Source organism: Hemitrygon akajei, unplaced genomic scaffold, assembly GCF_048418815.1.
Source record: "Hemitrygon akajei unplaced genomic scaffold, sHemAka1.3 Scf000033, whole genome shotgun sequence".
NCBI classification, from domain to species: Eukaryota; Metazoa; Chordata; class Chondrichthyes; order Myliobatiformes; family Dasyatidae; genus Hemitrygon; species Hemitrygon akajei.
Genome location: NW_027331919.1, coordinates 17,443,588 through 17,515,676, shown reverse-complemented (window position 1 = coordinate 17,515,676; position 72,089 = coordinate 17,443,588). Strand labels below are relative to the sequence as shown.

At 48.2% G+C, this 72,089-nt stretch overlaps 1 protein-coding gene and 1 long non-coding RNA gene across 3 annotated transcripts; one reads left to right on the top strand and one right to left on the bottom strand.

The window, feature by feature from the left end:
- Positions 1–22,015: 22,015 nt before the first annotated feature.
- On the top strand, positions 22,016–25,803 carry LOC140719930 (uncharacterized). The gene is made up of 3 exons (XR_012097045.1): positions 22,016–22,140; positions 23,686–23,750; positions 24,706–25,803. It is a non-coding gene; the product is annotated as an uncharacterized lncRNA (long non-coding RNA).
- Positions 25,804–40,854: 15,051 nt separating this feature from the next.
- LOC140719849 (uncharacterized) lies at positions 40,855–69,793 on the bottom strand. 2 transcript variants are annotated; one of them, XM_073034765.1, is made up of 10 exons: positions 69,727–69,793; positions 58,025–58,151; positions 57,598–57,669; positions 56,306–56,425; positions 55,344–55,415; positions 51,571–51,687; positions 48,186–48,401; positions 44,990–45,132; positions 44,567–44,631; positions 40,855–41,124 (listed from the first exon to the last, which is right to left on the bottom strand). In XM_073034765.1, the coding sequence occupies exons 2-10, from the start codon at positions 58,089–58,091 to the stop codon at positions 40,932–40,934; spliced, it is 1,065 nt and encodes a 354-aa protein (XP_072890866.1). In that variant the 5' UTR covers positions 58,092–58,151; positions 69,727–69,793; the 3' UTR covers positions 40,855–40,931. The 2 variants fall into 2 exon arrangements, with proteins under 2 accessions (XP_072890866.1, XP_072890867.1); XM_073034766.1 differs by lacking the exon at positions 48,186–48,401.
- Between the last annotated feature and the right edge of the window lie 2,296 nt (positions 69,794–72,089).

Here is a 72,089-nt window from a genome sequence, read left to right as displayed (position 1 = left end):
TGAGGGTATCAGGCAGGAAGTTGAAAGCATAAATTGGTGATGGGCAATAGACAACAGGTGCAGGAGTAGGCTATTCAGCCCTTCCATTCACTGTGATCATGGAGCAATTATTAATCCCCACATGCTCAAGCTTTCCAGTCTGCTGCAAGTCATCACTACTATCACCGAGATGCTCTTCCATAGGGAATACTGAAGCAAAGTTTTCATTAAGTACCTCTGCTAATTCATCCGGTTGAATACTCAATTTCCCACTGTCATCCTTGATGGGTCCGATTCTTTTAGTATTATCCTCTTGCTTTTCACATACTTGGAGAATGCTTTGGGAAATTCCTTAATCCTGCCGGACAAGGCCTTACATGGCCCTTCTGGCTCTCATTATTTCCAACTTAAGCTCCTTCCTATTCGCCTTATAATCTTCTAGATCTCTAACATTACTCGCTCTATGAACCCTTCGTAAGCATTTCATTGTTTCTTGACAGAGATTCTTCACTCTCCGATCACTCCCGACCGAGACAGAAGACTCTTTGGGATCACTATCAGAAGATGAACACGGACTGGTCACAGTATCGTCTAAATGTCCAGGAGTTGCATTGGAACGTTGAATCCAGGATAACCGCGAATTCCCTTCTGGTCATCAGCCAGACCACCTGTCTCAAGAACGCTTACACCCTCAACAAAATCCTCCCTATCCCCGAATTCTTCAGCCAACTTTTGACTAGCAGGAAAGGTGAGGTAAAATCCGGGTGTATGTGATGGGACATTGTGGAGGTAGTTTCACTCTTCCTGACCCGGGAGTGTGTAATAGGAATGTGTGGAGGGAGCTTCCCTCGGTGTCTGTCCCTGGAAGAGTGTGATGGGACGGGGTGGAGGGAGTATCTTTCTGTGTCTGACCCCGGGAGTGTGTGATGGGACGCTCTCAATATAACCCCTATGGAATGTGATGAGGATGGGGGGTTGGAGATGGACTTTCCCCAGCCTTCGTAAAAAGTAGAGACGCTGCAGGGCTTTCTTTGCTATGGAGCTGGTGTTGAGGAATCACGTGAGATTCTCCGTCAGGTGAACAGCAAGAATTTTGGTGCTTTTGACAATCTCTACCGAGGAGCCGTCGATGCTCAGCTGGGAGTGGTCGCTCCGTGCCCTCCTGAAGTCAACAACCATCTCTTTTGATTTGTTCGCATTAAGAGACAGGTTGATTGCTCTGCACCAGTCTGTTAATTGAAGAATATCTTGGGGTTTGCCTTTAACCTGCTCGCCAATGCTTTCTCATGTCCCCTTTCTGCTCTTCTCAGCTCCTTCTTAAGCTCCTTTCCTGGTACCCTATATTCCTCAATAGAGACATCTGACCCTTGTTTCCTAAACCTCATGTGTGCTCTTTTCTTCCACCTGACTAGATTTTCCACTTCACTTGTCCCACATGGTTCCTTCACTCTACCATTCTTTATCTTCCTCACCGGGATAAATTTACCCCTAACATCCTGCAAGAGATCCTTAAACATCGACACATGTCCGTAGTACATTTCCCTGCAAAAACATCATCCCAATTCACACCCGCGTTCTAGCCTTACAGCCTCATAATTTGCCATTCCCCAATTAAAAAATGTCCTCTCCTCTCTGATTCTATCCTTTTCCATGTTAATACTAAAGGCCAGGGAGCAGTAATCACTGTCCCACAGATGCTCACCCACTGACAGATCTGTGACCTGACCCACTTCGCTACCTAATACTAGATCTAGTCTGGCATTATCCCTAGTCGGCCTGTCAACATACTGTGACAGGAATCCATCCTGGACACACTTCACAAAATCTGTCCCACCTAAACCTTTGGGACTAATCAAGTGTCAATCAATATTCGGGAAGTTAAAATCACCTATGATAACAACCCTGTTATTTTTGCACCTTTCCAAAATCTGCTCCCAATCTGTTCCTTGGTATCTCTGCTGCTGCCAGGTGTCCTATAGAATACCCACCGGAGAGTAACTGCTCCTTTCCTGTTCCTGACGTCTAACGATACTGACTCAAAAGAGGATCCTGCAACACTATCCACACTTTCTGCAACTGTAATACTATCCTTAACCAGTAATGTCACCCCTCCTCTGTATCCCTTTTAAAGCACTGAATTCCAGGAATATTGAGAATCCATTCCTGCACTGGTGCCAACCAAGTTCTGTAATGGCCACTACATCATAATTCTATGTATGTATCCAAGCTCTCAGTTCATCACATTTGTACCTGATGAATCAAGCATTGAAAAAACACACACTTTAGCCCTTCTACCTTACTACCTTTACACCCTTTATTCTGCTTCTCTTTCCTCAAAGCCTTTCTATATGTTAGATCTGGCTATACTCCATGCACTTCTTTCACTGCTTCTCCTTAGTGAATGCCGAAGAAAGCTCTCCAAATCTCGGTCTCTCCCCACCCCCCACCTCTCCCGACTCTCCTCACTCTCTGAGTCACAGGAAATTGTGGGGAGTATGAGGGAGAAATGACGTCTTGTATTACACCATCCCCCCTTCCACTGGATATTTATCAAAAGTTCTGAGTCTGTTCACACCTCTGCGTGCACAGGCCGGTTGTATGTTTCCAGTCCACTTGCTTCAGTGTCTGCAATCTTAACACCCTTTCTCTCACCTCTATTCTCCTCCTCCTATTTCCTCTACCCGCAGCACACTATCCGCTCACACAAACACACGCCATCTCTGAGAGGCACACTCAATTTGAGTCAACAGGAGTGTCGACATACTGGGTATTGGTGAGTGGGGAGATCGGAGGAGGGGTTGCGCACTTTTTCTGACTCCATTAGAGTGTGTTGTGATGATGCGGGAGCTGATTCTCTGACCCTAGAAATGTGTTCGTTCTGTGAGGAGGAAGCCTCACTCTGTGACTGACCGCGGGATTGTGTGATGGGACGGTGTGGAGGGAGATTCACACTGTGTCTGACCCCGGGAGTGTGTGATGGGACGGTGTGGAGGGAGATTCACTCTGTGTCTGACCCCGTGAGTGTGTGATGGGACGGTGAGGAGGGAGATTCACTCTGTGTCTGACACCGGGAGTGTGTGATGGGACGGTGTGGAGGGAGATTCACTCTGTGTCTGACCCCGGGAGTGTGTGATGGGACGGTGTGGAGGGAGATTCACTCTGTGTCTGACCCCGGGAGTGTGTGATGGATCGTTGCGGAGGGAGCGTTACTCAGTGTTTGTTTCAAGGAGTGTGTGATGGGATTGTATGGAGGGATTCTCTGTCTGTGATTCCTGGCCATGGGTCAGTGGATTTCGGCGTTTAAACAGACTCCATTCAGAAATAGGGAGCAAGAAAATGGTGCCTCTCACGTTCTGCTCCAACGGCTGCAAACTGAACACCCTTTCTGTGGCCCCACTCTCCTCCCCTTCCTTCCTCTTTTCACAGCACACCATTCCTTCTCTATGATTGTTTTTTCATAATATATTTTGCTGAAGGAACGACACAATATAGAATACATAATGGATTACATTTTCCTCCATTTTGCTTCTGAGTCTTACCCATAAACAAACCTCCCCTCACCCGCCCTCCCCGAACATACAATTACAGCTAATGTATTTACAATACAACACTTCACAAATACAAGTACGGACATTTCACAGCCATACCCCCACACTACTTCAAGACGAAGTCCCACACACATTTTCAACATCTCAGATGATCCAGAATACACTCATATTACCATTCATCAACCACCCTGTGAGGTAAACCATATGCGTGTTAAAAGGGAAGCAACTTCCCAAGTACAGTCAAATGCCCTCAACTAGTAGGTAATTCCTTAAGACTCCCAAAATACGACAAGGAAGGTCCCCTTTTCGAATAGAACTTTCACACAGACGCCCTCAGAGTGAATTTAATCATTTATACGTTCAGAAAAAAAACATTACGTCTTCTAACCAAGCAGCAGCAGATGGGGGAGTGGCAGATTTCCAGACCAGCAAGATTCTCCTACGGGCCAAAAGCGATGTAAGTGAAATGATATCCGACTGGTTTGCATTTCAACCCGATACATCATCTGCCACACCAAATACAGCTATAAGCGGGCAAGGTCTCAGTGTCACCCCCAAAACCTCATTGATAATTTTGAAAATCAGGCAGAGGGCAAGACCAAAATGCATGCACTAAACCAACCGGAGAGAAGGAACACCTGTCACAGTCAGCGTCTGTCCCAGGATATATGTCAGCACGCCTGGCTTTACTTAAATATACAGTGTAAAACTTTAAATTGTATGAGCCCGAGTCTAGCACATGATGACAAGGAATGAACCCTATTCAGTGCTTTTGCCCAATATCCCTCAGCCAGATCGACACCAAGGTCATCCTCCCAGCTAGTCGTAGTTTTGTTTAGATCTTGAACTCCCAAATACTTCAGCTGAGAGTATAGTACAGAGATCAGCCCTTTATTATTAAAGCTAAGAGTGAGTTTGTCCCACAACATAGCAGCTGGTAGATCAGGAAAAGAGGGAAAATTTTCCTTGACAAAGCGGAGAATCTGCAGATATTGAAAAAAAAGATTATGTGGATGGCCATATTTACTGCACAGGTTATCAAAGCTATTATATATATTATCAGTGCTCACAACCTTAATGCGCATACGACATTTCAAACCCCGTTCTCTTAAAACTGAATCGAGTGTGGAGGGAAGAAATAGATGGTTTCTATGAACGGGACCCAAAACTGAACTGATGTGAAAGTACAGTGGCACGAAATTGATTAAAAATTTGGAGGGTGGAGAGCACGACAGGATTAGATGTGAATTGAGAGGATTTCAATGTCAATGTTCTTTGACCCCTCTCCTAACACCCTGAAATAATGTAGTTGACTTAAGTGCAATAGAAAGAGGCTCAACTGCAATTGCAAAAACGATTCTGTGATTCTTAAGTGGGTGAGTGAGCAGCTCGACGTCCTGGTTCATATATGTACCAATGAAATCGATATGTATGGGGAGGTTTTTCTGCACAGCAAGGTCAGGGATTTAACTATTAAATTAAAGGACGGGATCACCACCCGTCCCAGTGTGCCCAGACATAGGAAGACCATACAGTTTAGCATGTGGCTGTAGCTACTGTGTAGGTGGGAGGGGTTGAAAATTCATTGTGTTTTTTCCATAGAACGTGGGATGTCTACAGAAGAGATGAAAGACGGTTTACACATAAACTGAAGGGGAACTGATATCCTAGCGGAAGCTTTCTCAGTACTGTGCATGAGAGTTTTTGGGAGAGTTCCTGAACTCGATTTGCAGGTAGAGGGGATTCAGCGTTCGAGAGCAGATAGCGGATTCGATATGCAGATTGATGTTGTTAAGACCTCAGAAAAAGTCATGAATCAAGAGGTTGTGCATCAAGCGACTGGTGCCCTGAGCTCCGTATATTTCAATGCAGGAAGCTTCTGAGAAGCGCAGTTGAGCTCAGGGCATGAATCAACACAGTGAATATTATATTGCAGCCATTATTGAGAATAGGGTGTAGGAGGAGCAAGCAGGACAGCACGATATTTCGAGTTTCCCTATTTTTAGACGTAAGAAAACGGCAGTATTACAGGAGGAGGTGTGACATTACAGTGCTGAGCAAATGTCACCGCAAAACACAGTCAGAACAGACAAGACAACTTTTCTAAGTGAGGCTTTATGGATGGAAATACAGAAACATAGAAAACTTACAACACAACACATGCCCTTCGGCCCAAAAAGTTGCACCAAACATGTCCCTAACTTAGAAATTACTAGGCTTGCACATAGCTCTATATTTGTCTAAGCTCCAGATACTTTTAAAAATGTATCTTACAAGAACTTATTGTATCCGCCTCCACCACCGTTGCCGGCAGCCTATCCCACACTCTCACCACTCTCTGAGTCTAACGCTTACCCCGACATCTTCTGAGATCCTACTCCCCAGCAACTTAAACCCGTGTCCTCTTGTGGCAAACATTTCAGCCCTGGAAAAAGCCTGATGATTATCCACACTATCAATACCTCTCATCATCTTATGCACCTCTATCAGGTGACCTCTGATCATCCGTCGCTCTAAGGAGAAAAGGCCGACTTTACTGAACTTATTCTTATCGGGCATGCTCCCCAATCCAGGTAACATCTTTGTAAATATCCTCTGCAATATTCCTGTGGCTTCCACATCCTTTCTTCGGTGAGGAGAATACAACTGAGCACCGTACTCCAAGTGGGGTCTGACCAGGGTCCTATATAGCTGCAACATTACCTTACTGCGTCTAAATTTAGGTCCACGATTAATGAAACGCAATACGCCATGCGCCTTCTTAACCACAGAGTCAACCTGCGCAGTTGCTTTGAGCGTCCTATGGACTCGGACCTTCCACACTGCCAAGAGTCTTACCATTAATGTCTTATGCTGCCATCGTATTTGACCTAGCAAAATGAACCACTTTGGGTTGATATCCATCTGCTACCTCTCAGCCCAATTTTGCATCGTATAAATGTCCCGCAGTAACCTCTGACAGCCGTCCACACTATCTACAACACCTCCAACCATTGTGTCAGCAGCAAGCTTACTAACCCTACCCTCCACTTCCTCATCCAGGTCATTTAAAAAAAATCACGAAGAGAATCACAGGTTCCTGAGGCACTCCACTGGTGACCGACTTCCATGCAGAATATGCCACGTCTAAAACCACTCATTGCCTTCTGTGGGCAAGCCAGTTTTAGATGCAAAAATCAATGCCTCCTTGAATCCCATGCCTCCTTACTTTCTCAATAATCATTGCCTGGGGTAAGTTATCAAATGCCTTGCTGAAATCCATATACACTACATCTACTGCTCTTCCTTCCTCAATGTGTTTAGTCACATTTTCATCAAATTCAATCAGACTCGTACGGCACAACCTGCCCTTGACAAAGCCATGCTGACTATTCCTAGCCATATCATACCCCTCCAAATGTTCATAAATCTTGTCTCTCAGAATCGTCTCCATCAACTTACCAACCACTGAGTTAAGACTCACTGGTCTATAATTTCCTCGGCTATCTCTGCTCCCTTTCTTAAATCAAGGAACAATATTCGCAACTCTCCAATCGTTCGGAAACTCCGTCGTCTCCATTGATGATGCAAATATCATCACAAGAGGCTTAGAAAGCCGATCCCTCGCCTGCCATTGTAGCTTGGGGATAATCTCATTCGGGCCCGGAGACTTATCCAACTTGATGATTTCCAAAATCTCTAGCACATCCAGATCAAAGCCTCTCATCATCTGATACACATTATCAGGTCGTTTCTCATCCTCTGACTCTCCATGGAAAAATGGCCGAATTCAGTCAACCTATTCTCATAAGGCATGCTCCCGAAACCAGGGAACTCCGTTGCAAATCTCCTCTGCATCCTTTCCATCGTTTCCTCATCCTTCCCTTAGAGAGGCGACCAGATCTGAACAAAGTCCTCCAGGTAGCGTCCTATAAATTAGTAACATTGCCTCTCTGCTTGTAAACTCAGTCTCACGGTTTATGAAGGCCAATACACCGTATGCTTTCTTAACCACAGAGTCAACCTGTGCAGATGCCTTGAGTGTCCTATGGACTCGAACCCAAACATCTCTCTGATCCTCCACACTGCCAAGAGTCTGACCATTAATACCATATTCTGTCATCATATTTGACCGACAAAAGTAAAAGCCTGACGCTTACCTGAGTTGAATTCCAACTCCCACTTCTCAGCCCAGATTTGCATCCTATGAATGCCCCGCTGTAAGCTCTGACAGACCTAATAATTGCGGGTATCTACAACACCCCGAACCTTTGTATCATCCGCAAATTTAAGAACCACAGCTCCAGATCCCGATCCAGATCATTCATGCAATCACGTAGAGTTGAGGTCCAAGAACAGATCGCTGAGGAACTCCACTGTTCACGGGCTCCCATGCAGAATATGACACGACTGTAACCTCTCTTTGCCTTCAGTGGGCAAGCCAATTCTGGATCCACAAAGCAATGTCTCTGTGGGCCACGTGTCTCCTTACACGGGATACATAATCAAATGCTGGGTGAAATCAAAATGCAGTACAACTACTGCGCTACCTTCATCAATTCGTTCAGTCCCATCCTCGAAAAAAAATCAGGCTGGTAAGACAGGACCTGCCTTTGGCAAATCCATGCTGACTATTACCAATCATATTCTGCCTCTTCAAATGTTCATAAATCCTGCCTCTCAGGATCCTCTCCATCAACTTACCAACCACTACAGTAAGACTCAATGGTCTATAGTTTTCTGGTCTATCTCTACTCCCTTTCTTTAATAAGGGAACAACATCCAGAAACCTCCATTCCTCCGGAATCTCTGCCATCTTCATTGATGATACAAACATCATCGCCAGAGGCTCAGCAATCTCCTCCGTCGGTTCGCACAGTAGTCTGGTCTTTCTTTCCCCGCGACTTTTGCAGATTGATGGTTTCTAAATGCTCCAGCATATCATCGTTATTAATATCTACATGCTCAGCATTTCAGTCCGCTCTGTTATCCTTACAATCGCCAGAATCCTTTATCCACGTGAATACAGAAGCGAAGTATTCATTATGTTCCTCTGCTCTTTCTTCCTACTCCATACACACTTTTGCACTGTCACACTTGATTCGTCCTAAACTCTCCAGTCTTATCCGCTTGTTCTTCTCATACCTACAGGGTGTCCTGCAGTTTACCTTCATCCTGTCCTGCCAGGCCTTCTTATGGCCCATTCTGGCTCTCCTAATTTCTTTCTTAGGCTCCCCCTGTTAGCTTTATAATCTTCTAGATCTCTGTCATCAACTAGTCTTTTGAAACTTTCGTAAGGTCTTCCTTTATTCTTGACTAGATTTACAACAGCCTTTGTACAGCACGGGTCCTGTACCCTACCCGCTTCTCCCTTTCTCATTGGAACATACATATGCAGAACTGCACGCAAATATCCTTTGAACATTGCCACATTTATTTCGAACATTTTTTGAGAGCCATTGATCACAATTGAGCCATAACCACAGTGAATGGCGTTGCTGGCTCGAACGGCCGAATGGCCTACTCCTGCACCTATTGTCTATTGTCAAATTATGCTTCCAACTTTCTGCCTGATAGCCTCATATTTAGTCCTACTCCAATTAAACGCTTTGCTAACTTATCTGTCCCCATCCTTCTCAAATGCTATGATAAAGGAGGTAGTCTGTGATCACTATCTCCTTTGGAGATATGATGTTGTGGCCATTACAGAGACTTTGATGGCTCAGGGACAGGAACGGTTTCTTCAAGTGCCGGGGTTCAAATATGTCAGAAAGGACAGGAACGGAGGCAAAAAAGAGCTGTGGGCGTGGCACTGTTGATCAGTGATACTGTCAGGGCTGCAGAAATGGTGGACCCCGTGGGGTTTTTTTTTAATGAGTCTCTGTGGATGCAGGTTAGGAATAGCAAGGGGTCAATAACTTTACCGGGTGTTTTTTTAGACCGCCCAATAGTAACAGGGATATCGAGGAGCAGATAGAGAAACAGATCCTGGAAATGTGTAGCAATAACAAAGATGTCGTGATGGGAGATTTTAATGACAAAAATATCAATCGGCATCTCCTCAGAGCAAGGGGTTTTGATGAGATGGAGTTTGCTAGGTGTGTTCAGGAAGGGTTCTTGCAACAATATGTATATAATCCCACAAAAGGAGAGGTTGCATTCATTTGGTATTGGGAAATAAACCAGGTCAGGTTTCACAATTCTCAGTCGGAGAGATTGTTGGAGATAGTGATCAGAATGCTATCTCATTTACAATAGCAATGGAGAGAGATAAGAACAGTCAAGTTAGAAACGCTTTTTGTTGGAGTAAGACAAATTATCAGGCTATCGGATAGGAGCCTCCATGCTTAAATTGAAAACAGATGTTCTCAGAGAAAAGACGGCAGAAATGAGGCAAATATTCAGAGGATATTTGCGTGGAATTCTGCATAGGTACGTTCCAATGTGACGAGGAAGTTATGGTAGGGTACAGGGACCGTGGTGTACCAAGGCTGCACTAAATCAAGTCAAAACGAATAGTAAACGTTACAAAAGTTTGAGAGAGATAGGTGATGTTAGAGATCTGGAAGATTATAAGACTAACAGGAAGGAGTTTAAGAAGGAAATTAGGAGAACCAGAAGTAGCCATGAGAAATTCTTGACGGGGAGGAATAAGGAAAACCCCGAGGCTTTCCTGAAGTATGTGAAGAGTATTAGGACAAGATGCGAAAGAATAGTACCGATCAAATGTGTCAAGCGGAAAATGTGTTTGGAACCGGAGGAAATAGCAGAAACTTAATGAATACGTTGCTTCAGTATTCACTATGGAAAAGGATCTGGGTGATAGTATCAATCACTTACAGCATGTTGATATTAAGAAAGAGGGTGAGCTGGAGCTTTTGGAAAGCATCAAGCTGGTAAGTCGCTGGGACCGGATGAGATGTACCCCAGGTTACTGTGGAGGTGAGGGAGGAGATTACTGAGAACCTGGCGATGATGTTGGCATCATCAATGGGGACGGAAAAGGTTCCAGGGGATTGGAGGGTTGCGGATGTTGTTCCTTTATTCCACAAATTGTTCGAGATAGCGCAGGGAATTATAGACCAGCGAGTGGTTAGTGAGTGGATGGAGAAGATCCTGAGAGGCAGGGTTTATTAACATTTAGAGAGGTTTAATATGATTGGGCATTGTCAGCATTGTTTTGTCAAGGGAAGGCCATGCCTTACAAGCCTGATTGAATTTTTTGAGGATGTGACTAAACACATTGATGAAGGAAGAGCAGCAGATGTAGTGTATATGAATGTCAGCAAGGAATTTGATAGGGTTTCCCTGGAAGTAATATTGAGAAAGTAAGGAAGCATGGGATCCAAGGAGGAAGGAGAAGTGAAGGAATAAGCGAGTTGGATGAGGAAATATGTGGGAAGAGGAGGAAATAAAGCGGTTAAGTTCGGATAAAGAAAGAAGATGTCGAGGAGAGAGGAAGTGGAGAGGGAAGGTGCGTAATAGCGAAGTCGTTGAGGTGGGGCAGGTGAGTGGGGCAGAAGGAAACAGTGACAGGCGAGGATGGGAGGAAGCGAGTGATTGAGGAAAACGAAAGGAAGAGGAAGACTGGGACATGGAAGCAGGAAGGTGTGGTGGGAGAGAACGGGAGGCTTGGAAACTGGATGGGAGGAAGGGTGTAGTCGGGACGGGGAGATGGGCCGAAGGGACCGGGGAAAACAGAAAACATCTGTGGGTGTGTAAGCACATTTGCGTGTCAGGGCTAGAGGAGTATTGGTCGTGGAGAGAAGAAAAAGTGAGGGGCAGATGGGGGAGAGACTGGAATAAGATAATGGGGAAGAGGAGAGTGGCTGAAAAGTGGGAGAGAGGAGGTAGTTAAAAGAGCAAGGGTTGAAGAGAGGAGGAAGATAGGATAGAAAGAGAGAGAGAATGGTGGGAGAGAAAGAGAGAATGGAAAGGGGAGAGTTAGAGGGCCTATGGAGGGCAGGAGTTTCGTGGAAAGCTGTTCACCTCACTCGGAGGGAGGGGGTTCACACATCGGTGGGTAATGGGTGGTTCCCCTGCCGCCCTGCTTTCTGGCAGGCAGGGAGTCCGTAGCCTCGGTCATGAGCAGAGGCAGGGGCAGCGTCCAATCGGTAAAACAGGAAGAATCTGTCCCGGATATATGAGGATCTATATGAGTGAGAAAATTCCTCGGACGTTCCCTCCTTCCTCATTCCTGCCCTCCGTCTCAACTCACCTCCACCAAATCCTTTCCTTTCTCTGTTCCTACTTCGATTCCATATTCCCTCAGTTCTCCCAGAATCCCTCTTCTTTCTCCAGCGCGATCTTCATTCTTCATCTCCTCCTCTCCGCTGCCTTGTTCCATCCTGATCTCACACTGTTACCTCCGTTCACCGACCCTATCTCCCCAATCAGTCTCCAACTCTCCCGCCTTTTTCTCCGTCTCACCCTCTCCGCTCATTTTCCCCATCTCCATCACTCCTTCCGACCTCCTCTGTCCAAATACCCCTTATCACGCTCCCTTCTCCCTAGTCTGTCCATTGTCACTCACCTCTCTATCTCTACCCGACCCCCAGTCCTCCCGTCTTCCTTCCCACTCTCATTACTCTTCCCCCAACCACTCTGATTTCGCACGACCACCCTCTGCAATACCCTCGATCTCTCTGCTCCCCGCACTTCCTACCCCTACAGTCGGTTACTCAATTAATCAGCTCTTCATCCGGCGTTGGTTGGTACCGGTCTAACCCACTTGTTAACACAGGCTTCCTCTGACAACGGTTGCTTCCCCTATCTGAGCTCAGCGACGCAGAGAATCCTCGGCAGGATGGACCGGAGCGAGAGTTACATGAACGTGAAGTTGGGAAAAGCGGACTCGCGGTCTCCTTCCCGAGGTGAGTGCAGCAGAGACAGGCGACTGATGTGTTCTGCAGCTTATCCCGGTGTGTGTGATCGGACGGGTGGAGGGAGCATCACTGTGTGTCTGACCCCGGGATTGTGTGATGGGATGGTGTGGAGGGAGTTTCACTCTGTGACTGACCCCGGGCGTGTGTGATTGGACGGTGTAGAGGGAGCATCACTCTGTGTCTGACCCCGGGATTGTGTGATCGGACGGGTGGAGGGAGTTTCACATTATGTCTGCCCGGGAGTGTGTGATGAGTGAATGTGGAGGGAGATTCACTCTGTGTCTGACCCCGGGAGTGTGTGATGGGACGGTGTGGAGGGAGATTCACTCTGTGTCTGACCCCGGGAGTGTGTGATGGGACGGTGTGGAGGGAGCATCACTCCGTGTCTAACCCCGGGATTGTGTGATGGGGCGGTGCGGAGGGAACCTCATTCTGTCTCTGACCTTCGCTGTTTTGTCCCCAGCTGAACCTGATGTATCGTACGCGGAAGTTAATTTCAAGTCCACCTCAGCGCCCCGGGTCCGGACAGATCGAGGTCAGTTTCTTTTTTTTTTTGATTTCACCCTGTTTAGCTGATACGGCCAATCCTGTCGAGAGATCTCAGGGAAAACGTTCCTAATGATTGCCTGTTTCAGCATAAGACGGAAGGAACGCGTGGGAGAGACGATGGGGGGGGGGGGTGTTGTGAACGTTGTGGGAGGGACGGTGGGGAGGCTGCTGTCAGGAGTGAGCAGCCTTGGAGGGGCGGTGTAGAAAGAGCGCCGTGGGATGGTTTGAGGAAAGTGGGCTGTGAGAAGGGTCGGTGAGGAGAGATAGCATGGCATGTGCCATCTGGAGGAAGTGGCGATGAGGAGAGAGCGCTGTGGGATGGGGTTGCGGAGATCAGTGAGCGCCGTATCCGTGTGGTGAGGAAGGTACGCGGTATAAATCCATAACCGCTCTCTCACTTTTCTTAACCCCACTCTCTTTTCCTTTCCAATTCTCCCCCTTCCTCACCTCGTCACGCCCTCGCCGCTCTCTGTCTCTCCCCTCCTTCCTCTCCCCGTTATCCTCACTGTCACTCAATGTCCCGTTCTCTTCGCCCTCTCTCATTATCCCCTCTCCCTCCCGTCTCTCCTCTATCACAGTCACCGTCTCTACCACTCCCCGTCTCCCCCTCGCGCTCTTTCCTTCTCTCTTCGCTCCGTCTCATCCTTCCGCGTCCGCCCGTCCCGGTCTTCCAACCTAAATTTGCCGGTCCCGTCTCCCTAAATTTGCCGGTCCGGTCTCCCTAAATTTGCCCCTCAATCCCGTCACGCGCTCTCCTCCTCTCTGTCCACGCCTCTCTTCCTTTCCCGGACGCTCTCTCCCCTGGCTCTTCTCTCTCTCTCTCAAATTATCTTCTTTTCTCTTCTCCATCTCTCTCCCACTTTCTCCTCCCCTCACTCTCCCTTCTCAATTGCCCTCTTTCACCCTCTCTCACACCTTTCCATGCCCTCTCACTTTTTCCGACTCTCTACCCTGCCCCCTCTATCTCCGCCTCTCTCACCCCGTTCTCTCTCCTCATTCTTTCTCTTACATCTTCCCGCCCATCACCCCTGTCGTTACCTTCCTCACTCTGCAGATAGCTCTCCTCTGCTGCCTCCTGTTTCTCTCCTATCTCTACCCCTCTCCCTCACTCTCATATTCTCACCCCTTCGCTCTCCCTCACTTGCCTCCCTCTCTTTTCTCTCTTCCCGACACCCTCCTCTATTCTCTACCGCTCTCAATCTCTGCCTAATCTGCCTGTCCGACTCTCTCCCCCAGGCGGTCTGAACTCCACTTACTCAGAGCTGAACGTTAGGAAAGAGGAAACTCGCATGGATGAGGATGAAGATTCTCCGATTTCCTCGGGACCCGGCGGTCTGCCAACCACTGCACTACCAGGTCAGAGTTCACAGTGATGACGCCATTATGGATTGGTTATGTGTCATATTCCCAAGTTCCCAAGTTTCTAATGCATCTGCCTCGACCACTTCCTCTGTCAGCTCGTCCCATAGGCTGACCACAATCTGGGTAATAAAAGGTTGTTAGTCGTCTTCCCAATTGCATCCCTTTTCCCCCTCACCACAGACGTGCGTTCTTGTCCTCGGTTCTCCAAGTCTACGGAAAATATCTGTACGCACTCACCGCCTCTCTAAGGTCACCCTCCAAGGAATAAAGTCCCAACCTGCCCCACATCTAAGTTAGCCCCACGAGTCCGGCAACATCCTCGTTCTGCTCTTTCTGTTTGCTCGACTCACACTCCCTAATCGTCCCACCCTACCCACCCCACTGTCTCTGCCCCTCTCCTACCGGAATCTCGTCCTCTACTAGGTTCCCGACTCTCCCCAACCACTCTTCTAAAAATCATTCGCCGCCTATGACCTTCTTTCTCCGAATCTCCCCAGTCTTCCCCCTCCGTCCCTCTCTCCTCCCCTATTCCTTCCCCTCCCTTCCTTTTTCCCCCTCTCTCGTCCCTGTCTATCTCCTTCAAATCTAACAGACCCTTCGTCCCTCATCTTTTTCCCTCCACGTTATCGACTCTCACCTCAATCCTGTGCCCTCTGTTTCCCGATACACCGGACCCGAGGAAAGTCTGTGCTCTTTCACCCTGCTTGCGCCCCTCGTAGTTTTATACAACAGAGGTAAGGTCACCCCTGCGCTTCAAGGAATAGTCTCGAACTGTCCGACCACACTCCATGCCTCACTCCCCCGAGACCAACATCCTCGTAAACTTTCCAGCACCGTGGCCTTTCCTAAATCAGGGCGATCAACACTGAACAAGAGCGGCGTCACTGTAGATCTACAACGTGACCTCCCGACTCCTGTACCATCATCTTCCAGAGCAGTGTACCATCTGAGACCTTGTTAATGTCTAGGTAGATTACATCTACTTCCCGTGCCTGATCTGTACTTCCGATTCAAATTAGCCAGACTACTCCCTCTGTATCTCAGTCATTCTAATATCTCTCTCCCTCCTCCATCTTCCACCCTCCCTACTTACCCATTCCTCCCTGTCTCTTTCATCAGTCAATTCATTCTCCATTTCTCCCTACCTTCCTCTCTTCCATCTGCCAGAGTGATCTACCAAATGGGATCTTGTGACTGTACTTGTTAAAGTCATTGTACATTTTAAACTAATTTTACGCACTCACCATTCCCTGTGTAAAAAAACTTACACTTTACATCTCCTCACTACCTACTTTCAAGCAGCTTAAAACTATGCCGTCTCGTGCTAACCATTTCAGCCCTGAAGGAAAAGACTACACGATCTACACGATTAATGCCTCTCACCACCTTGTACACCTCTGTCAGTTCACCTCTCATCCTCCGTCGCTCCAAGGAGAAAAGGCCGAGTTCACACAACCTATCCTCATAAGGCATGCTCAGCAATCCAGGCAACATCCATGCAAATCTCCTCTACACTATGTCTATGGTTTCCACGTCCTTCTTGTCGTGAGAAACAAAGGAACATAGAAATACAAGAGCTCAAAGTTGAGCTGAACATGTCCCTGCGTTACTAGGCTTACTGATAGCCCTATATTTTTCTAAGTTCCAAGTACCTATCCAATACCCGGCAGCCCATTCCACGCACTCACCACTCTCTGCTTAACTTAAAAAACCTAACCTTGACATATCTCTCTGTATCTGCTCACCAGCACCTTAAACCCGTGTCCTCTTGTGTCAATCATTTCATCCCGGGCAAAAAAACAAACAAACAAACTTCTAACTTTTCACACGATCAATGCCTCTCATCACCTTATACACCTCTATTTGGTCACCTCTCAACCTCTGTTGCTCCAAGGAGAAAAGGCCGACTTCACTCCACCGATTCTAATAAAGCACGCTCCCAATCCAGGAAACTTCCTTGTAAATATCCTTTGCATCCTTTCTATGGCTCCCACATCCTTCCCACAGTGAGGCGATCAGAGCTGAGTACAGTAATCCTTGTGGGGTCTAACCAGAATCCTGTATAGCTGGGACATTACCTCTTGGCTCCGAAATTCAAGTCCACGATTTATGAAGCGCAATGCACCGTACCCCTTTTTAACCACAGAGTCAATCTACGTAGCAGCTTTGACAGTCCTATGGACTCGGATCCCAAGATATGTCTGATCCTCCACACTGCCAAGAGACTTACTTAATACTATATTCTGTCATCATATTTGACATACCAAAATGAGCCACCTCATACTTATCTGGGTTGTACTCCATCTGCAAATTCTCAGCCCAGTTTTGCATCCTATCAATGTTCCGTTGTAACCTCTGACAGCCCTCCACACTATCCACAATACCCCTACACTTTGTGTCATCAGCAAATTGACAACCCCATCCCTCAACCTCCTCATCTGCACATTTATAAAAATCGCAGAGTAGGTGCCCCAGAACAGATCCCTGAGGCACACCGCTGTTGTCCGTCGTCCATGTAGAATATGACCCGTCTACAAGCACACTACGCCTTCTGTGGGAAAGCCAGTTGTTGATCAACAAAGCAATATCCCCTTATGTCCCATGACTCCTTACTTTCTCAATAAGTCTTACATTGGGTACCTTATCAAATGCCTTGCTAAAATCTATGTATACGACATCTCCGGCTCTAACTTCATCAATGTGCTTAGTTACGTCCTCAGAAAAGTCAATCAGGCTCGTCAGGCATGACCTACCTTTGGCAAACCAATCCTAACTATTCCTAATCATGTTATGCCTCTCCAAGTGTTCATAAATCCTGCTTCTCAGGATCTTCTCCATCAGCCGAGCAACCACTGAAGTAAGACTCACGGGTCTATAATTTTGTAAGCTGTCCCTCTTCCATTTCATGCATGAGGGAATAACATCCGCAAACATATAATCCTCCGGAACCTCTCCCGTCCTCACTGATGATGTAAATGTCATTTCGAGACTCTCAGCAATCTCCTACTTCGCTTCCCACTGTAGACTAGGGTACATTATGTTCGGTTTTGGTGACTTATCCAACTTGATGCTTTCCAAAAGCTCCAGCACATCCTCTTTATTACCTTCTACATACTTAACTTTTTCAATCCACTGCAAGTCATCCCTACAATCTCCAAGATCATTTTCCGTAGTGAATACAGAAGCAAATATTCATTCAGTACCTCCGCTGTTACCTCCCGTTCCATACACACATTTCCATCGTCACACTTGATTCGTCCAATTCCCTCACGTCTCATCCGCTTGTTCTCAACATATTTATAGAAAGCCTTGGGGCTTTCCTTAATACTGTCCTCCAAGGCCTTCTCATGGCCCTTTCTGGCTCTCCTAATTTCATTCTGAAGCTCCTTCCTGCTCGCATTATAATCATCTAGATTCATATCATTACATAGTTTTTGAAAATTTCGTACAGTCTTCTCTGCTTCTGACGTGATTCACAACAGCCTTTGTACACCACGGTCCCTGTACCCTCTCATTATTTCCATGTCTCAGTGGAACGTACATACTCAGAACCCCACGCATATATCCCCTTAACATTGCCACATTTCTTGCTTACGTTTCCCTGCGAACATTTGCTTCCAATTCAAATTTCTGAATTCCTGCCTGATAGCCTGATATTAGCCCTTACTCGAATTAAAAGTTTCCATAACTTGTCTGTGTCTATCCCTCTCCAATGCTATGGTAAAAGAGATAGTATTGTGATCAGTATCTCCAAAATGCTCTCCCACTGAGCGATCTGACACCTGGCCAGGTTCATTTCCCAATACCAGATCAGGTACAGCTTCTCCTCTTGCAGGATTATCTACATATAGTGTCAAAAATCATTCCTGAACACACCTGAGCAATTCTACCCCATCTGAACACCCTCACACTAGGGTGATTCCTACAATAGTTGGGAAATTAAAATCTCCCCTGTTATTATTACCCTGTTGTTATTACTCCTTTCCAGAATCTGTCTCCCACTCTGCTTTTCGATGACCCTGTTACTATTGAATGGTCTGTGAAAACTCACCCAGTAGAGTTATTGAGCTCTGCTTATACCAAACTTACACCCACAGAGACACCGTAGACAACCCTTCCATGTCGTCCACCTTTTATGCAGACGTGACAATATCCATGATCAACAGTGCCACGCCCTCACCTTGTTTCCTTCCTCCCAATCCTTTCTGGAACATCTAAAGCCCGGCATCTGAAGTTGCCATTCCTGACCCCGAGCCACCCAAATTTCTGTAATGGCCACAACATCATAGCTCCAAGTGCTAATCCACGATTTAAGCTCATCCGCTTTATTCATGATACTGTTCGAATTAAAATAGACATATCTCAAACCATCGGGCAGAGCGCGACCCTTCTCTATCACCTGCCTATGCTTCGTTTCGCACTGGCTCCAAGCTTTCTCTATTTGTGAGCCAACCTCCCTTTCCTCTGTCCCTACAGTTCGGTTCCAAACCCCCAGAAATTCCAGTTTAAATTCTCCCCAGAAAACCTTCCCGCCAGGATATTGGTCCTCTTCTGATTCAATTTCAACACATCCTTTTTGTGCAGGTCACACCTGTCCCAGAGGAGGTCCTAATGATCCAGAAATCTGAACCCCTGCCCACTGTTCCAATCCCTCAGCCACACATTTATACTTTACCTCATTCTATTCCTATCCTTACCGTCACGTGGCACAGACATTAACTCCGAGATTACTACCTTTGAGTTTCTGCTTCTCAACTGTTTTCCTAACTCCCTGTAGTATTTTTTTAGGACCTCCGTCCTTTTCCTGCCTGTGTCGTTGGTAGTAATATGTCCCACGATCTGTGGCTCTTCTCCTTCCCACTACAAGATATCGTGGACGTGATCAGAAATATCCCGGACACTGGCAGCTGGGAGGCAAACTACGGTTCGCGTTTCTTTCTGCGTCTATCTGACCCCCCACCTACAGAGTCCCCTATCGCTGCTGTATTCCTCTTCCTTTCCCTACACATCCGAGCCCCAGGACCAGACTCTGTTACAGAGGCGAGGACACTGTTGTTTCCTCCAGGTAGGCCGTCCCCACCCAACAGTAATCAGGCAGGAATACTTATTGTTAGTGGGCACAGCCACTGGGGTACTCTCCAGTACCTGCTTCTTGCCTTTCCCTCTCCTGATGTCAGTAGGGTTAGTAGGTTTGCAGATGATACGAAGATAGTTCGTGTTGTGGCCAGCGTAAAAGACTGACAAATAATTCAGTATGGATCAGTTTCAGATATGGTTTGAGGAAATGGCAGGTGGAGTTTAACACTGACGAATGTTAAATGATGCGCATTGGCAGGTCAAATGAAGAGATAGCACCCTATCAAAGACACGATACTAAACAATGTTGATGAGCAGAGGATCCTGGGGTCCATGTTCATAGTTCCCTGAACGTGGCTGCACAGTTTGACGGGATGGTTAAGAAGTCCTATGTCAGTCTTGTCTTTATTAGTCGGGACATTGAGTACAAATGTCAGGGAGTTATGTTGCAACTTTATAAAAATCTCTAGTTAGGCTGAATCAGGCGTATTGTTTACAGTTCTGGTCACCCCATTATCGGAAGGATGTCAGGGCGTTGGGGAGCCTCCGGAGAGGTTTAACAGGACTCTGCCGGGATTCGGTGGCATGTGTTACAACGAGAGGTCGGACACCTGGGTTGCTTCCTCTGGAGCGGAGGAGGCTCAGGGGAGATCTGACTGATCTCTGGAATCCGTCAGACGCCTGTCAGCCTTTGGAATTTGGACTCGGCGATGACAGCTGAAAGTAGATGGAATTGAGAGAGGGAGTGGTGATCGTGGTGGAAGGCGAGAGCGCGGATGGTGGGTGGGTGGGAGCAACACTGGGGGGGTCACGGCTGAACTCACACACACGCTGAATGTTCTCTCTACAGGTCCACATACAGAGCAGCCGAAGGATAAAATCAGAAATAAACCGTACCGTCAGATTTGCCTATTCTGTCTCGTTACATCCGCCCTCGTCGCGATAGTGGCCGGGCTCTCGATCTATGGTGAGTCGAACGGGCTCCGGATGGAGTCAGAACGTAAACTAACAGAGTGGAATGAAGAGTTAGCGTAAAACCTCACAGTGATGCCGACGCGATCCTCACCGTGACACCGACACAGCCCTTAACCGTGACAATAACACGGCCTTTACCGTAACACAATCCAGTCTCATAGAGAAACCGACATGCCATTCACAATGACAACACTCATAGTGACAGCAAAGTACTCCTCACTGTAACATCGACATGCCCCTGACCCTGTGACTGATACACTCCTCAAGGCGACACTGAAACACACCTCACAGTGACACCGACACGCCCTTGAAAGTGACACTGTGTCACCACTCTCAACATGATTCGCTTCACAACGTGAACCGTACCGTACCGTAACAACGACACACCACTTACCGTGACCGCGCGGCAACGTGACAATGTCTCACACGTCACTGTTAAAGCTAAACGTCGTTCACCATCCCTCTCAGTATTACAGATTCGTCAGTCTCAAATCACCTCCGGCCGAAACCAACAGATACTTTGCCAATTCCTGACCAGTAACAGAGGTGAGGCAACACGGACTCCTACCTGTCTCGGCATCACAGGGTGGGACGGCTGAGAGAGAGAGAGAGAGAGAGGAGAGAGAGAGAGAGAGAGAGAGAGAGAGAGAGAGAGAGAGAGAGCGAGAGAGAGAGAGAGAGAGAGAGAGAGAGAGAGAGAGAGAGAGAGAGAGAGAGAGAGAGAGAGAGTCTGACCCCAGGTTTCTCTGATGAGACAGTGCGGATGCAACAGACACTGCAGCTGACCTCGGGAATGTGTGTGCGGCCGGTCTGGAGGGGGCGACACCCAGTGTCTTACCTCGGGAGTGTGTGAACGGACGGTGTGGAGGGATCTTAACTCTTTGTCTGACCCCGGGATGTGTCATTGGACGATGTGGAGGGAGCTTCACTCTGTGTCAGACCCCGGGAGTGTGTGATGAGACGGTGTGGAGAGAGATTCACTCTGTGTCTCACACCGGGAGAGTGTGATAGGACGGTGCGGAGGTAGATTCACTCTATGTCTGACCCCGGGGCTGTGTGAGGGGACGGTGTGGAGGGAGATTCACTCTTTGTCTGACCCCGGGAGTGTGTGATGGGACGGTGTGGAGGGACATTCACTCTGTGCCTGACCCCGGGTGTGTGTGATGGGACCGTGTGGAGTGAGGATCACTCTGTGTCTCACACCGGGGCTGTGTGAAGGGGTGGTGTGGAGGGAGATTCACTCTGTGTCTGACCCCGGGAGTGTGTGATGGGACGGTGTGGAAGGAGATTAACTCTGTATCTGACTCCGGGAGTGTGTGATGGGACGGTGTGGAGGGAGATTCACTCTGTGTCTGACCCCGGGAGTGTGTGATGGGACGGTGTGGAGGTAGATTTCACTCTGTGTCTAACAGCGGGTTTGTGTGATGACACTCGGAGTTTGACACTCTGAGCGTGTGACTAAGGGGAAATGCGCGGCTGCATCTCTCAGTGTCTGAATCCGGTAACCCATGACGTGGTCTGGATGGAATTTTGCTTTCTGTGATCAGACGGAGTAGAAGGAACTTTTCTAAGATTCACCGAGTGCCTGGCATTGGAAGACACTAATGGGAGGGAGATTAACTGTTCCTTCCTGCTGATTTCCAGAGCAAACGTGTTCCAAGGACTGGGTCAGAATTAACGACAGGTGTTATAACGTCTCGACGTTTGAAACATCTTTCCGCACAGCGAGGCAAGAATGTTCAAACCGTGATTCAAGGCTTCTCGAAATCAATTCAAAGGATGAAGCGGTAACAACCACAGCACGAAAAGATCCCACACTAACATAGGACACCCACTCCCGGCGTACAGAGTGAAATACCAAAAACACACAAAAGGATCTGACACAGAGAGAAGCTCCATCCAAACCGTCCAATCACACACACCCAGGATCTGACACAGAGTAAAGCTCCCTCCACAGCGCCCAATCACACACTCCCGGGGTCAGACACAGAGTGAAGCTCCCTCCACACCGTCTCATCACACACTCCCGGGGTCAGAAACAGAGTGAATCTCCCTCCACACTGTCCAATTACACACTCCCGGGGTCAGACACAGAGTGAATCTCCCTCCACACCGTCCCATCACACACTCCCGGGGTCAGTCACAGAGTGAATCTCCCTCCACACCGTCCCATCAGACACTCTCGGGGTCAGACACAGTGTCAATCTCCCTCCACCCGTCCCATCAGACACTCTCGGGGTCAAACACAGAGTGAAACATCCTCCACACCGTCCCATCAGACACTCTCGGGGTCAGAGACAGAGTGAATCTCCCTCCACACTGTCCCATCACACTCTCGGGGTCAGACACAGAGTGAATCTCCCTCCACTCCGTCCCATCACACACTCCCGGGTTCAGTCACAGAGTGAATATCCATCCGCACCTTCCCACCACACTCTCCTGGGGTCAGACACAGAGTGAATCTCCCTCCACACCATCCCATAACACACTCCCGGGGTCAGACGTAGAGTGAATCTCCCTCCACACCGTCCCATCACACACTCCTGGGGTCAGACACAGAGTGAATCTCCCTCCACCCGTCCCATCAGACACTCTCGGGGTCAAACACAGAGTGAATCACCCTCCACACCGTCCCATTAGACACTCTCGGGGTCAGAGACAGAGTGAATCTCCCTCCACACCGTCCAAACAGACACTCTCGGGGTCAGACACAGAGTGAATCTCCCTCCACACCGTCCCATCACACACTCCCGGGTTCAGTCACGGAGTGAATCTCCCTCCACACCATCCCATCACACACTCCCGGGGTCAGACGTAGACTGAATCTCCCTCCACATCGCCCCAACACACATTCCCGGGGTCAGACAAAGAGTCAATCTCCCTCCACACCATCCCATCACACACTCCCGGGGTCAGACGTAGAGTGAATCTCCCTCCACACCGTCCCATCACACACTCCCGGGTTCAGTCACGGAGTGAATCTCCCTCCACACCGTCCCATCACACACTCCCGGGGTCAGACACAGAGTGCATCTCCCTCCGCACCGTCCCATCACACACTCCCGGGGTCAGTCACAGAGTGAGTCTCCCTCCACACCGTCCCATCACACACTCCCGGGGTCAGTCACAGAGTGAATCACCCTCCACACCGTCCCATCACACACTCCCGGAGTCAGACACAGAGCGAATCTCCCTCCGCACCGTCCCATCACATACTCCCGGGATCAGTCACAGAGAGAAGCTTCCATCGCAGCTTCCCATCTCACAACTGAGAGAGTCTCCGGAAACAGTGTTTGATTCTAGGTACTAATCGAAAGAAATTTATTTTACAGAATATTGTTTCCCGCTCTCTTGTCTCCCGAGACCATGCGTACTGGATTGGAAAATGCGAAGATGGGTGAGATTTGGACTGATCTGTGGGTTGGGAGTTGGGCTGTGACATAGTCCTGAGGAAAGAAAATATTATTGGTTTACGGGCTGAAGTAGATTTGTGGGAAGAGGGAGGGGGACTTGCTACTGTTTGAAAACTCTCCGAGGTTGTCGAGAGAGGATGATTAAACTGGATCATTTCGATTACCGATATGTGTCTGTCCGGGAAGGTCCGGGCAGCGGAATGTTTTGAGGAATTGCAGAGTGTCATATGGAAGCATCCCACCCTGTTATTATTTTGCAGGTTCACGCAGGGTTGTGGAGAGTGCGCGATGCTGTGGAATTAGTTTGGACTGACATGGAACTGTGAGGAGAGGGACAGAGTGTGGGATTAGCTTGCGGAATGATATTTTTCTGTGAGAAAAGAGTTGGGCAGCGTGATTAGTTTGGTTACTGATAGAGATCTGAGTTGAGGGAGTGGGACAATTGGATTAGTTTGAAGACTGATACAGGGCTGTGTGCACAGGGTGGGTCAGTGAGATCAGTTTTCAGACTTATCCAGTGTTCTGGGAGGGAGTGTTTTCTGTGGTACAGATTTGCCGGTGGGTCCATAACTGTGGGGAAAGCGCGGTGCAGTGGGATTAGTTTGAAGTCTGACACCAAGCTGTGGGGAGAGGGAAGGGCAGCGGAATTAATTAAGTGACCCACATGGGGCTAAAGAGAGTGGGCCTTTGGGATTTATTTCCAGACTTCAATAATTATGTGGGTAATGAGACTTTTTTGGGGAACTGAAACAGATTTAAGGGGAGCGAGGTGTAATGGAATTAGTTTGGAGATTAACACAGTGCTGTGGGGACGAAGTTGGACAGTGAAATTAGTTTGTTGACGGCTTCATGGTTGTAAGGAGTTTAATGTGATTAGTTGTGCGAACATCTTGGGTTGCCTGCTGGAGTCTCTATAAATTGTTTAATCCTCTTTGATAGAGAAGTGTCTACTGGACTCCTGTACAAGGTGCACTCTGGAACGACCGCCTGCAGTCTTTGCGAACAGTCCGGAACGAGTTTTCGTTGCGATGGTAATTGGCATTTCATCTGCGAGAAGTCGGCACCTTTGTTCCCGGATGTTCCTGAAGAGATCCAGGATCTCTGTCATCAGCCAGCGGGGCCGACTTGAATCAACAGACTACCCCTCTTTCTCCCCATTCTCTCTCATCAACTATTATTCCTTCATCCTCTCAAATTCACCTCACACTCTCTGGGACCCCCCCCCCCCCCTCCAACTCCATTCATCTCCATAAGTAGGAAAATGGAGGAGTTCCTGAAAGCAGACTACAGGGAGATAAGAAGGGAATTGAGAGGCAGGACTTCAAAGGTAGTGATCTCGGGATTACTGCCTGTGCCACGTGACAGCGGGACAATGATAGCATCCAAAACCGATTCTGTGGGACACCACTTGTCACCACGCTCCAATCCGAATTTACTCTCTCCACGACGGATCTCTGCTTTCTGCAGGCAAGCCGATTCTGAACCCACTTGGCCAAGCATCCCTGGATCCCATGCCTTCTGACTTTCGAAAAAAGCCAACCGTGTGGAACCTTGTCAAATGCCTTACTAAAATCCATTTAGCTCACATCCACTACACTACCTTCATCTATATGCCTGGTCACCTCCTTGAGGAAATCTATCAGGCCTGTTAGATACGATCTTCCCTTCTCAAAGCCATGCTGACTGTCCGTGATCAGATCATAATTGTATAAATGTCCATAGATTCCATCTCTAAGAATCTTTTCCACCAGTTTTCCCACCACGGACTTAAGGCTCAAAAGTCTATAATTACCTGGACTATCCCTACTACATTTTTTGAAGAAGAGGATGCTATGAATGTTTCCTATTTCCTATTACCCTACTTCCTTGCCTTTGTCCGCTTTCTCTACCCACCTCTTTCCCATCTCTCCCCCTTTCCCCAGATCTCTACCCCCTCCAATCCCACTCTGTTCTAACTCCTCCGTCTCGCTGACCTCGCTCTTTCTCGTTCTCCTTTCCGTCCACTCTCATCTCAAGCATCTGCGGGCCGGAAAGATGTACAACTGATGTAAATTCTAAATATTAATACATACAGATAAAATGTCGTTCTTGTGTCAGAGATGTATGGAGCAGTGGCGGATGCTGTCCATGAATCGTTGTGTGTCGGTGTTCCGTCTCCTGCGTCTCCTCGCTGATGGTGGTGTTACGCAATGTAACGTTTTAGAAACGATCCAGCAGCAATAGATTACACATGGAGTCTGGTTTTCATGTTAAAACAATTATCTTTATTACTAACTGCTTATTATATAATAACTCAACCACGATAAACAGAAGTTAACAATGTTATGCGTAGCTTGTGCGCAAATATAACGATTGACTTTGGGGGAATAAGAGTCAGATTCTTGAGATGGTAAAGTAGGAAATGTCAGCAATACACGAAATAAACGATGGGGAGAGAAATAAACGTTCTACTGGAGAGAGAAGGTTAGTACGAATTATTCCACAGGTCTCACGCCGCAAAAGCGAGGAAACAGTCGCCGTAGATCTTGTCCGACGTGTCGTTCCAAATCCACATGCGAATTATCACCAAAAGTGACCTGTCACAGGAATATCGTCTTCGAGTGGTTACCACACAACATACCCAGGCAAGGGCTACACAAGTGGTCCCACAAGATACCGCTAAATTCCACTGTTATGGTTTATACGAAGCGACTGTCCCATACTCGTCGTGCACCGTGTGCCGATGTTTAACCCACCCTTGCGGGCATCGGAGAGTTCCAAGCCCCAACTGCGACATGCTGAGGCTATCGGCTTCCCCAGTCTCTGTTATTCTCCCTCTCTCGACTGGTCACTCTCCCTATGTCTGTGTAAAAACAAATCCGAGGCAAGCCGTTTCAACTTGTGACTAACGTCATAGTCCCGCCTCACTCAGGCGCCTTAAAGCGACAGTCCACCGTAAACGAAACCTGTGGGTTCGGAACAGTACTAACAGGTAGAGAGCTTCTCCGGGGTGGTGAGGGTTCTCCCTGATGGATACAGCACTTTCACGACATCGCCTCTTGAAAATGCCCCCGATGGTGGGGAGAGGTGTGACCGTCAGAGTGCTGTCCCAGTCTAGAACCCTCTGAAGCATCTTCCGATTCTGAGCGTCGCAGCCTCCACACCAGGCGGCGATGCGACAAGACAGAACGCTTTCCACCGTACATCCATAGAAACTGGTTCTGGACAACCCAACGCCAACTGAGAGACCACATTTCTTCATAGTCCGGAGGTAATAATCTCTTATGCTATGAGACAAGGATGGATGGTGTTGGATCCAAATGCAGAGTAAGGTCCGGAATGAACTCAGACTCCGACTGGAAATAAACATGAAAACCTGAACCCAATCCAAAGACGTCACACACAGTCGTACTTGAAGGGGAACTCTTACGGCTGCGCACTGAATACTTGCGTGTCTGAGACTTAAATGGACAGCGACATTCCGGGGATTGGACGTGCAGAAACCTGGACGCCTGTCCTGTTCTGTTGGGAACATGACAATTCCATCGTGTCTGTATGAATGCGTTCGCCCCACTCTGAGTTTCTGACTCCCAGGAACTACAATTCAGATCAAACAGATTAGGATCAGAATGAGTCTGCTCGCCTTTAATCATGGCTGGTCCATCGACCCGGCAGTGTGTGATGGGACAGTGCGGAGGGGGTTTTAATCAGTGTCTGACCCCGGGAGTGTGTGATGGGACAGTGTGGGGGGGGCTTCACTCTGTATTTACCTCCGGGAGTGTGTGATGGGACAGTGTTGAGGGAGCTTCAATCTGTATCTGACCCCGGAAATACGTAATGGAACTGTATGGAGGGAGATTCACTCTGTGTCTGATCCCCGGATGTGCGATGGGTCGGTGTGGGGGGAGATTCACTCTGTGTCTAGCCCCGGGAGTGTGTGATGGGACAGTGTGGAGGGAGATTCACTCTGTGTCTGACCCCGGGAGTGTGCGATGGGACGGAGTGAAGGGAGATTCACTCTGTGTCTATACCCGGGAGTGTGTGATGGGACGGTGTGGGGGGAGATTCATTCTGCGTTTGGTCCCAGGAGTGTGTGATGGGACGGTGTGGAGGGCGATTCACTCTGAGTCTGTCTCCGGAAGTGCCTGACGGGCTGGTACGGTGGGTGCGTCACAATCCTCAAAGGAACACAGTGGGACCCCTTACGATGATATTGACACACATAACTCCGTGGCACCGACACATGTGTGAAGAACATGTCCGTCATCTTACCCGACACACTGACATGCCCTGCAGTGTATAACGGACACCTTCCTCCCTGACATCATAATCCACTTCCTCTTCAAATCCCTCCGCGTTTCCCTCAAACCCTCACTCTCCTAACATCCTCCCCGCCTGTCACATAGTACCTCCACCGCCCCCTCCCGTCTCTGTCACACCCTCCCATACAAGCTACCCCGTGACCCATTCCCTTCCCTACGACCCTCCCTGTTTCCGTGAACATCTCCATTCCCGACAACATACCACATCTCAGTCGCTTCACCCCATCCTCAGATCTCCATCCTGGTGTTCACAGGGAATCCTGCCGGGAATGGGGTAGAGTTTACACCTGCTTCCCGCCACAGGTTATCGTTCTCTCGGTTCTGAGCCTGTCAACAGCTCTGAATATACAGGTTGATCGTGTGCACACGGAACACTTTCTCCAATGGCAGCAATCGCACCATCTTTTCTCTTGCCTCCACTCTCCTCCTCTTCCTTTCACTTCCCTCAAAGCAGCATCAGATCACAGACACACACACACACACACACACACACACACACACACACACACACACACACACACACACAAATAAGCAGCTTGAAACCCTGTGCACTCAATGCCACCGAAATCTACCACAACAGAGCTTGTCTTCTGCCGGGCGAGCACGAGGGGGCAGCACAAACTAAATAGCTGGAGGCCGGGCCACACCGCCCCGGGGTAGTGCAGGTCCTTCATTTCCTCTGCCAGCGAGGAACTCTCTCAGTTTACTCCTGAACTGCAGTGGAACTAATACCCATTTGGAAAGTTGAATCATTAAAAAGGAAACACGAGTGCATCTGCAGATGCTGGAAATAAATTAAAACACAAAATGCTGTCAGAACTCAGCAGGTCAGACAGCATCTCTGGGAGGAGGTAGTGATAACGTTTCAGGCCGAAACGTTGCTGATGAAGGGGTTCTGCCCGAAACGTCGTCCCTACCTCCTTCCAGAGATACTGTCTGGCCTGCTGAGTTCTGCCAGCATTTTGTGTTTTTAATCATTAAAAAGGGATCGGTGTCGTGTATAAACTAGAGTTGCAAGGCGATGAAAACCAGAATATCATAACAGATTCTGGAGTCATTGATGGGAATGATCTAATTGGGACCTCAGACAAAGTCAGGAAGCAGAAATTTGAGCCTGCTGGGACTCACGTTCCGGAGCTGCGGACGTTTCAATGCAGGACGTATTGTACGAAAGGCAGATGAGCTCAAGGTAGGGTCAATGCCTGGAACCCTGATATATTAGCCATTAGTAACACTTGGTTGCTGGTGGGGCAGGTCTGTTAGTTCAACACTCCAGTTTACCGCTGTTTTAGTCGTGCCGATGAACATATGATTTAGACTGGGGTGGGGGGCTGCTTCAATAGTTAGGATAAACATCGCGGCGGTGCTCAGTTAGGAGAGAATGAAGAACTCTTCGAGGTGAGGCTTTGAATGCGGAACTGAGGAATAAGAAAGGTATGAACTCCTTCACGGGGCTACATTATCGGCCACCTGACGTTTTGCGGATTTAGAGGAACAAATCCGTGGAGAGTTCGGAGTCTGTTGTGAAATTGGTTGACTTTCACATTCTTGGTATTGACTGTGATCCTCAGACTGCCAAAGGACATGTGGATAGTATGTCAAATGATTTCAAGAAAGCTTCCTACCACCGAGAGAGGGTAGTACTTGATCTCCACTTAAGGAATCGGACAAGGCAGGGGACAGAAGTTTATACAGGGGACCACTTTGCATCTAGTGATGGTAATGCCATTAGACAAGAGGTAATTCGGAAAGGATTGGTGTGAGCGTGGGTTTAGCTTCATATTGAGGTTTATAGCATTACGAGACGTGTATAGAACAGACAGTGTGCATCTTTTCCTCGCAGGGTTGAAATATCCAATTCCTGAGGGACCGCATTAAACTGAGAAGGTGTAAGCTCAAGGGAGATGAGTGTCGCAGGTTTTGGTTGTCACACAGATTGGCGGGTGATGGAACACGCTGCCAGCGCTGGCGGTGGAGGGATATCCATAGAGGCGTTTAAATGACTCGTTAAAAGACACGTGGGTGTGCCGGGAATGGAGGGAGAAAGACGTAGTGTCGGCAGAAGGAATTCAGTTTAATTGGTACACAATAACCTTTGAACTGGAGCATCTGTTCTGCTCTGTAGAAAGAGAAGGGAGCGATTCCTATTCATCCGATGCGTAGCGAGGCGGGATGCGTAGAACAAGGAATTTGAAGGTTTATCGACAAACAGAGGGAACGGCCAATTCACGGACGGCCTAGGCTGTGAACAAGGCACACACTGACACCATCTTCACAGTGTCACTGAAAGACCTCTTACAGTGTTTCGGTGTCACCGACGCAATCTGTCCCCGTGTGTGTGTGGTGGGACGGGTGTGGAGAGACTTCACTCGGTCTGAAACCGAAAATGTGAAGCGACACTTTGGATGGAGCTTTTCCCTGTGTCTGACCCGGAGAATGTATGATGGGTCGTTGTTGTCACTCAGGGCATGATTCCAAGTGTGTGGGGTGGGATTGCATGGAGGGAGCCTCGCTCTGTCTCCGACTCATAGACATAGGTCAGAGGATTTGCCATTTAAGCAGAGTCCAATTGAGATAGGGAGCAAGAAACTGGTGACTCACACCTTCTTCTGCAGAGTCTGCAATCTGAAAACTATTTCTGCGGCCTCCACTCTCTGCTTCCTTTCTCTTCCCTCAGCACACCATTCCTTCTCTATAGACTTTAAGAGGCTGAGTGAGCAGCCAGAGATCCTGGTCCATATTGCTACCAATGACAATGTATAGGGAGGAGGTTCTGCAAAGTGAGGTCAGGGTTTTAGTTATTACATTGAAGGACAGGCCCACCACCCGTCCCATTGAGGCCAGACTTTGGGATATCATGCTGTTTAGCGCGTGGCTCAGGATTTGGTGTTTTTGGGTGGGCTTCAGAATTTGGGATCCTTGTGTTTTTTTCCAAGGAAGTTAGGAAATGTACAGAGCGATGGAAGGCAGTCTCCACCTAAGCTGGAGGGGAACTAATATTTGAGCGGGAAGATTTGCCGGGACTGTGCAAGGGAGTTTGGTGCAGAGTTGTTGAACCCGAGTTGCAGGGGTTGGGGTTTAAAACTTGAGAGCAGGCAGCGAGTTGGTCTGGAGTCAGATGTTGTAAAGAGCTCAGACAGAGGCAGGAATCAGAAGGTTGGGCATGATGCGACTGGTGTCCCGAGCTGCTTATATTTCAATGCTGGAAGTTAAAGAAGGGGAGGTGAGCTCAGGGCACGAATCAACACTTTGAATTATTACATTGTAGCCATTGTTGAGGATTGGAGGCAAGAGGGATAAACGGGACAGCACAATGGGTGGAGATGAGGAATCAGAAATGTATGAGCATGTTCATGGGGCTGCATGAGAGACCAGACAGCAGTCCGCTGGATTAGAAGGAACAAATCAGTAGAGAGATCGCAGACTGTTACAGGAAACATTTAGATTGTGATAGCAGGTGATTTCAGCTCCCCACGTATTGACTGAGTCCCATACAGCAAAAAGCCCAGCTGGGTGGAGTTTGTGAAAAATATTCAGGGCAGATTCCATAATGAGCACATAGAAGTCCAACGAGAGAAACATTAATACATGATCTCCTACTTCGGAATGGGACACGGCAGGTGTCAGAGGTTTGTGCGGGGGGCACGTTTTGTATCTACTGATCATAACGCCATTTCTCTCAAGGTAATTATGGAAATGCATGGGGCCAGTACTCGGGATTAGACTCTCAGCTGGATCAAGGCCAAATTTGTTGGGATCAGAAAGGACTGGAATGTGTGGATTTGGACAAGCCGCGGTCTGGCAAATGTGCATTTGGTAATGTCGAACCCAAGCGCTGTTTTATCTCAGTGTCGAAGGGAGCGGACTATACCGTGAATAGCGGGAAGTGTTGAAGGTGAGAGGGAGTTCTGTGTATAAGGCTGGGGAACACACACTGTGAATGGGACAGGGCCCCAGTGCCCTCAATGGGACACTGAAAAACGCGTGCGATGACACTGCCACACACCCCACAATGACAGCGACACGTCTTTCATCGTGACACCATTATACCAACACGCCCCGCTTCTTAATACTGTCACAGTCCACCCCATCTCTTCCCCTCATAAACACCTCCGATCACCGTGAGACACGACCTGCCCTGCACAACTGCCCTTCCCCGGCAGTCTCACCTGCCCCATTCCGCCGGTTATCCTTCTCTCGGTCCTAAGGGCACAGGCCGGTCGTGTGGACCGACACCACTTGCTCTAAAGTTTGCAATCTGAACACTCTGTCTGTGGGCTCCACTCTACTGCCTTCCTCCCTCTTCCCTCAGAAAACCATCGGGTCACACGCATACACAATCCCCGAGGGACACACTCAATTCGGGACGACTGAATGCCGAATTGCTGGGTATTGAGAGGGGCGATAGGGGGATGGAGGGAGTTTCACTCTTTTTTGACTCCGGTAGAGTGTGAGGCGATGGTTCGGCATTTAATCAGACTCCAGACAGCGGCAGGGAACGAGAAAATGGGAACTCCCGCATTCTGCGGAGCGCATGGAAAACGGTACTTTACCGAAGTGATGGGGTTTGAGCAGCGAACAATCACGGAACGGGATTCATCAGCAAGTGGAAACAAACACAAGGTAGCGGCAAGCGGAGCGGCCATTGTTGAAGAGGCAGTATCGGACTGGTTATTAGAGGCTTTATCACTTAGATGCTTCAGTTAGGAGAGATTTCAGCGAGAAAAGGCATCAAACTTCAAAAATATTTTTGCAGTTTATGAATTGTTTCCTTCTCGATGATGCTTAATTCGGTGTGCGGACAACCGGACGTCATGGTCCATGTCCGGACCAATGACATCGGTATGAGTAGGGAGTTGGTTCTGCAAAGTGATGTCAGGGATTTGCCTGTGAATTTGATGCCCCGGTCTCCCAGTGAGACCAGACTAGCGCTAGGGTTGACTTTGTTAGGGTAACAGAGAAAAGGCTCTGCGGACGAGAACGTGGTTTCCTCAATGGTATGAGGCCGTTAAATGTACCTGTATTGTAGGTGCTGGCGTAGTCAAAAAAGTAGAAAGAACATACAATTTAACAGGTGGATTAAGCGTTAGGGTCGGAACGAGGGCTTCAGATATGTGGAATCATTGGGCTCGCATCCAAGGAAGCTGCGACCTCTACAGGCGAGATGATGTCATTTCATTTCAATTCAATTCCATTTAAGTTTATGACGTCAAAAAGTGAAAGGAATTAAAGGAGGAAGGGTGACATCACAGGGCAGAGAAACTGTCACTGCAGTGCTCAGTCAGGACAGACATGACAACTCGTCATAATCAGGCCCTTATGGGTAGAAATTGGGAATAAGAAATAAATGACCATGTTCTTGGGGGTAATTTCTATGTAATTACGAGAGACACAGGTAGAACAGACTTCCGGTATATTTTTATTCTGGAGCGGCGTAGTCTGAGAGGAGAGCAGATAAAGGTCTATATCATTTCGAGAGACAGATAGACGAGAGAACCGGTACATTTCTCCCCTAGGATGAAAATGTCGGATACCGCAGAGTTTAAGGTGAGAGGGGGGTATGCTTATAGGAGCTGTGATGGGCAAGGTCTTGCTTACACAAATAGCGTGTGTGACTGGAATGTGCTGCCAGGGTTTGTGAGTGAGACAGATCGATAGAGGAATTTAAGTGCTTCTTTGACACTGCGCGCGGATGTACAGGAGATGGAGGGAGATGGAGATTGTGTAGGCAGAAATGATTTATTCAATTGGTTTAGCACAAGATTGCGGGCACAAGGGTCTCGTTTGTTCTGTTGTCTGATTTCACTGCTCTGAGGGAGGGGAAGAGTGAGATCTGAACTCGGAGGGCGGGAAGAGCAGGTGTGAGGAAGATCAGGGAATATGAAGATGGATTGACAAAGACAAGGAACGATGTTTCCACAGACGACATGGGCGGTGAACGGCCCAACGGCCTGTTCAGACACAAGCCAAAGGCCCATCTGCGTTTTAACAGATACCTCATTAATTCTTCATGTATTTCAGACAGGGAAGGGGTGTGTGAAACTAGGATGGGAATCAGAATGCCAGAACATTTAGTGGAGAGGTGTTGGGAGCGACATCTGTCCCACATCTCCGAGTCCACGACCAGGGGTGCGCCGTTCACAAACTCGGCCGGCGAGGTCTGCAGATCCTCTTTGCACGCTGTGCGAATGCCAAGCAGGACCCAGGGATGGTCGTCCACCCAGTTAGGTCCTCTCAGGCGGGCCATGAGTGCCGACTTCAAGTGACGGTGGAAGGGTTCCACTACTCCGTTCGACTGTGGGTGGTAGGCAGTTGTGTGGTGTAGCTGCATTCCCAACAGGCTGGCCACAGCCGGCCACGGGCTGGAGGTGAACTGGGGCTGTGTCGGAGGTAATGTGGGCCAGTACCTGTAGAATTCTGAATTCCTTCTGCCGACACAACATCCGTCTCCCTACATTCCCTGCACATCCACGTACGTGTTAAAGAGCCACTTAAACACCTCTGTGGATTTCCTCCACCATCAGCCTTGCCAGCACGTTCCAATCACCCGCCAATGTCTGTGGCAACAAAAACTTGCCAAATTCATCTCCCTTGAAAAGACGCTCCCTCAGCTTAATGCAGGTCTTCTCATATTAGACATTTCTAATCTGGGGGTAAAAGATACAAGATGCCTGGTCTCTTTGCGGCTCGTATTATAAACCTCGAAAAGAAACTTAACTCGAGATTGCACCTATCCTTTTCCATAATTACCTTGTATCTAATGGCACAAACTTCTGTCCCCTGGCTTGTCCTATTAGATAGGATGAGATCAAGTATTGCACTCTCTCATTGGGATTTTCTATCTAATGATTAAGGAACATTTCTTAACTGATTAAGAAATCTATCCCAGCGGTCCTTTCACAATATGAGGCTGAAGGTCAATACCAAGAATGTTAAACTCACCCGATGTCACAACCTGATGTCTCTTACAACAGACTACAAGCTCCCCACAGATTTTCTCCTCTAACTGCACAGGACTGTTCGGTGGTCGATGATGTAGTCCCATGAACGAATTCACACATTTCTTATTCCGCACTTCCACCTTTAATAACTCAACTCAGCCTAAATTATATGTGCTTTAGCAAGACTAAAACAGCGGCACACTGGAAGGTTGAGCAAGCAAACCTGCGTCTCCTACAACCAAGTCTTACTATCGGCAAAACTGCGGTGCTTCCAATTTTTGGCCCATGGCCTGAGCTCATCTGCCTTTCGTACAATACTTACTGCTTGTAAATGGACGCAGCTGAGAACATGAGGCCCAACGGGCTCAACATTTTTCTTGCTGACTTTATCTGAATTCTTAACAACATCTGTCCCAACAATTAGTCTACAATCTGTTTAATCATTCTGGTTATCATCCCCCTGCAACTCTGGCTTAAACAGCACAACGACCCATCTTTTAATGGTAAACCTTCCCACTGGTACATTAATTCAGCTCCGGTTCAGGTGTAAACTGAGAGAGTTTCCATATGGCGGAGAAAATGAAGAAGCTGCACAACGAGGGACGGTGTGGCGCGGCCTCCAGTCAGGACTCTGTGCTGCCCCCAGTGTTCGCTCGGCAGAAGACAAGCTCAGCTGTTGTAGCTTGTAGATTTCGGTGTCTTTTATAGTGCCTAGGACCTCAAGCTGCTTATGTATGAATATATTCGCGAGCGCGTGCTTGAGTGTGCGTCTACATAAAGCATGAAAGTATTTCACTGATATCGTACATATGCTTGCAAACTTTCTATTTCATACATATTATGTGTGTTTTGTGCCTCGTGTGACACTTGGTTTTGTGTTTATCAGCTTGGCCCTGGCGGTCATATGTGATGGAATTGCAATTAAAATTAAATTGAATTGAATTGAAATGAAATGAATTCGTCCCGTCTGTAGAGGCCGCACCTTCCGAGGAAGAGAGCCCAGTGACTCACATATCTGAAGAGCTTGTTCCAAACCTAACTCTTTAGCCACATTTTAAACTGAATGTTCTCTCTAATTTTGGCCACACCTGCACATACATAAGTTTAGTGAACCGGATCCCTTTTCCTACCAATAAACTGGTGAGTATATTGACCGCATACCATCAAGGAATCTCTTTTTCTCGTCCACATAACCTTCATTTCCCTTCCCCTAACAAAGACAACACTATCGATACAGCTCAACACATTTCACCCCCTCCTTTCTGAGCCTCAGAACCATAGTCAGCGCCAGAGACCTGACCGGTGAGACTTTCCTCTGCTTGGTCATTTGTACCTCTCCCCTCCCATCCAGAAGTATCCAAAGTGGTGTATCTGTTATTGACCGGGTTGGTCACAAGGTGACTCTGCACCGGCTCTGGCTTTTAATCCCTTTCAACTTCTTGTTTGTCACCCGGTTTTGTGCATCCTACACCTTGAGTGTTAATACTTCTTTATATGTCCTTCCTATCACCCCCTCAGCTTTCCGAATAATCCCGAGTTCCTCCATTTCCAGTTCCAACTCTGTAACGCCGAGTGATAGAAGGTGCAGCTGGATGGTTTTCTTTCATCTCGCAAGAGGAGCATTCAACTCTCCTGCCAGGCATTGCTACTGTCATGACTGTGCGATTATAAAGAAGGAAACAATAATTAAACTGAAAACAAATCAAACAACAGGTTTTTTTTTTACCTTCAGTCACCCAAGATGCAAAGAGGTAAACCCTCTGACTTCCACTCAAAACCAATTTCCCGCCAGTCTTTTTGGGTTTCTGGCTCATCACACTCACATACTCACACACACACACACACACACACACACACACACACACACACACACACACACACACACACACAGACAGACAGACAGACACACACACACACAGACACAGACAGACAGACAGACACACAGACACAGACAGACAGACAGACACACACACACACACACACACACACACTCACACACACACACACACACACACACACACACACACACACACACACACACACATTCAGACACTGAGTGAATATCTCTCCACACCGTCCCAACACATATTCACTGGGTCAGACACTGAGTGATGCTCATTCCACACAATCCCATTACGCACTTCCGTTATCAGACAAGAACTGAAGCTCCCTCCATACCGTCCCATCACACACTACCGTGGTCAGTCACAGAGAGAATCTCCTTCCACACCGTCACATCACACAATCCAAAGATGAGACACAGAGTGAAGCTCCCTCCACACCTTCCCTCTCTGTGACAACAAAAAATTGCCAAACTCATTTCCTTTGAACGTCCCCTCCTCTCACCTTAATGCAGGTACTCTGGTGTTAGTCATTACCTCCCCCCCCCCCCCCCACCATGGGTAACAGATACAAGCTATCTGGGCTATTTGCGTCTTGTATTGTTATACACGTCAAAGAGAAACTTAACTCGTGGCTACACCTATCCTTTTCCATAATTGCCCTGTAGCTAATGACATTACCATCAATAGATGCAAAGTGATCCCCGACACAAACTTCTGTCCCCCGGCATGTCCTATTCGATAGGATGAGATCAGGTATTGCACTCTCTCATTGGGACATTAATCTACTGATTAATGAACATTTCTTAACTGATTATGAAAACTATCCCAGTGGTCCTTTCACAGTGTGAGGCTCACAGTCAATACCAAGAATGTTAAACTCACCCGATGTCACAACCTGATGTCTCTTACAACAGACTCCGAACTCTCCACAGGTTTATTCCTCTAAATCCCCAGACTGTTCGGTGGTCGATAATGTAGCCCCATGAACGAGTTCATACCTTTCTCATTCCTAATTTCCATCTTTAAAACCTCACCTCAGCCTAAATTATATATACATCAGCACGACTAAAACAGCGGTAAACTGGAAGGTTGAGCTTACAAATCCGCCCCTCCAACAACCAGTTCTTACTAATGACTAATCTATCATGCTTTCAGTAGTGGGCCCCTATCCTGAACTCATCTGCCTTTCCTACAATACCTACTGCTTTGAAATGGACGCAGCTCAGAACTTGAGTCCCAGCGGGCTTAATATTTTGCTTGCTGACTTTATCTGAGGTCTTAACAACATCTGTTCCACAATGATTCAACTATCTGTTCAAACATTCTGGTTATTATCCCCCTTCAATTATAGCTTAAACACCACAAAGACCCTTTTTTTTAATGGCAAACTTTCCCGCTGGGATATTAGTTTCACTCCAGATCAGGTGAGAGAATTGCAAGATGGCGGGGAAGATGAAGGAGTTGCACAATGTGGGCCGATATGGCACGGCCTCCAGGAATGACTCGGTGCTGCCCCCAGTGTTCGTTCGGCAGTAGACAAGCTCATTTGTTGTAGTTTTTGGATTTCGGTGACATTTGAAGTGCCTAGGACTTCAAGCTGCTTATTTATATACGTGCGTGCGTGCGTGATGACCTCCTTGCAGGTGAAGTTGGCACGGACTCTGGAGGTCTCCATGCCTTCCCACATCTTACAAGAGGAGCATTCAACTCTCCTGTCAAGCATTGTTACTGTCATGACTGTGTGATTATAAAGAAAACAAAACGATAATTCAACTAAAAAAACAACCAATAATGTTGTGCCTTCTCTCACCCAAGACTTATTCTCCATGTAGATTCAAAAAGATAAACCCTCTTACTTCCACTCAAATCCAATTTCCCGGCACTCTTTCCCTCAACTTTAACTCATCTCACTCACACACACACACACACACACACACACACACACACACACACACACACACACACACACACACACACACACACACACACACACACACACACACTGAGATACAAACACTGAATGGAAATCCCTCCATATCCTCCCATCCAACACTGATACGTTCAGTCAGAGACTGAGTCTCGCTCCACACCGTCTCATCATACACTCCCGGGGTCAGACATGGAGTGCATTTTCCTCTACACCGTCATAACACACACTCCCGGGGTCAGACAAGTATTAAGCCTCCCTCCAGATTGTCCCATCACATATTCACAGGGTCAGTCACAGAGAGAAGGCCTCACATCACACATTCCCGGTATTCGACACTGAGTGAAGTTCCCTTGACAAAAACGCAGCACACATTCCCAGGGTCAGACACAGAGTGAAATTCTATCAACACCGTCGCATCACACCCTCCTGAAGTTAGACACTGGGTTTCGCTTTCTCTGGACCGTCCTATCGAACACATCCGGTTTCAGACTCAAACCGAAGCTTACTCCCCAGGGTCCCTTTAGAAACTCCCATGTTCCGAAGCCTGTTCCCTTTCACCAATACCCAGAACTCCGATGTTCCAGTAGTCTTGAATTGTGTGCCGGCTCGGAGAACGTGCGTGTGTTTCTGTTCAGAGGATGTGCAGGGAACAGGAGAGAATTGGTACGGGGATGGACATGGTGGTGAGGTAGCAGTCACTGGGATGAAATGTTGTCGAAACAAACGATCGGCCTGTTCACACAGAGCAGTGCAGAGGCTCAAAACCCAGAGATCGATATCCGGTGGAAGGGGGCTGGGTGTTGTAACAACAGAAGTCACCTCTCCCCCTCCTCCCCATAATTCCATATAAACAGAGAGAGAGGGAACGTGTGGAGGAGGGAGAGGGTTAATGGAATCGTGGAGGACCTGCAGGGGATGGAGCGGGTCAGTGAGAAGGAGAGCTGAATTTGTGAAGCTGGAGATAACGGAGACAACACGGAGTGTAGGGGACGGAGGGGTCATGGAGACAGGGTGTGGAACAAGATAGCGGTGGCGGAAACGGGGAGGGCTGTTGCGGAAGTCGTGGATGACGGTGACGAGGATGGTCGGCTGGGAAGGAGGGTTGACGACGAACAGGAGATTGAAATCTCAATGAACCAGGAAGACCTTCTTCCCCTCCGCCGACATATTCTTGAACGTATCAGCAACACCTCCACATTTTTGCGGCATTTATTAGGTTTTTGCATGTGACATTAATTTTACATATTTGAGCCCTACTGATTCTTCAAAAGAAGAAATCTCAGGTGGTCTAAGTCACAGATAATAAAACAGACCGTGAGTCCAGTAGAAAAGATGCGATACAGGTGGACAGGACATTTGACACGCTGGCCTTCAACAGTCAGGACACTGAGTACGGGGGTCGGAGGTCACGTTGCAGTTGCAGATGACGTCGGTCAGGCCGCACTTGGAGTATGGAGTTCAGTTCTGCTTGCCTTGCTCTAAGAGAAATTTCAACGAACTGGAAAGATTACAGAGGGAGATTTCCGAGGATGCTGCCGGGACAGGAGGGACTGAGTTATGGAGCGAGTTTGGGAATTCTGAGACTTTTTTCGGTGACCTTACAGAGGTGTAGAAAACCACAAGGGACACAGATCAGCCGAATGCGTGCACTCTATTTCCCCATGACTGGGGTAACGAGAACATTAACGCACATGATTGAGGTGAGAGTAGCTAAATACAGAAGCGGGGTGCGAGTTGGGTTTGATAAAAGCGACACAGTAGGATGAGGGGAGTGGGTAGAGACAGAATCTCTAATCGAGGGGAGAGAGTGGAGCTATGGAGCTCTTTTGGGAACTGATCCAGGTTGTGGGAAAGAATGAGCTAGTGGAAGTGAAAGCTAATCGAGGGAGAGACCGGGAACAGAAGGGGGAATTGGGGGCGAGGGAGGCAAGAAACCAGGCTGAGGAAAACGGGGATGAAACAGAGGAGGCGGGAGTGGAGAAGGATAAGGGAGAGTCATTAGAGGGACGAGTGTACAGAGATGGTAAGATGGTGAGTAAGAAAATAGAAGGAAAGAGGAGAATAAGGTAAGGGTGACTGGCAGCGGCGCGGAGGGGTTAATGTGAGTGGTTAAGAGAAATGGAGGAGAAAGAGGGTTTTATCATTGTATTCAAGTCGGTCCCAGTGGTTGATGACAGAGATCCCGGATCTTTTCAGAAATAACTGGACACGAAGGTGCAGACTTCTCACAGATGAAGCGCGTGCGAACCTCATTGCAAGGTTTACGCTCACTGTAAAACGTACATACACCACACTCGGGGTCTCCACCGCTCAGCCGGAACATGACATTCGAAGCCACTTTCCTGTCAAAGAGTGGTAAACAATGTCAACACACCTCCAGCAATCAGTCCCCCAAACCACTGATATCCTCCCTCGTCATTGACCTGTAGCACCCCAACATCTCCCACAACCCCACTGTCCCAGCACAGCCCTGTGTCAGTCTCCAGAATATCCCACTGACCCACTCTCTCCCTGCAGCCCTGTGTCAGTCACCAAAGTAATCCCTTGCCCCCTCTAACAGCAGATCGGTGTCAGAGACCAGAATTATAACAGGACCCAACATTCTCCTCACAGGCCCGTGTCAGTCCCCAAATTATTCCCACAGCGCCAGTGTCTTCCAAGGCCCCATGTCAGTCCTCAAAATGCTCCCCACGGGCCTGTGTTCTCTGCCTAAGTGCTCACACTCACCAATCCCATCCCACAGATCAGTGTCAGTCCAAACTACACTCACCGCCTGACTCTCTCCCCACAGCCCCGTGCCGGACCCCCAAATAATCCCACTGCTCAACCCTCTTCTCAGAGACCTGTGTCAGTCACCAAGACACCTCCCGTTTCTCATGCTCTCCCCACGGACGTGTCTCAGTCCCCAGAGTACTCCCACTGAACCATGCTCTCCCCACAGATCTGTGTCTGTCCCCACAGTACACCCCTCCCTCATTCTCCGCTCACAGACAGGTGCCAGGCCCCAAAGTGTTCCCACTGCCTCACTCTCTCCCGCAACCTGGGTCATTTCCCAAAAGAGCTCTATAGTTCCACTCTCTCCCCACGGACCCGTGCTGGTCCCCAAAATAATCCCAATGCTTAGCCTTCCCATAAAGACCTGTGTCAACCACCGAAAGACAGCCACATCCCACTCTCTTCCCACAGCCCATGTCAGTTCCCACATTTGGAGAAGGAAGTCTGAGGATCAGAAAGGATTTTTTTCTTCTTCTCACTGCAGTTAAGAGAGGCGGGACTGCGCAGGCCTGTGACGTTGGGCAGCGAAGCGGGGAAGATTTAAAAGGAACACAGCCTTATACAGCGGACAGCGGAGTGAGCCGGGAGCAGAGTAAAGGGCTCTTAAGGGATTTGGCGTACCAGGCTTAGGTGGAAACGGGCGAGGCAAGGTAGGTTTTGTTTTAATTTTTCCTTTTATTTGAGGAAAGGGGGAATTATGAGTGTGAGGGCAGTTTGTTGTCCTCGGTGTCTGATTGGGAGGTCCTGGAGACTCGGAGCCTGCCGGACGTCCGCATCTGCGTCGGGTGCGCCGAGTTTTAGCTCCTAAGGGACCGTGTTAGGGAACAGAAGCTGCAGCTCGATTACCTTCGTCTGGTCAGGAAGAGTGAGGAGATGATAGAGATGAGTTACCGGCAGGTGGGCACACCAGGGCCACAGGAGGCCGAAGGTGCGTCAAGGTTAGGAGAGGGAAGGGGAAGAGTCAGGTAGTAGAGAGTACACCAGTGGCTGTACCCCTTGAAAATAAGTACTTCTGATTGAGTACTGTTGGGGGGGGGGTGGGGACAACTTACCTGGGAGAAACGACAGGTGCCGTGCCACTGGCATAGAGTCCGCCCTGTAGCTCAGAAGCGTAGGGAAAGGAAGAGGAAGGTAGTAGTAATAGGGGACTCGATAGTTAGGGGGTCAGACAGGCGATTCTGTGGGCCCAGTCAGGAGACCCGGATGGTAGTTTGCCTCCCTGGTGCCAGGGTCCGGGATGTTACTGATCGCGTCCAAGATATCCTGAAGTGGGAGGGAAAGCAGCCAAAGGTCGTGGTACATATCGGTACCAATGACATAGGTAGGAAAAGGGAAGTGGTCCTGAAAGGAGAATATAGGGAGTTAGGAAGTAAGTTGAGAAGAAGGACCGCAAAGGTAGTAATCTAGGGATTACTGCCTGTGCCTCGCGACAGTGACAGTAGGAATGGAATGAGATGGAGGATAACTGCGTGGCTGAGGGACTGAAGCAGGGGGCAGTGATTCAAGTTTCTGGGATCTCCATTAGGGCAGGTGTGACCCGTACAAAAAGTATGGGTTACTCTTGAATCCTAAGGGGACAAATATCCAGGCGGGGAGATTTGCTAAAGCTACGGGGGAGACTTTAAAATAGAATGGTAGGGGTGTGAATGAATTTGAAGATACTAGGAGATAGCAGGTTATTTCACAAATAGAAAAAAGCTAGTAGACAGTGTCAGAGGGAGGATAAGCAGGTGATGGAGAAGAGGAGAGCTCAGACCGAGGATGTAGGAGAGAAGGAAGAAAATGATAATAAAGTTGTTTGTACCGTTAGGGATAAACATAGAGGAAGACGTGGAGAGCTTTTTCAATGTATCTATTTTAATGCTAGGAGCATTGTAAGAAATGTGGATGAGCTTAGAGCATGGATTGATACCTGGAAATATGATGTTGTAGCTATCAGTGAATCATGGTTGCAGGAGGGGTGTGATTGGCAACTAAGTATTCGTTGATTTCTATGATGAAGAGATGTAATGGGACATCTTCCTCCACTGCGCAATCTCATCTCTGAACGCACGAGAACTAACTCCATATTTTTCTATCAGGTCTGATAGAATCGGAGGGGCAAGAGGGGGTGTCTTGTATTATTTGTCAGAGAAAATATTACAGCGGTGGTAATACAGGATAGATTAGAGGCTCGTCTAGGGAGGCTATTTCGTGCGAATTGAGCAATGTGAAAGGTGTAGTAACAATTCTATACCACCTCATGGGGAGCGAGAATTGGAGGAGCAAATTTCTAAGGAGATAGCAGATATTTGTAGTAAGCACAAGGTTGTGATTGTGGGAGATTTTACTTTTCCACATATGGACTGGGAAGCCAATTCTGTAAAAGTGCTGGATGGTTTGGAGTTTGTAGAATCTATGCAGTATAGTTTTTTACAGCAATGCATATAGTTACCAACTAGAGAAAGGGCAGTGCTGGATCTCCGGTTAGGGAATGAGATAGGTCAGGTGCCGGAGGTATGATTTGGGTTCCATTTTGTCATTTAAACAAATGGATAGGCATATGGATAGGAAAGGAATGGAGGGTTATGGGCTGAGTGCAGTTAGATGGGACTAGGTGAGAGTAAGCGTTCGTCACGGACTAGAAGGGCCGAGATGGCCTGTTTCCGTGCTGTAATTGTTATGTAGTTATATGGTTCTATTAATTTTACTGCACACTCTGTACCAACAGCCCTCGTCGATCCACAAACAAGTCCAATTGCCCATTAACTCACCGCAGAACTTTCTCTGTCTCCAAAAGTCCCCGTTTTCCCACTCTCTCCCCACAGCCCTTGTCAGTCCGCAAACTCATACCAATGTCCACTCCCTATAGCAAACCGGGTCTGACCACAAACTAATCTCACTACACACAACCTTCCCGCAGCCTGTGCCAGTCCCCAAAATAAATCCACTGCCCACTCGCTTCTGGCAGCCTGTATCAATCCGACGACCCACTTTCTTCTCAGAAACTTGCAAGATCCAAAATCTCACCCGTCTTTGCATTTTCCAATCCAGTGTGAAATGCCACCGTCGCGGATAGCTTTGACAACAAAATTCTGTGAAATTAAATTGCTATCATTAATGATTGAATTCCAAAGATATTTACGTTGCGTCCCTTTATGACTGAACCCGGGAGAGTGTGAAGGGATGGTGTTGAACGAGCTTAATACTGTGTTTCGCCACGCGAGAATGTGAATGGCATGGTGTGGAAGGAGCCTCACTATGTGTCTGACCCCGGACATGTGTGATGGAACGGTGTAAAGGAGATTCGCTCCATTTCTGACAGCAGGAGTCTGTGCTGGGACGGGAAGGAGGGAACTTCACTCTGTGTCTGACCCCGGAAGTATGAGATCAAACGGTGTGGAGGGAGCTTCACTCTGGTGTGGATATATCTTCCGTCGATCTGACACGTACCTCTTCTTCTGTTGAATTTATTTCAAGAAGTTTAGAATCAAATTTCGAACAATTCTGCTTCGCTTCATCGTAGGAAGTGTTAACCGTGGATATAAAATAACACGGGCCATCATTTCTGATCCAGTTCTGGGAATACGCTTGCGCTGGAAATTGGGAAAAAAGAAACAGTGAATCTCACTGCGTACCGTCCATTACATCCATTGTGAGTCAAACTCCGAAAGAGGATCCATCCTCACCGACCCATTACACACACCTGGTCAAGTACAGAATGAAACACCCTCCTCACCGGTCCCTTGACAAATTGGCTCTGGAATTTCCGAACAAGTAGCAGTGAATCCGCCGGGAAGCAGACACCGACCCATCACACAATCCCGGGGTCAAACACAGACTGAAACTCCCTTCACACCGTCCCAAAACACAATCCCGGGGTCAGACACAGACTGAAGCTCCCTCCACACCGTCCCATCACACACACTCCCCGGGTCAGACACAGAGTGAAGCTCCCTCCGTACCGTCCCATCACACACTCCCGGGGTCAGACACAGAGACTGAAACTCCCTCCACACCGTCACGTCACAAACTCCAGTCGTCAGATATGTGATACTCCTTCCATATCATTCTGTCACAGGTCTGAAGTAGAGTGACACTCGCTCCATACAGTCCCATCACACGTCCAGGGGTTTTCACCCAGCGTGAGATCCGTATTGCAATCAGATCCATCAGACACTTCTGGTAAAAGACAGAGTGAAGTTCCCTCCTCACTCTTCCAATGCTCATTCCTGGGGTTAGACACAGAGTGATGCTCCTTGCATAGCATCCCATCGCAAACACACAGTGTCAGACACAGAGTAAAGCTCACTCCACACTGTCCCATTACACACTCACGGGGTCAGACACAGAGTGAGACTCCCCAGAAAATGCCCCATTATACGTTCCCGGGGTCAAATACAAACTACCTTCACACCCTTCTCTCACGCACTCTCGTCGTCAGAATCAAACTGAAGCTCGTTCACACCGTCCCATCACACTCTTCTGCTGTCAGACCCAAATTGAAACTCTCGCCACGGCACCCAATTACATATTCGCGGGACCCGTCACCATGTGTAGCTTCCTCAAATCCGCCCCATCACTAACTTCAGGAGTCAGTTACAAGCTCCTTTCCACCATCCTATCACAGAGATCCTGAGGGACAGACACAAATAGAATTTCAATCCATACCGTCCCGTCACACACTCCAGGGGTGATACACATGAATTCGCTCCCCGAGTAATTTCCAATCACGCAACCCGTTGCCAGACACTGAGGGGCTCTCCTTTAGCACTGTCCCTTCACAGAATCCAGGAGTGAACATAGAGTGGAACTCCCTTATGCTATTACATCATGCTCATTTCCGGGGTCAGACACAGAGTGAAGCTCTCCCTCGCATTAGCCCCCATCACACAGTCATGGGTTCAGACTGCACGCTGCTCACTGTCAAATCACACGCTCTTACGAACCTTCTGCCACACCGTCCCATCACACACTCCCAGGTTCAGACACAGAGTGAATCTCCCTCCACACCGTCCCATCACACACTCCCGGGGTCAGACACAGAGTGAATTTCCCTCCACACCGTCCCATTACACACTCCCGGGGTCAGACACAGAGTGAATCTCCCTCCACACCGTCCCATCACACACTCCCGAGATCAGATTAGCAAAGAAACTACCTCATCACCGTCCCATCACAGGCACCCGGAGTCAGTTATAGAGTGAAGGTCCCTGCAGGCCATTCTATCACACACATTCCTGACGGGTCAGACTACAAATCTGCGTTACATCCACAACGTCACGTCACACACTCTCGGGGACAGAAGAAGAATGAGGCTCTTGTCTCACGGACTCATTATACTCTCCCAGTGTCAGACACAGACTGATTCTCCTTCCACACTGTCCCATCACACACGATCGGTGTCAGGCTCAGACTGAATCTTTCACTCCACCAGACTGTCAAACACTCTTTGGGTCATACAAGGAGTGAAGCTCACTGCGTGCTCTCCCATCACGCTGTCTTGCCGATAAACACAAAGTGAGCCTCCCTCCACACTTCCCCAACACATTCTCCCCATGGTCAGAAAGGAATTGAAACATTCTCTGCACCATCCCGTCGCATACTCCCGTCGTCAGACAGAGTAAGATACTCCTTCTGCCCAGTAACACCGAATAACACAGGAGTCAGAAAACGAGCGAAGCTCCGTACACACCGTCCAAGCACACACTCCCGGGGTGAGAAACAGAGGTAAGCTGTTTCCACACTGTCCCATCAAACACTCACGAGCCTAACACAGGGTAAATCTCCCTCCTTACATCCTCCGTACATCACAGAGCTCCTGGCGAGTCACAGAGTGAAGCTCTCTCTCAACCGTCCCATCACGTTCAGCTGTGCTCACTCACAAAGCGAAGTTCCGCCCACGCTCTCCCATGGCACACTGACGGGTTCAGACTCGCTCCACAACATCCAATCCCACAATCCGGTGTCACATAGAATGAACGACACGCTGCACTGTCCCCCTCGTACAGTCTCGGAGTCAGACACAGATGCTCTCTCTCCACGATCCCATTACTCCTGGATTCAGACACAGAGTGAATCTCCCTCCACCCTGTCCCATCACACAGTCCCGGATTCAGACACAGAGTGATGCTCCCTCTTGTTTCGTCCCATCCCTCACTCTGGATTTCAGACACAGAGTGAAGCCCCCGCTGCACCGTCTCGTCGTACACTCCCGGCTTCAGGGTGAAACGCTCTCTCCACGTTGCCGTAACACACTTCCGGGGTCAGGCATGGGGTGAATCACTCTGGGCACTGTCTCGTCACACAACCCCGCTGCCAGACACAGAGTGAAGCTGGATCCATATTGTCCCATCAGACATTCCCGGAGTGAGACAGAGTGAAGCTGAAATGTTACGTCTCACAATCCCGTGGTCAGTCACAGAGTGAATCCACATCCACAATGTTCCATCACACTCTCCTGGATTCAGTGACAGAGTGAAACTTCCTCCACGCAGCCCTATCACACAATCACCGGGTCAAACACAGAGTGAATCATCCTCCATACCATCTCTTCACACACTCCCGATGTCAAGGACAGAGTGACGCATCCTCTCTCCATGCCTGCCCTGTGATGAGGAGCGGGTGAAAGAGGGGGATGATGCCTCACCTCTTCTGCTGGTCAACAATTCACAGATTTGAGCCTTGGTTTCGTTGACAGATCTGTACTTCGTTTCCATCTCTGTGAACTGGTGACAGAGATCGTTGTTCATTCGTTTAGGATCGGACAGATTAGAGTTGAGCGGAGAAGCCTTGGATACAAACGTTGAGTTTAACTCAGGGCAGTTTCGGTCGGAGGTGAACTTAGACTGACGAATCTGTGATACTGAGAGAGATGGTGAAGCACGTTTAGCGTTTACAGTGACACGTGAGTTAGCGTCACGCTACCGAACGGGTCACAGAGAGTGTTGTGTCAGTGTCACGGTGAAGGGTGTCACAGTGAAGGATGTGCTGGTGGCACAGTGAGAGGCGTCGGCGCCACATTGAGGGGCGTGTCTGTGTCACGCTGGGTGGTATATCAATGTCCTGGTGAAGGTTTTGTTGATGTTACAATGGGGGTCTGCGTCATATTTGTGTCACGGCGATGGTCGTGTCTGTGTTGCGGTCAGGAATGTATCTGTGTCTCGTTGAAGGTCCGTTTACAACGGTGGCAGCATTGTTGATGTTACGGTGAATGGCTTTTCGGGTGCGTCCTTGTTATAGAACATAGAATAGTACAGCACTGTTCAGGCCCTTCGGCCCACAATGTTGTGCCCACCCCTTAAACGCTGCCTCCTACATAACCGACCACCTTAAAATCCTCCATATATCTGTCTGGTAGGCTATTAAATATCAATAGTGTATCTGCCACCACCACTGATTCAGGAAATGCATTACACACTAACCGCTCTCCGAGTAAAAAACCCTTCCTCTAATATCCCCCTTGAATTTCCCTCTCCTTACCTTAAAGCCATGTCCTCTTGTACTGAGCAGTGGTGCCCTGGGGAAGAGGGGATGGCTGTCCACTCTGTTCCTCTTAATATCCTGTACACCTTTATCATGTCTCCTCTTCTCCTCCTTCTCTCCAATGAGTAAAGCCCTAGCTCCCTTAATCTCTGATCATAATCCATACTCTCTAAACCAGGCAACATCCTGGTAAATCTCCTCTGTACCCTTTCCAATGCTTCCACATCCTTCCTATAGTGAGGCGACCAGAACTGGTCACAGTACTCCAAATGTAGCCCAACTAGAGTTTTATAGAGTTGCATCATTACATCGCGTCTCTTAAAATCTATCCCGCGACTATTGAAGCTAACACCCCATAAGCTTTCTTAACTACCCAATCTACCTGTGAGGCAACTTTCAGGGGTCTGTCGACATGTACCCCCAGATCCCTCTGCTCCACCACACTACCAAGTATGTTGCCATTTACTTTGTACTCTGCCTTGGAGTTTGTCCTTCCAAAGTGAACCACCTCACAGTTCTCCGGGTTGAATTCCATCTGCCACTTCTCAGCCCACAACTGCATCCTATCAATGTCTCTCTGAAATTTTCGATAATCCTCAACACTATCCACAAGACCACCAACCTTTGTGCCGTCTCCAAACTTGCCAACCCACCCTTCTACCCCCACATCCATGTCGTTAATAGAATCACGAAAAACAGAGGTACTAGAGCCTATCCTTGAGGAACACCACTAGTCACGGCCCTCCAATCCGAGTGTACTCCTCAATCACGACACTCTGCTTTCTCCAGGCAAGCCAATTCTGAATCGACCTGGCCAAGCTTCCCTGGATTCCATGCCTTCTGACTTTCTAAATAAGCTCTGTCAAATGCCGGACTAAATTCCATGTGTATCACATCCACTGCATTACCCCCATCTATCTGACTTATCAAAAAGGCTAAGGGGCTGGTGGTGGACCTGAGGAGGGCTAAGGCACCGGTGACCCCTGTTTCCATCCAAGGGGTCAGTGTGGACATGGTGGAGGATTACAGATACCTGGGGATACGAATGGACAATAAACGGGACTGGTCACGATACACTGAGGCTGTCTACAACAAGGGGCAGAGACGTCTCTATTTCCTGAGGAGACTGAGGTCCTTTAACATCTGCCGGACGATGCTGAGGATGTTCTACGAGTCTGTGGTGGCCAGTGCTATCATGTTTGCTGTTGTGTGCTGGGGCAGCAGGCTGATGGTAGCAGACACCAACAGAATCAACGAACTCATTCGTAAGGCCAGTGATGTTGTGGGGGTGGAACTGGACTCTCTGACGGTGGTATCTGAAAAGAGGATGCCGTCCAAGTTGCATGCCCTCTTGGACAATGTCTTCCATCCACTCCACAATGTACTGGTTAGGCACAGGAGTACATTCAGCCAGAGACTCATTCCACCGAGATGTAAAACTGAGCGTCATAGGAAGTCATTCCTACTTGCGGCGATCAAACTTTACAACTCATCCCTCGGAGTGTCAGACACCCTGAGCCAATAGGCTGGTCCTGGGCTTACTTCCACTTGGCATGATTAACTTATTATTTAATTAGTTATTGTTGTATATTGCTTATTTCTTCACATTTCTTGGTTGGTGCGGCTATAACGAAACCCAATTTCCCTCGTGATCAATAACGTATGTCAGTCAGTCTGTCTACCACCTCCTCAAAGAGTTCTATCAGGCTTGTTAGATACGATCTACCCTTCACAAAGACATGCTGACTGTCCCTGATCAGACCACGATTCTCTAAATGTCCATAGATTCTATCTCGAAGAATCGTTTCCAACAGCTTTCTCAAAATAGACATAAGGCTCACTGGGCTATAATTACTCGGACTATCCCTACTAACTTATTTGAACAAGAGGACAATATTCGCCTCCCTCCAATCCTACCATACCATTCCCGTGGACAACGAGGACATAACGATCCTAGCTAGAGTCTCAACAATCTCTTCTTTCCCCTCGTGGAACAGGCCTGGGGAATATTTCGTCAGGCCCCGGGGATTTATCTGTCGTAATGTATTTTAAGAACTCCAACACCTCCTCTCCGTTAATACCAGCATACTCCAGAACATCGAACACCCTCATATTGTCCTCACCGTCATCAAGCTCACTCTCATTGGTGAATACCGAAGAGAAGTATTCATTGAGGACCTCGCTCACTTCAACAGCCTCCAGACACATCTTCCCACCTTCATCTCTAATCGGTCCAGCCTTCACTCCTATCATCCTTCTGTTCTTCACATAATTGAAGAATGCCTTGGGGTTTTCCTTTACCCTACTCGCCAGGGCCTTCTCTTGCTCCCTTCTTTCTGTCCACAACCCCTTCTTCAGCTCTTTTCTTACTGCCCCATTTTCCTCAATAGACTCGTATGATCCTCGCTTCCTAAACCTCATGTATGCAGCCTTCTTCCATCGGTGTTACGGTAAGGGGGGTTTTGGTTTCACTGTTGTGTTTTACAATCTCAATATATTCCAGTTTCTTAATTTACGGCCTGACTCCATCCGCAGACCGTTCCACTCACCATGGATCGAGAGTCCGACCACAATCACGATTAGGGCGGCTGTAACTAGGCAGAGCAGGCAGATCAGACGGTACGGTCTATTTCCGATCTTCACTTTCAACTCCCGTTCTTGCGCAGCTGTGGAGATACCATGTGATCATAAGATCACAATAAATATTTATTAAGACAATAGGAGCTATTTAATGAATACTTTACTTCAGTATCTTAGTGACTGTAGTGATGACTTGCAACAGACTGAAAAGCCTGAGAATGTAGATATTAAGAAAGATGAAGTAATGGAGCTTTTGGAAAGCATCAAACTGGATACGTCACCGGTACCAGACGAAATATACCCCAGGCTACTGTGGGAGGCGAGGGAAGAGATTGCTGAAGCTCTGGCGATGATCTCTGCATCATCAATGGAAACGTGAGAGGTTCCGGATGATTGCGGATGTTGTTCCTTTATTAAAGAAAGTGAGAGGACATTGCCCAGGAAATTATAGACCAGAAAGACTTACCTCAGCGGTTGGTAAGTTGATGGAGAAGATCGTGAGAGGCAGGATTTATGAACATTTGGAGAGGTATAATATGTTTAAGAGTTGTCAGTATGGCTTTGTGAAAGGCAGATCATGCCTTACGAGACAGATTGAATTCTTGTGGGGATGTGACTAAAGGAAGAAGAAGGTGATAAGGAAGAGCAGTGGATGTCGTGAATGTGGTCTTCAGCAAAGCATTTTATAAGATACCCCGTGCAAGGCTTACTGAGAAATTAAGGAGGGATGGGATCCAAGCGGATATTGCTTTGTGGATCAACAACTGGCTTGCCCACGGAAGGCAAAGAGTGATTGTAGACGGGTCATATTCTGCACAGAAGTTGGTCACCAGTGGAGTGCATCAGGGATCTGTTCTGGGGCCCTTATTTTTCTTGACTTTTATAAATGAACTGAATGAAGTTGTGGGGTTGGTTTGCTGATGACACAATGCTTGTGGGTGTTGTGGATAGTTGGAGGGCTGTCAGAGATTGCAGCAGGACATTGATAGGATGCAAAACGGGGCCTCGAAGTGGCAGATGGATTTGAATCCAGTTAAGTGTGAAGCGGTTCTTTTTTATCAGTCAAATACGATGGCAGACAATAGTATTACTGGTGAGACACTTGGCAATGTGGCGAATAAAAGGCATCTTAGGGTCCGAGCTCAAAGCAGCTGCGCAGGTTGACTCTGTGGTTAAGAAGGCGGATGGTGTGTTGGCCTTCATCAATCGTGGAATTGATTTAGGAACTGAGAGGTGATGTTGCAGCTATATAGGACCCTGGTCAGACACCACTTGGAGTATTGCGCTCAGTTCTGGTCGACTCACTATAGTAAGGATGTAGAGCCATAGAAAGGGTGCAGATGAGATTTACAAGGATGCTGTCTGGATTGGGGAGCATGCCTTACGAGAATAGGTTGAGTGAACTCGGCCTTTTCTCCTCGGAGCGACGAAGGATGGGAGGTGACCTGATAGAGGTGTACAAGATGATGAGAGGCATTGATCGTTTTGGAGTCAGAGGTTTTGTCGCAGGACTGAAGTGGCTCACACGAGGACGTTGTTGTCATTTTACTCAGAGAGTGGTGAGTGCATGGAATAGGCGGCAGGTGGCGGTAGTGGAGGAGGAACCGATAGGGCCTTTCATGGGACTCCTGGATGGCTAAAAAGGGGGAAGAAGCCTTCCATGAGTCTGGTGGGGCGTGCTTTTGTACCTTTCTTCCCGATGGGAGGGAGTCCGACTGGGTTGGGTGGGGGCCTATGGTTATGCCGGATGCTTCACGGAGACAACAGGAAATGTAAACAGTGTCCACGGAGAGAACATGTCAGATTTCCATCTTTGGAGTAAGACAGCAGGGCGGCTGGTCAGGGCAGTGTACCAGACGTGATGGATAGGGAATTAAATGAGCTATTGTTGGGCTGCTCTGTATAAGGGGGTGGGGCCAGGGGAGATTAGACTGACCGATTTGATTGCGGAGGACCTGTTTGTCTTGATTGATTGATAAAGTGTACACTGTCACAAGTTCCCAGATGGTAGATCTCTCTGGGAGATGGAAGAGTGGAAGGGAGGGAGAGACGGAGAACGAAAGGAGCGGTGAGAGAGTGAGGTGGGGGGAGATCTGGAAGGTGGAAGATGGAGGAGGAAGACAGATACTGGATGGCCTGAGACCCAGGGAGAGTTGCCGGGCTAATTTCCTCGGGAAGGACAGATCAGGCACGGGGAGTAGATGTAATCTACCTGGACTTTAACAAGGTCTCAGATGGTACACTGCTCTGGAAGATGATGGTACAGGAGTCGGGAGGTCACGTTGCAGATGTACAGTGACGCCGCTCTTGTTCAATGTTGGTCGCCCTGATATAGGAAAGGCCACTGTGCTGGAAGGTTTACGAGGATGTTGGACTCGAGGGAGTGAGTCATGGAGAGAGGTCGGGCAGGTCGGAATTTCAATCCTTGGAGCGCAGGGGTGACCTTACAGAGTTGTATAAAACCACGAGGGGCGCAGGCAGGGTGAATGAACAGAGATTTGGGAACCAGATGTGTGGTAGCGAGAACAAGAGAAAAGTGAGTGCGGTTAGAAAATCGAGAGAGGGGTGGATATAGAGAAAGAAAAGGCGTGGAGGGGAGATGAGCGGAAAACAGGGACAGAGAGAGGTGGGAAGAACGGACGGTGTTGACGGTGGTATAAGAGTGAGCTGAACGAGCGCGATAGAGTGCGACATGGAGATCGAGAGAGGTAAAGACGGTGACAGGATAGAAGAGAGACGGGAGAGAGAGGGGGCAATGAGAGAGGGCGAAGAGACCGGGACAGTTGGAGACAGTAGGGGAAATAGTGTGATGGAGGGACGGGGAGGGAGCGAGAAAGAAGACGGGGTGAGAGAAGGTGAAAGAGGGAAAAGAGAGTGGGTTAGGAAAGGGAGAGAGGGCTTAAGGTTTTATACCGCGCTCCTTCTCAGCTTCATCCACAGTCCTCCCTTCTCAGCACTCTGACACGGAGCTAACTCAGCTCCACCACCCCTGCCCCACACCACTTGCTCCTCATTGCCCCTCCCTCAGCACTCCCTGCGCACTCCATCCTAGAACTCTACCTCTCGGGCGCACGCTCTGTACGGACCATCAGACGCAGAGAGAGTTGTCGGGCAAATTTGAAACGGGAGGGACAGATCAGGCAGGTGGAGTAGATGTAATCTACCTAGACTTTAACAAGGTCTCAGATGGTACACTGCTCTGGAAGATGATGGAACAGGAGTCGGGAGGTCACGTTCCAGATGTACAGTGACGCCGCTCTTGTTCAGTGGCGGTCGCCCTGATATAGGAAAGGCCACTGTGCTGGAAGGTTTACGGGGATGTTGGACTCGGATGAGTGAGGCATGGAGAAAGGTCGGGCAGGTCGGGACTTTATTCCTTGGAGCGCAGGGGTGACCTTACAGAGTTGTATAAAACCACGAGGGGCGCAGGCAGAGTGAATGAACAGAGATGTGGGAGCTAGATGTGGTAGCGAGAACGAGAGAATTTCCGTGAGAGTGTAAAGAGCGGCGGTGGGGGGGGGGGGGGGGGGGTGGGGAGAGCGACGGGGAGCGGGAGAGAGGGATGGATAGAGAAAAGAGACCATCAAAGAGAGTTCCCCCCTCTTCGCATCTCTCACGCGTTCCCTCCGTGTTATTCTGCAACAGGGAATCATTAGGGTCAACTGTACGTTTGCCCTGAAATCTCTGGACAGGATTGGACACGTCACCTAAACAGGGACAAACTAAAAAAGATGAAACTGACCTCGATCTGTCCGGACCCGGGGTGCCGAGGGGGCCTTGAAATTAACTTCGGCATACGATACATCAGATGCAACTGGGAACAGAAGACTGAGGGTCAGACACAAAGTGAAGCTCCCAGTGCACCGTCCCATCACATTCTCCTGGTGTCAGACACAGAGTGAATCTCCCTTCACACTGTCCCATCACACACTCCCGGGGTGAGGCAAAGAGTGAAGCTCCCTCCGCACCGTCCCAATGCACAATCCATGGGGGTCAGACACAGAGTGAAGCTCCCTCCACACAGTCCTGGGTGGGGGGGGGGAGGTGTTTCGATAATCCGATAAAAACGGGGCCGAAGCCGTCCTTGGGACTGGTGGGACGTGCTTTCGTATCTTTGTCTCCGATGGGAGGGTGTCCGGCTGGGTTGGGTCGGGGTCTAGTGTTATACTGGCTGTTTCACGGAGACAGCAGGAAATGTAGACAGTGTCCACAGAGAGAACAAGTGAGATTTCCATCTTTGGAGTAAGAAATCAGGATGGCTTATTAGGGCAGTGTACCAGAAGTGATAGATAGGGACTTCCTATAAGAGGGTTGGGGCCAGTGAAATTAGACTGACCGATTTGATTGCGGAGGACCTGTTTGTCCTGATTGGTTGGAGAAATGTACACAGACTTTAACAAATACTGTCACAAGATCCCAGATGGTAGATCACTCCGGGAGAATGAAGAGAGGAATGGAGGGCGAGACGGAGTAAGAAAGGAGCAGTGAGAGACGGGGGGGAGGGGGAGATCCGGAGTGTGGAAGATGGAGGAGGGAGGGAGATAGTGTATGGCCTGAGTGACAAGCTTTCTTTACCCAGACTGTGGTCAGCCCATGGGACGAGCTGACAGAGGAAGTGTTCAAGGCAGATGCATTAGAAACTTGGACACTTGGGAGTATGACACGTGACCCATCCAGATTGACGTCTGCGCTGTGAACTCTGACCTGTTTGTGTAATGGTTGACAACCTGCCGGGTCCCGGGGCAATGGGAGGACCTTCGCCCTCATCGATGCAGGGTTCCTTTCTCCGAAAGTTCAGATCTGAGTAGGTGGAGTTCAGACCGTCTGGGAGAGAGAGCGAGAGCAGATAAGTGAGAGAGTGAGAGCGGTAGAGAATGGAGTAGGGTGTCGGGAAGAGAGAAAAGAGGGAGGGGTTTGAGAAGAGACAAAGGATGAGGGAGAGGGGTAGAGAGAGGAGAGATACAGGAGACAACAGAGGAAGGCGATGGGCAGAGAGGGGGAGGTAGCGACAGGGGCGATGGGGGGAAAATGTAACAGAAAGAATGGGGAGGGAGAACGGGGTGAGAGAGGCGGAGACGGGGGTACAGGGGAGAGAGTAGGGAACAGTGAGAGGTCAGGGAGAGGTGTGAGAGAGGGCGAAAGAGAGTGGTATTGAGAATGGAGAGTGAGGGGAGGAAAAAGTGAAAGAGGGATGGGGAAGAGAGAAGAAGAGAATTTGAGAGAGAGAAGTGCGAGAAGAGAAGCGTCGGAGAAAGGAAGAGAGCCGTGGATAGAGAGGAGGAGAGGGCTTGACGGGAGTTGAGCGGCACATTTAGGAAGAGAGCGAGGTTGGAAGACCGGTAGGGGCGAACTGGGAACGATGAGACGGGGGTGAAAGAGAGAGAGGAAAAGAGCGCCATGGGGAGACCGAGAGTGGTAGCGACGGTGACTGTGATAGAGGAGAGACGCGACGGAGAGGGGTCAATGAGAGAGGGCGAAGAGAACGTGACAGTGGGAGACAGTGGGGAAAACGGGGAGACGGAGCAGGGGAAGAGGGAGAGCGGAGAGGGTGTAAGGAGGTGAGGAAGGGGAGAGAAGTGGAAAGAAAGAAATGTGAGTGGAGTTAAGAAAAGTGAGAGAGCGGTTATGGATTTATACCGCGTTCCCTCCACACCACACCAACACGGCGCTCACTCACCTCCGCAACCCCATCCCACAGCGCTCGCTCCTTATCGGCACATCCCGCGCTATCTCTCCTCACCGACCCTTCTCACAGCCCACTCTCCTGAAACCGTCCCACGGCGCTCCTTCTACACCGCCCCTCCAAGGGAGCTCACTCCTCACAGCAGCCTCACCACCGTCCCTCCCACAAAGTTCACCCCCTGCATCATCTCTCCCACGTGTTCAATCATTCTTATGCTCAAACAGGGAATCAGTAGTCACGTTTGCCCTGAGATCTCTCGACAGGATTCGACGTATCAGCTAAACAGGGTGAAACCAACAAAGATGAAACTGACCTCGATCAGCCCGGACCCGGGGCGCCGAGGGGGTCTTGAAATTAACTTCCGCGTACGATACATCAGGTTCAGCTGGGGACAAAACAGCGAGTGTCAGCGACAGAATAAGGCTCCCTATAAACCGTCTCATCACACCCTCCCGGGGTTCAGACACAGAGTGAAGCTCCGACCACACCGTCCCATCACACAATCCCGGGATCAGACACAGAGTGAATCTCCCTCCAAACCGTCCATCACAAACTCCCGGGTTCAGACACAGTGTGAATCTCCCTCCACACTGTCACGTCACATACTCCCAGAGTCAAACACAGAGTCACTCATCACGCACTCCCGGGCAGACAGTGTGAAACTCCCTCCATAAGCCTGATCACACACACCAGGATAAGCTGCAGAACAGATCAGTCGCCTGTCTCTTTGCCGCACTCACCTCGGGAAGGAGACCGTGAGTCATTTTTTCCCAACTTCACAGTCATGTAGCTCACGCTCTGGTCCATCCTGCCGAGGAGTCTCTGCGTCTCTGAGCTCAGGGGGAATCAACCGTAGTCAGAGGAAGCCTGTGTTAACAAGTGGGTTAGGCCGGTACCAAGCAACGCGAGATGAAGAGCTGATGAACTGAGGAACCGAGAGCAGGGGGAGGAAGTGCGGGGAGCAGAGCGATTGAGGGTGTTGCAGAGGGTGGTCGTGAGAAATGAGAGTGGTTGGGGGAAGAGTAGTGTGAGTGGGGAGAAAGAGGGGAGGATTCGGGGTCGGGTAGAGATAGAGATCTGGGTGACAATGGATAGACTGGGGAGAAGGCAGCGAGAAAAGGGGTAAGTACAGTGAAGAGGGCGGAAGGTACACGGTCCCTTCATAGGCTTTCCTCGCTTTCTCGTCCAGTGGCGCACTCTCTCTCTCCCTCCTTATTCCGTGGAATTCTGCGTCTCTTCTTCGACAAGCTTCCCCCACGCTCCCCTTTTCATTCTCTATTTTCCCTCCCCCTATTCTATCTCTTTCTATCCCATCTTCCTCCCCTCTTCAGCCCTTGCTCTTTTCCTACCTCCTCTTGTCCACCTTTGCCCCACTTTTTCCTCTTCCCCATTATCTTATTCCACACCCTCCCACATCTTCCCCTCTCTTTTTCTTCTCTCCACGACCAACACTCCTGTCACCCGGACACGCAGATGTGCTTACATACTCACAGATGCTTTCTGTATTTCCCTCCCTTCCGAATGTCCGCCTTCATCTCCTTCATCCCATCTCCCCCGTCCCTTCTCCACCCCTCCTCCCATCCTACCTCCGAGCTTCCCGTTCTCTCCCACCACACATTCCTCTTTCGCTCTCCCACTCTTCCTCTTCCTTTAGTTTCCCTCAATCAATCTCTTCCTTCTCCCACCTTCGCATGGCACTGGCTCCTACTGTCACACTCACCTTCCCCACCTCAACGACTTCCCTATCACGCACCTTCCCTCTCCACTTCCTCTCTCCTCTACACCTTCTTTCTGTATCCGACCTTAACGGCTTTATTTCCTCCACTTCCCATATATTTCCTCATCCAACTCACATTCCTTCACTTCTCCTTCCTCCCTGGATTCCATACTTCCTTACATTCCCAATGCTCCTTTCTTTCTGAATAAGCCTTGCATGGGGTACCTTATCAAATGCCTTGCGGAAATTTATATACACTACATCTAATGCTCTTCCTTCATCAATGTGTTTAGTCATATCCTCAAAAAAATGATCAGGCTCGTAAGGCACGGCCTGTCCTTGACAAAACCATGCTGACTATTCCCAATCATATTAAATCTCTCCACATGTTAATAAATCATGCCTCTCAGGATCTTCTCCATCCACTTACTAAACACTGAGTTAAGACTCACTGGTCTATAATTCCCTGAGCTATCTCGAACCCTTTCTGGAATAAAGGAACAACATCCGAAAACCTCCAATCCGCTGGAACCACTCCCGTCCCCCTTGATGTTGCAAAGATCATCGCCAGGTTCTCAGTAATCTCCTCCCTCGCCTCCACAGTAGCCTGGGGTACATCTCATCCGGTCCCGGCGACCTACCAAATTGATGCTTTCCAAAATCTCCAGCTCACCCTCTTTCTTAATATCAACATGCTGCAAGTGATTGATACTATCACCCAGATCCTTACTTCACAGTGAATACTCGAAGCAAAATATTATTTAAGTTTCTGCCATTTCCTCCGGTTTCATATACATTTTCAGCCTGTCACACTTGATAGGTCCTATTCTTTCTCGTCTTATCCTATTACTCTTCACATACTTGAGGAAAGCCTCGGGGTTTTCCTTAATCCTGCTCGCCAAGAATTTCTCATGGCCCCTTCTGGCTCTCCTAATATCCTTCTTAAACTCCTTCCTGTTAGTCTCATAATCTTCCAGATCTCTAGCATTACCTATTTCTCTTAGACTTTTGTAAGCTTTTGTTTTCTTCTTGACTAGGTTTTGTACAGCCTTTGTACACCACGGTTCCTGTGCCCTACCATAACTTGCTCGTCACATTAGAACGTACCTATGCAGAACTCCACACAAATAACCCCTGAACATTTGCTCATTTCTGCCCTACTTTTCTTTGAGAACATCTGTATCCAATTAAAGCTTGCAGGTTCTTTTCCGATAGCCTGATACTTCCTCTTACTCCAACAAAAAGAGTTGCTAACTTGTCTATTCTTATCTCTCTCCAATGCTGTTGTAAAGGAGATAGAATTATGATCACTATCTCCAAAAATCTCTCCGAGTGGTTTATTTCCCAATAGCAAATTAATTGCAACCTCTCCTTTTGTGGGTTAACTACACATTTGATAATGTATCCCATGTAAGGAGACATGTGGCCCACGGAGACATTGCTTTGTGTATCCAGAACTGGCTTGCCCACAGAAGGCAAAGAGAGGTTGCAGTCGTGTCATATTCTGCATGGGAGCCGGTGAACAGTGGAGTTCCTCGATGATCTGTTCTTGGACCTCAACTCTACGTGATTGCATGAATGATTTGGATGGGGATCTGGAGCTGTGGTTCTTAAATTTGAGGATGATACAAAGGTTCGGGGAGTTGTAGATACCCCTAATTATGAGGTCTGTCAGAGCTTACAGCGGGACATTCATAGGATACAAATCTGGTCCGAGAAGTGGCAGATGGAATTTAACTCAGGTAAGAGTAAGGCTGTTACTTTTGTGGTCAAATATGATGGCAGAATATGGTATTAATGGTAAGACACTTGGCAGTGTGTTGGATCAGAGGGATCTTGCGTTTCCAGTCCATAGGACACTCAAGGCAGCTGCACAGGTTGTATCTGTGGTTAAGAAAGCGTACACAGTATTGACCTTCATACATCGTGAGACTGAGTTTAGAAGCCGAGAGCCAATGTTGCAAATTTATAGGACCCTGGCCAGACGCTACCTGGAGGACTGTGTTCAGTTCTGATCGCCTCACTACAGGAAGAATGTGGAAACGATGGAAAGGATGCAGAGGAGATTTGCAAGGAAGTTCCCTGGTTTCGGGAACATGCCTTATGAGGATAAGTTGAGTGATCCCGGCCATTTTTCCTTGGAGCGATGGAGGATGAGAGACGACCTGATATGGTGCAACAGATGATGAGAGGCTTTGATCTTGTGGATAGTCAGAGGGTTTTTCCCAGGGCTGAAATGGATAGCTCTAGAGGGCAATGATTTAAGGTGCTTGGCAGTAGGTACAGAGGGGTATTCATGGGTCCGGAGAGAGTGTTGAGTGCGCGGAATGCTCTTCCGGCGATGTTGGTGGAGGCCGGTACGATAGGCTCTTTTAACAGTCTCGTGGTCAGCTAAATGTAGCTCAGGGAAAAATAGAGGGCAATGGGTAACCCTGGAGAATTTCAATGATAAGGACATGATCACAGAGTTTGTGGGCCGATGTGCCTCTATTGTGCTGTAGGAATTATGTGTTTCTATGTTTCTATGACCTCTGGACGGAGTTGTCTGAGGAGAGTGGATCCGAAGGTCGGCTAAGCTCGCAAAAGCTCGACGGGAGCAAATGGACGACACTGTGAGCTCCAACGTTTGCACATTAGACTGTTTCATGAGAATGTGCCCCTTTTACATGTCGCTTTACAAACCATATATACAAATTATAAAGCTGAATTGTTTACCAGCATATTGTGTACTCTTTGTAAACATCGTACAACGTCCACCCAAACGAGATTTCTTAAGTTTCTCGGGACGGCGGCTACCATCACCCGGATGAAGCCGGGAGCCGAACCGATGATTTCATTCCCACTAATTTTTATTTTCTTGTAAGCCCTTTCTTTAGCTTTTGCAGGAGCTTTGAGTTCCCTTTTCGGCCAGAATTGGATATTTCCTGAATACTGAGAACTTCTTTATTTTTGGAACACACATGTCCTGCACCTTCCTGATCTTTTCCTAGAAACGAAAGCCATTGCTGCTCTGCTGAATTCCCTTGCAGATGTGGTTGGAGAAATGGCAGATGAGTTCAACCCGGACAAATAGAAAGATACTGCACACTATTAAAGAGAAGACCGTATCAATGAGCAGAGGGATCTTGTTTGGAGCTATTGTTTGTGGCTCCATGAACGTGGCTCCACAGTTTGCAGAGGTTATGAGGATAAGTGGAGGGGCAGGTAGTTTTGAGGAAGTAGACAGGCTACAGAAGGATTTAGACAGCTCAAAGTAATGGCAGATGTACTGCTTTGTTGAAAGATGCATAGTCATGCACTTTGGGAGAAAATGAAAGGGTTTGCTATTTTCTAAATGGAGAGAAAACAGAAGGAAAACAAATCAGAGATTCACGGGGACTTTAAGGCCCTTGTGCGGGACTCCTTAAAGGATAATTTGCATTTTGAAGATAGAAATCTACAGCACATTCCCGGCCCCTCAGCCCACAATGTTGTGCCGTTGTTCTAACCTTCTCAGGTTGAGTCTGTATTGAGGTGGGCAAATGCATGTCAGCATTTCTACTCCAACATAAAAGGAAAGGTGTGATGCTGAGACTTTATAAAGCACTGGTGAGGCCTCACGTGGAGTATTGTGAACAGTTTTGGGTCTCTTATTTTAGAAAGATGGTGCTCAAAGTGGAGAGGGTTCAAACGAGTTTCAGAAAACTGATTCCCAGATTGAAGGCCGTCATATGAGAAGTTCTGGATATCTCTAGACCCGCACTTACTGGAAGTTAGAAGGAAGAAGAGTGATCCCATTGAAATTTATTGAATATTTAAATGCCTTGATCGAGGTGGTGTGGAGAGGATGTTTTCTGTGGTGGGGGAGTCGAAGACCAGAGGACAAAGACTTAGAAGAGCAGCGCGTCTTTTTAGAACGGAGACAATGAGATATTTCTTTAGACAGACTGTGGTGAATCTGTGGATTTCTTTGCCACCGGCGGCCGTGGAGGTCAAAGCTTTCTTTTTTAATATATTTATGGCAGAGGTTCTTGATTGGTCAGGGCTTGAAGGAATACTGGAAGAAGGGAGGGGATTGAGGCCGAGAAGTAAATTAGATCAGGTACGATGAAATGGTGGAGCAGACTCTATGGGACAAATGGTCTAATTCTGCTTCTAAATCCTACGTTCTCATGATAAGTTACTTTGTCTGAATGTGAAAAAAATAAATGTTTTTGCCAAGTTGGATTAGCTGAAGATTGAGGTCACGAAGGTCACAGGATAAGATGCAGAAACTTGTTGAAACTTGCTTGTGCGAGCTGACAAAAGCTAGCAGCATTGCATACCAAGAATGAGGTAGTGTTAACTTTTATCCAACACTGTCTTGATAAAAGAGGAACTGACTGCAGACGTGCAGTTCTAATTTTGTGCACCGACCGGAAGCATTCGTAGACTGTCTGATATCCAACAAATGCTTCTTGAAATCGCTCACTGAGTATATTTGGCTGTTGGCTATTGCCCAAAATTCACTATATAAATCTAAGAGATAACCTGATATTGGCGGAGTCGTAAGGCAACAGGATCACCTATTGAAGGGTTAACCGTACACCGATGTTTGTGTCTTTATTTCTGTTTGATCCCGGGATAAGTTCTTTTACAGTCCAATTCGGTAAAACAGGGTAAATCCGTCGAGAATAATCATGTGGGACACAGGGAGAAATGACCGGTTGATTTGATTGTGTATGAGCTATTTTTTGTATTGGGATGTGTAACAAACATAGACATGTCCATTAAGAATATCCCAGAATGTGGACACCCTAGGAGATGGAAGGTTGGGAGAGACGGACATGAACTGGAGTGGTGAGACAGGGAAAGAGAGGAGGAGATTGGGAGCGTGGAAAATAGAAGGGGAGGGAGGTATCAGATGGCGTGAGACGCAGGGAGAATTGTCGGTCTGATTTGACCGGGGAAGGTAGATCACGCACGGATAGTAGACGTAATTTTCATGGAATTTAAGAAGGCTTTTAACAAGGTCCAGATTGCAGACTACATTGGAGGATGATGTGGAGCCCACGAACACCTCTCTGAGCAGTTCGATTGCGTTCAGCTATATGGCGGTTACCACGAGAATGTACAAGGAGCTGTGAATAACCTTGCCGAAGAGAGTAATGTTGGTGGCGTTGTCTCTAATTATCCACACGATCAATGCCTCTCATCATTTATACACCTCTGTCAGGTCACCTCACATCCTCCGTGGCTGCAAGGAGAGAACGGCGAGTTCACTGAAACTATTACGAGAAGGCATGCTCCCTAACCCAGGCAAAACCCTTGTAAAGATCCTTTGTACCATTACCGGTGTGTTATAGGGCTGTAAAATTACCTCTCGCTGTTGAACTCAATTCCATGGTCGATGATTACCAATGCATCGTATTCTTAAACACAGAGTCAAACTGCGCAGCAGCTCTGAGTCTCTGATGGACTCGGACTCCAAGATCCCTCTGATAGTCCACACTGCAAGGTTTACCATTAGTAATATATTCTGCCATTATATTAAACCTACACAAATGAACCACCTCCCACTTTCCTGGGATGAACACAATCTGCCACTTCTCAGCCCAGTTTTGCATCCATAAGACGATAAGACAAAGGAGCGGAAGTCGGAGTTTCGGCCCATCGAGTCTGCTTCGACATTTTATCATGAGCTAAACAATTCTCCCATTTAGTCCCACTGCCCCGCCTTCTCACCCTATCCTTTGATGCCCTGGCAATTTAGATAACTATCAATCTCTGCCTTAAATGCACCCAATTACTTGAAATCCACTGCCGCCCGTGGCAACAAATTCCACAGATTCACCAACCTCTAGATGAAAAATAATTCTTCGCATCTCTGTTCTGAATGGGCGCCCTTCAATCCGTAAGTCATGCTGGACTGGACTCCCCCACCATGGGAATCAACTTTGCCATGGTCACTCTGCCTATGCCTATTAACATTAGAAATGTTTCTATCAGTTCCCCCCTCATTCTGCTAAACTCCGAGGAGTGCAGTCCAAGAGCGGTCAAATGCTCCTCATATGTTAACCCTCTCATTCCCGAAATCATTGTAATGAAGCTTCTCTGAACCCACTCCAAAGGCAGCTCAGCCTTTTTTTAAATAAGAATCCCAAAACTGCACACAGTGCTCCAAGTGAGGTCTTACCAGTACCTTATAGAGCCTCAGCATCGCTTCCTTGCTCCTGTACTCTATTCCTTGAGATATAAATGCCAACATTGTATTCGCATTCTTCAGCACCGACTCAAGCTGGAGGTTAACATTAAGGGTGTCCTGCCCGAGGACTCCCAAGACCCGTTGCATCTGAGAATTTTGAATGCTCTCCTTATTTAAATAATATTTTGTCCCTTTATTTCTTACCAAAGTGCATGACGGTACACTTTCCAACATTGTCTTTCCTTTGCCACTTCTTTTCCCATTCTCCCAATCTATCCATGTCTCCCTGCAGACATTCTGTTTCCTCAACATTACCGGCCCCTCCACCTATCTTTGTATCATCAGCAAACTCAGCCACAAGCCATCTATTCCTTAATCCAAATCGTTGACATACAGAGTAAAAAGAAGCGGCCACAACACGGACCCATGTGGAACACGATTGGTAACCGTCAGCCAACCAGAATGGGATCCATTTATTCCCACTCTCTGTTTCCTGCCACGTATGTAACTTTCCCGTAATTCCGTAGGCTTTTATCTTCTTTAGCAGCCTTATGTGCGGCACCTTGTTAAAGGCCTTCTGAAATTATGACCCTTCTACAACAAAGCTTTGCCTTCTGTGGGCAAGCCAGTTCAGGTTCCACAAAGCAATGTCCCCTTGGATCCCATGCATCCTTTCTTTCTTAATAAGCCTTGCATGGGGTACCTTATCAAATGCCTTGCCGAAATCCTTTAACACTAAATCTACTGTTCTTCCTTCATCAATGTGTATAGGTACATCCTCTAAAAATTCAATCAAGCTCATAAGGCACGTCCTGCCCTTGACAAAGTTATGCTGTCTATTGCTAAACATATTATACCTCCCCAAATGTGCATAAATCCCGCCTCCTACAAAGGATTACTTCGGCAGTTTGAACGGGGCACGACTGCGCAAGCGCGTGATAGTTGGCCCGTGAGGCAGTGGGAGAGTTTAAAAAGCGAGCAGATTAACGGAGCGGGGGACGTAGTGGAGGGAGACAAAGTAGGAATGTTTTGGCTCCACAGGCTTCGGCGAGATGCTGAGGACGAGCTTGCTCCCAATTAGGAAAGGCCAGGTAATCTCCTTCAATTAATCTAATTAGTTTAGGTGTAGGAAATGGAGGCAGCAGTTAGGGCAGTCGAGTGCTCCGTTAAAAATATGTGAGAAGTCAGGGCGAGCACAAAATGTGCCTGATGGCCACACCTGCAAAAGTTGCATCCAGGTACAGCTCCTGACAAACCGTGTTAGGGGGCATCATACCTTCAGATCATTCGTGAGGCAAAAAGGGAACTAAAAAGGAGTTTCTGGGAGACACTCACCCCTAAATATCAGGAGACAGGTATCTGGGTGACTGTGAGCGGAGGGAACAGGAATAGACAGAATGAGCAGAGCACCCCTGCGGATGTTCCCACCAACAATAAGTATACCGTTTTGGAAACTGTTGGTGGGGACGATCTACCAGGGACAATTTGTAATGGTCACGTCCCTGGCAGTGAGACTGGATCCTCAGCTCAGAAGGGAAGGAGTGAAAAGAGGAGAGCAGTAGTGATAGGGGTTTCGATGGTTGGTGGGGGGAGAGATAGGAGGTTCTGTGGGAGAAATCGAGAATCCCGGATGCTCTGTTGCCTCCCTGGTGCCAGGGTCCGCGATATCTCGGATCGAGTTCTCAGTATTCTTAAGAGGGAGGGTAAGCAGCCGGATGTTGTGGTCCATGTAAGGACAAATGACGTGGATAGGAAGAAGGAGGAGGTCCGGCAAAGAGTGTTTAGGGAGTTAGGTGCAACGTTGGAGGACGGGACCTCCAGGGTTGCAATCTCAGGATCGCTACCCGTGCCACGTGCTAGTGAGACCAGAAATAGGAAGATGATGGAGCTAAATACGTGGCTAAGGAGTTTGTGCAAGAAGGATGGCTTTCATGTTTCTGGACAATTGGGCCTTGTCCCAGGGAAGGTGGGACTTGTACCGACGGGACGGGTTGCACCTGAACTGGTGAGGGACTAACATCCTTGCGGGAAGGTTTGCTAGTGCTGCAACGGGGGTTTTAAACTAGATTTGCGGGGGGAGGGGAACCAGAGTGTCAGAGCAGATAGTGAGGTCGAGAATGACTAAAGGTCATGCGAGAGCTGCAAGTACAGTGCATGGAGTAAAGCCAGATCTAACATTTCAGGAAAGAGAAACAGAATAAAGGGTGTAAAGGTAGTTGTAGGTAGAAGGGCTAAAGTGGCGTGTACCACAATGCAAGAAGAACATCAGGAACAAAGGTGATGACAAATTGCCCATACAATTTCTCAGTTCTATCCATACTGACTCTATATCTCCTGATTCTATGTCACACCATCGCAAGGGACCTGAATTTCATTCCTCACCAGCAGAGCCAGCCCACCCCCTCTGCCCACCTGTCTGTCCTTTCAATAGACGTGTACGCTTGATTATTCATTTCCAGTGAAAAGGTGGCAGATACGTTCACCTCGGAGAAGTGTAGGTGGTACTTTGGAAGGACGAACTCCAAGGCAGAGTACAAAGTAAATGGCAGGAGGCGTGGTAGTGGGGGAGGAGTATTGTGTTCTGGGGGGGGGTGGTACATGTCTACAGTTCCATGAACGTTGCCTCCAGATAGTTAGGGTAGTTTAAGAAAGTCTATGGGGTGTTAGCTTTCATAAGTCGAGTGATAGAGTTTTAAGTCGCGATGTAAAGATGCATCTCTATAAAATCCTGGTTAGGCCACACTTGAAGTACTGTGTTCAGTCTGGTCGCACCAACTATAGAAAAGCATTGGGAAGGGGTACAGAGGAGATTTACTAGGATGCTGCCTGGTTTTAGAGAGTAGTGCATTATGATCAGAGATTAAGGGAACTGGGGCTTTACTCTCTGGAGAGAATGAGGATGAGGAGGAGACATGATAGAGGTATACAAGATATTAAGAGGAATAAATAGAATTGACAGCCAGCGTCTCTTCCCCAGGGCACACCACTGCTCAATACAAGAGGACATGACTTTAAGGTAAGGGGTAGGAAGTTCAAGGGGGATATTAGACGAAGGTGTTTTACTCAGAGAGTGATTGGTGGGTGGAATGCACTGCCTGAGTCACTGGTGGAGGGCAGATACACTAATGAAATATAAGAGACTACTAGACAGGGAAATGGACGAATTTAAGGTGGGGGGTTATATGGAGGGCATGGTTTAAGGGTCGGCACGGCATTGTGGGCCGAAGGGACTGTAAAGTGCTGTACTATTCTATGTTCTATGTTGTAACATTGCCATTCTTTTCTTATTCGTCCATTTCCACCCATAAAGCCTCACTTAGACGAATTGTCTTCCCTGTCCTGACTGCCCACTGCGGTGACATTTTCTCAGCCTAGTAATGTCACCCCTCCTCCTTTAATTCCTTCCTCTTTCATCACGACTAAAAATAGGGAATCCCGAAATATCGTGCTCTCCTGCTTGCTCCTCCTTCACCCAATTCTCAGCAATGGTTACAATGTCATAGTTCACTGTATTGATCATTCCCTGAGCTCAACCGCCTTTTTTAAAGCGTCCTTCGGTAAAATATGCGGAGCTCAGGGCACCAGTCGATTATGTATAAAACTCTGATATCTGACTTTTTCTACGATCTTAACATCATCTATCTCCATAGCGACTCCGCTCTTTGCTCTGGAGTTCTGAATCGCACCCCCCCTGCAACTCGACTTAAGAAACTCTCCCAAAAACTCTCATGCACAGTACTGACAAACCTTCCCGCTAGGATCTCAGTTCCCCTCAGTTCCGGCGTAAACAGTATTCCATCTCTTATATGCAGATCCCACTTTCCTTGGAAAAAAATACAATGATTCCAAATTTTAGATCCACCCGCTTACTCCACGTACTAATCTGTATTGTCTTCCTATGTCTGGACACACTGGGACGGGTGGTGGTCCTGTCCTTTAATTTCAAAGCTAAATCCCTGACCTCACTTTGCAAAACCACCTACCGGGACATACCGATTACATTTGTACATATATGCTGCTCACACTCTCAGTTAAGAATCACAGAGAAGGAATGGTGTGCTGAGAAAAGAGGAAGGAAGTGGAGGAGAGTGGGGCCACAAAAAATTGCAGCCGTTGGAGCAGAGCATGTGAGTTACCATTTTCTTGCTCCCTATCTTTGCTTGGAGTTAGCTTAAAAGCCGAAATCCACTGACCCATGGCCAGGAGTCCACAGACAGAGCGAGAATCCCCCCATACAATCCCATCGCTCACTCCTGGAAACATACTCTGAGTAACGCTCCCTCCGCAATGATCCATCACACACAGCTGAGGTCAGTCACAGAGTGAATCTCCCTCCACACCGTCCCATCACACACTCCGGGGTCATACACGGAGGTGAAGATCCGTCCACACCGTCCCAACACACTTTTCCAGGATCAGATAACCAGCGAAGCTCCCCAAATATTATCTCATCTCACACCCGGAGTCAGACATGTGAAGTACCTCCCGCAACATCGCAGTACACTTCACTAGAATGAGAAAAAGTACGAAAACCCTCTCCCTCCTCCGTTCTCCCCACTCACCAATACCCAGCCTTTCGGCTTTTCAGCAGTCTCGAACTGTGTGTGTCTCTCGGAGATGGTGTGTGTGTGTGAGCGGATTGTGTGCTGCCGTTAGAGGAAGGAAGGGGAGGAGAGAGGAGGCCAGGGAAAGGGTGGTGAGAATGCAAACACTGATGCAAGTGGTGTGGAATCACATGACCGGCCTGTGCATGCAGATTTGTGGTGAGATTCAGATCCTGGTGATCGATAGCCATGTACGGTGGGAGGTGATACACCAGCCATCATCTCTCCATCATACACCCCACAATTGCCTGTGTCACAGTGTGGCAGGTGAGTGGAGGGACGACGTAGATGGGGAGCGTTTAGCACATGGAGAGTAATCACCGAGACGGGGAGGGGCGTATGGGTACGTACGGGATAATGGAGACGGGGAAGTGTGCAGGAGGAGTTTTTGGGTCACGGAGATGGGGTTGCTTGGAACTGAGGGATGGGTGACGGAGACGGGAAGTAGTGTAGGGGAGAAAGTTTGACGGGGTTTAGAGGAATTTTGCAGAGGGAGGGTGTTAAAGTGTTTTCGATTGTTTTGGAATTAGCATTGCATGTTAACGTTTACCAATATGTCCTTCCTATCGCACCCTCGGCATCCCTAATGACCCTGAGTTCATCCATTTCCATTTTCAACTCCTCAAAGCGGAGTGTTAGAAGCTGCAGCTGGATACACCTAAGACCATAAGACTCAGGAGCAGAGGTCGGCCATTCGGCCCATCGAATCTGCTCCGCTATTTTATCATGAGCTGCTCCATTCACCCCATTTAGTCCCCACTTTCCCCGCCTTCTCACCATAACCTTTGATGCCCAGTAGCCCTGGCTACTCAGATACCTATCAATCTCTGCCTTAAATGCACCCAACGACTGGCCTCCACTGCCTACAGTGACATCAAATTCCAGAGATTCAACACCCTCTGGCTAAAAGAATTTCTTCGCATCTCTGTTGTGAATGGGCGCCCTTCAATCCTTCATTCATGCCCTCTCGTAATAGACTCCCCCACTATGGGGAAACAACTTTGCCACATCCACTCTGTCCATGACTTTCAACATTCGAAATGTTTCTATGAGGTCCCCCCTCATTCTTCTAAACTCCAAGGAGTACAGTCCAACAGCGATCAAACGTTCCTCAAATGTTACCCTCTCATTCCCGGACTCACTCTAGTGAAATATCTCTGAACACTCTCCAACATCAGCACATCCTTAATTAAATAAAGAGTCCTGAAACTGCACACAGCACTCCAAGTGAGATCTCTTACCGGTGCCTTATAGAGCTTCAACATCACACCCCTGCTCCTATACTCTATTCTTCTAGAAGTAAACAATAGGTGCAGGAGTAGGCCATTGGTCCCTTCGTGCCAGCACCGCTAATCAATGTGATCAGGGCTGAACATCCACAATCAGTACCCTGTTCCTGCCTTCTCCCAATATCCCTTGACTGCGCTATCTTTAAGAGCTCTATCTAACTCTTTCTTGAAAGCATACAGATAATTGGCCTCCGCTGCCTTCTGAGGCAGAGCATTTCATAGAACCCACAACTCACTGGGTTATTTTTTTTCCTGAACTCCGTTCTAAATGGGCTGCTCCTTATTCTTAAACTGTGGCCTCTGGTTCTGCACTCCCCCATCATCGGGAAAATGTTTCCTGCCTCTAGCGTGTCCAATCACTAAATAATCATATATGTTTCAATCAGATCCCTTCCCATCCTTCTAAATTCCAATGTATACAAGTCCAGTCGCTCCAATCTTCAACACCTGACAGTCCCGCAATCCCGGGAATCAACGTCGTGAACCTATGCTGCGCTCCCTCAATAGCAAGATGTCCTTCCTCAAATTTGGAGACCAAAACTGAACACAATACTGTAGATGTTGTCTCACGAGGGCCCTGTGCAACTGCAGAAGGACCTCTTTGTTCCTATACTCAACTCCCCTTGTTATGAAGGCCATCATGCCATTAGCTTTCTTCACTGCCTGCTGTACCTGCATGCTTACTTTCAGTGTCTGATAAACAAGGACACCTAGATCTCATTGTACTTCCCTTTTTCCTAACTTGACACCATTCAGATAATCTAGTGGTTCTTGTCCTCTCTCTCTCCCTCTATCTCTCTCTCTCTCTCTCTCTCTCTCTCTCTCTCTCTCTCTCTCCTCCTCTCTCTCTCTCTCTCTCTCATCTCTCTCTCTCTCTCTCTCTCTCTCTCTCTCCTCTCTCTCTCTCCTCTCTCTCTCTCTTTCTCTTCTCTCTCTCTCTCTCTCTCCTTGAGAGTAGGAGCGGGGGAATATGGGATTTTACCTCACCTTTCCTGCTGGTCAAACAGTTGGCAGGATAATTTGCTTTCGGGA

Excerpts from the sequence above, each read along its gene's own strand:
- LOC140719849 (XM_073034765.1), bottom strand. The coding sequence starts at position 58,091 with ATGGACCAGAGCGTGAGCTACATGACTGTGAAGTTGGGAAAAAATGAC. Across the intron at positions 48,402-51,570 it reads GGTCGGACTCTCGATCCATG|TATCACAGATTCGTCAGTCT; the intron begins GTGAGTGGAACG and ends CATCTCTCTCAG. Across the intron at positions 41,125-44,566 it reads ATTGGAAAATGCAAAGACGG|GAAAGTGGCTTCGAATGTCA; the intron begins GTGAGATTTTGG and ends ACTCTTTGACAG.